Raw genomic sequence first — 62,702 nt, 5'->3', positions numbered from 1 at the left:
GGTACCAGGAATCAGAAGACAATCAACTTGACCAGACCTTTGTGGAGGAGGTATTGAATCCAAGTGCTCTGGCTAATCCATTTAACACTGTAACAAAAGCTGCGTTCCAAGCCGTGACACCATCAAGAATTCACTTCGTCACACAGTGCCAACCAAGATCTTGGCTGCATGCAGAGCATGCATGGAACAACTATTGTCCATTGTTTTGAAAGGCAGTGGGGCAGAACCCATCGGACGGATTGCATCAAAGGCTGAGGACTACTTCTGCACCTTCTTATTCTCCTGTAGATGAATCTCGGCAAAGTTGCTTCTGCAATCTATTCTTCTGCAGATGACTCCCAGCAATCCTATTTGCAGAAGAGGATTTGTGCTCAAGCCTGTGTGCCTTGTCAGCTATTTGCCACCTTTGGGGATTTTGTTATTATGGTTGGCATCTTTGGGAATAACAGGAAACACTTTGTCTTGGTTTAAATGGTATGTCTGATAGTTCCTCCTGTTTCCTCGTGTCAAGGATCAATGTCAAAAGGTTTCCTTATTACTGCCGAGGTGCCACAAGGATGAGATTTGCCAGATTGTGCCTGAGGTTGCTGAGATGGGTAGCAGTTAGTGGGAAGCTGGGGATTTCCAAGTATATTTATAGTGCTGTTTTATTATCTCTGATTGAATAGGTCTGATGTTCCACCCTTTGGATGGAAAGGGCACTATAAACATAATCCTTATATTGTTGTTGTTGTTGCTATTGTTGTTGTTGTTAGTCAGGGCCGAGCATTGTGTTGAACTCTATGACCCTTGCGGTCTCTTCCAACTCTACAACCAGCGTCCATGCTATGGAAGGATGGAGCCCAAAAGTCGCATGGAGCAACTCTGAGAACTGCAGCTGCCAGGTTGTGGCTCTGTATAGATGTGTCCATGCGGACAGACGCGGCTGGACACTTCTTTCCAAGGATGCAGCTGGTGGGGGCGCATCTTCAGCATGCCTTCCAGCAGCGGATGGTCCGTGCCCAGCATGAGCGGCTCCCGCGCCTCCTGCGTGGCCAGGGCAGTTTATAAACAGCCCTCTGATCCGGTCTCAGGTAGGGGTCATGTTACAGACGGCCACAGTTACAGAAGAGTGCGTTCCAAGGATGGCAACAGAGCGGAGGAGCAAAAGCCAAGCTGGTTGGGAACTAGGTCACCAGGAGAGGCAACCAGCCCTGTGCCCCAATTTGGGAACCTCCAGCTTTCCCACTGAGGCTCCGTGGGAATTCTCCGACCAGCTATTTGCAAATGTTTTGCCTTTGGGACTATAGCTCCTGGAATCCCTGGCAGTAAGGGATTCTTGGAGTTGTCCAAAGGAATAAGGAATTATCCAAAGCTCTGCCTTCAGAGACCTTTTCCCTATCTCCCTTCCTGCTTTAGGTTTTGGATAAATTAAGAGCTCAGTTCCAGGGCTGCCAAGTGAAAAGGGGAGCTTTGCATGGGGAAAATACTGTACAGAGGAAATCCCTGGGCCACCCCTTCCGCCCATCGAGAGCTGAGCTTGGACTAGTCTGGAGCTTTTGCAAAGTAGCCACTGGACTCTGTGGCTCTCTCAGGCAGAATCCTTAAACTGGAGATGCGAAAGAATTTAAAACGGAACCAGAAGGAAGCAACATCTGAGTTCCCTGTATAACAAGAGACAGCGGAGAAGTGGAAAAACCAGGGAACAAAAACTCAAACTGAAGAGAGATGGACTTGCTGAGTACATTACCAGGAACCAGAAGAAGGGCTAAAAAGAGCAGGCCAGCTCCTCTCATGCAAAGCTCTGTGACTGATTCCAGCAGCCACTCCTGGTGACCTCAGGCTCCTACGCATGCATGCGCTGCTCCTACGGAAGATTTCAGAGGCAGGAAAGGGTCACTGTGAGGCTGGGAGGCAGCCCTCCTAAGCAATGGGCTTTGGGACCCTATGCGCCACCAGAGCCAAAGAGGCAGACTCATGCCAAATTACCCAGAAGCGCTTTATTACCGGGTGGGACGCGGATGTATATACAGGGATATATCCCCTCACAGAGGCCCCCACCTCCTGGGGAAAAATAAAACAAAGGCCCCCATGTGAACATATATATAGTACATGAGCAACTTTCTAACTGTGTTAAAATAAAGAATTTAAAAATATGGAACACTACCCAGGCAACTTAAAAAACAGCCCCCCAAGCCCCCCAACCCTGTTTATGGCTGGCACCATCATGATTACCCTGCAACTTGTGCAGATTCCCTCTTGCAAAGCAAGGCTTCAAGAGATTGTGCCCCACTGCCCTGCTCCTTACAAAAACGGTCCCAGGCTCTTCCTCCTCCCGAGGGACCTGGTTGTCCCTGGCAGGATCAGCACAGCCCCGGGGCATCTTGCCTCTTGCTCCCCAACCCCTTTTTTGTGAAAAGAGACCCAAGAAGACAGAGGTGGGGGGCTGACTTTGGGGGTCTGTGGGGAATTAGAAAGGCCCTCAATGGACCTTCTGATAGGGAAGCATCGTGCTGGGGACAAGGGGGCCACCTTCTGGCAAAGCAGCGGAGGGTCCTTCCCTCCTTTGCTCTCCCAGAATCAAAAAGGGGCCAGACCCTGGGCCCAGTCCATTGCCGCTGTGGTGGTTGGGGGCAGAGGGAGGGGTGGTGGGGAGAGAGATCCCTTCCCAGCAAGACAAGGGCCAGGGAGGGCAGGAGGAGCTGCTCTGGTGAGGAGTGGGGTGAGGGTGGGGGTCTGTACCGCAACCGAGGGGGTGAAGCTGTGCAAGGCAGGCAATTGCTTGCCTTATGAGAAACACATGCAGGAGGGTGCCCAGAGCAGTCCCATTTTGATGCTTTCTTTTAAAACAAACAGCCCACCAGCAGGGCCTCCAGGCACTGCTTTGGCATTCTGGAGACCCCTACCTTCACCCACCCCCTGAACCTCCCTGCCACCCTCCCCATTAATAAGAAACTTGCATCCCTTGAGGTCTGCCCCGAAGTGATAGTCTTGCTGGCTTTCACATTGCCAACACCAACACCAGGATGCAGGCCTGGTGCCATCAGCTCCTGCCAGGATGCAGGGGGAGACTAGATGTGCTGCAGTCAGAAACTCATGACTGCTCTCCTTAGCATTCAGCTGACAGAAAAGTGTGCCAGTCCCCAGCCAGGTGCCAGGCACTTCCAGTACCCAGCAACTCATCCACCGAGGTGCCAGTGGCACCTAAGGAAAGCTCCTTCCTGCCCTGGCCTTTCCATTGGCAGCCTGCTCCCTGCCAGCCAGTGCCAGGGAGGCACCTCTCCTTCCAGAAGCAAGAGCCCCCGACCCACCCCCACTCCACATGTCAGAAGGCAAATCAAGGCTTCTCCTCCACCGCCTGCAGAATCGTATCCCTCTCTGCCTGCTGGGAGGCTAACACCAGGGGTCCCGAGATGCCCGGCCCCGGCACAGGCTGTCACTCCGCTGCCATGCGCTGTGGATCAGGCTCAAGGCATCCTCACACTTCTTCCTGACAGAGGTGTCCTCGATCCGCTTGTGCAAAAGCTCCACCTGCCAACAGGAGGCAGGGAGAGGAAAGGTCAGTGGAGCAAGACCCAAAACAGAGAGAAGGGGACTGGGCTTGGCCTGCCGCTATTGACAGCCAATCTACAATCCCCAAAACAGGCAGGCAAGGCGGGCCAGCCCAAGCTAGAGAGGCCCAGGGCTGGCCTGCACATGTTCTGCATCAGGAGACCAGATGGGCTACCTGGTAGGTGTTTTTCCACACTAAGTCCAAGGCTGAAAGGAACCGTTCCAGTTCTGCTGTGCAGCTGAAATAGAGGACCCAAGGGGGCAAGTACTGCTTGTGGTCCTGGGCAAACTCCTAGTGGCAGAAAGAAAGAGAAGTCCAGAGGTGAAGCACCTGTTTTGCTTGCAAAAGTCTCCAGCATCTTGAGGCCATCTGAAGGCCTGGAGAGCCACAGACCAGTCTGTGCCAAGCCACCCTGGATAAGAGGGACCAAGGAAGGTGGGATTTGGCATCGGGCAGCCTCCCCACAGGAACCGTGGTCTACAACAGAATGTGGGTATGGGCAACTAGCACACAGAGCCTTTGGGGCTACTCACCACAAGACAGTATTCCCGACCAGCCTCTGTGGAGACAGAAGCCACATCCGCCAGCTCAGCGGTGGCCAGTGAGCGGAAGAAGCTGGTCTGGCAGTCCTCATGGCAGGTGAAGAGTTTCTGCTCGGTCACCACCAGGCAGCAGGGAATGCAGGGGGCAGGAACCGCGCCTTGGGGGACGACCTGTGGGGTGGGGAGCAGGAAAGGAGAGGCTGAGATCAAGAACCCATCTCTCAAAAAAGAGGCGCCTCCCTCCCACCCCAGTCTCCAAACAGAGTTGGACAGAAACTCCAACTCCAACCCTCTACATGCTTAGAAAGGGAACTGGCTTAATGCCAGGGTTGCCAAGAGTCTTGGCCACCCGCCCTCATGCTGCACCAGGCTTAGGCATGTCTGCTCTGCCACAGTCCACACAAGCACCATGGATCACTCTGTGCAGATAGATAGCCTCTCATGGCTCAGCCCTAAAGTGTTTGTTCTTGGCTACAAATATAAGCCTGTAAAACAGGAGTGGGGAATCTCATGCCCTGGGGATTATTCTGGCCCTCTGCGGTTCCCAGACAGTCATGCCCTCTTCCCTGTGACATAATTGTTTAGTCGCTGTGTTTTTGTTTCAGATTTTGTTCTGAGAGGCAGGAATCCCTCTCCTCAGGCTCAGTTCCTGGCAGCCAGAGCTTGAAGCTGGAAGATGCTGGCATTTTGATACTCCCCACCTTTTTCTCTGCCCTCCCTATCACTGCAATCTGGCCTTTTGCTGAAATTTAATAGGGCCCTGAGGGGGCTGAAAGAGTTTCCCAGACCTCAGGCCTTGTGTGGCCACCATCCTTACAACAATTGCTCTGGAAGCCCCCAATGGCATCCCTCTTACCCCTTTGGAGACGGCTTGGCACAGGTACTGCATCCAGTCAGCCATCTCCTCCTCATTCTCGGCACTCAGCTCCAGGGAAGGGCGGTCAGTCAAGATCACCTGGAAGGAGTGGGGCCGTTCTGTCGTGTTCGACCTCCGACACCCGCCGCACTGCTCTCCACTGTCAGAAGGAGAGAGTAAGGTGTCAAGGAGTTGGGGAAGAGATTGCGCCTGAGGTGGAGGGGCTCAAACTAGAGGAGAGCCAGAGAGTGCTAGAGAGCTGGCCGACACTCACCCCATGTTGATGGAGAGCAGAGGGGTGACGTCTGTGCGGTCTGGGTACTGGTACAAGATGCCGCTGCTGCAGAGAACAGGAGGGTGGCAGCTGAAGTCATGCCTGGGCTCCCCCTGGGTTCCCCCATCCCTGCCCCACCTCCAATTTAGGGGAAGACTCTCTTCTGGAACACAGAGGTTGTCTGAGAGCATGATTTAGGGAGGATTGTATCCAACCCTTCCCCAGGAGTCAAGGAGGGTGCCTCAAAGGCTAGCACCAGGCAGCTGCTCCACTGCAGTCATAACCCCAACAGCACAAACTCCTGCCCAGCACCCTCGCTCCAGCTCTGCCCAGGACACCTGGTTCTCTGCCACACTGCCGGCCCTCACCTGAGTACCACAAAGCAGGACTTCCAGATCTCCTTGCCCAGGTAATTGGTGCCCGCCTTGTAGTTCAAGACGCCTTCCTTCATGACAGAGTTCTCAGCTGACACATAGTGAGAAGGGGCAGGTCCCAGGGTTTCGTCCATAGGGTCTTCCCAGTGAATGAGGCCATAGAAGCATACAACCACCTCAGAGATCTGCCACAGACCCACAAGCGTTACTGATGCCATAGGCAGGACTGGAGTGGAGCACTGAGGAAGCTTGGGACGTAACCCTCCTTCCCAACTTTGGTGTCAAGGAAGCCCCTGCAAGGGTGGCAGCAGATGCTTTCACTGGAGGCAGACTGTGTGGCTGGGGGAGAGGTCTTCCCAAAATCTTAGGGGACCTCTGCAGCTGGGCTGAGTGCATGTCTCAGCTGGGAATGACCCACAGGGTGCCCTCCTCACCTCCCGCTTGGACTGCTGGGCCACAAATTTGGCCAGTGCCAGCTTCTCCATGGTAGCATCAGTCAGGATACTGGGGTAAGGTGGCTCGCGGCAGCCTTTGATCATTGCTGACTTCAGAGACACCAGGAAAAACCTGTGAGGGTGAGTGGGAAACGAGGGAAGGGTGGGAAGCAGGGAAGCCCCTCAGGTGAGTTGCATCTTCTGGCTTTGCTAAGATGCCACAAGCCCTGGATTCAGGCTGAGGGTCAGTCAGGACATCAGGCTGACAAAGAGACCCTGCAATTGTCCCTTGCAAAAATGTCCTGACAGGTTCCCTGCTCTCAGAAGTGGCAGTGTGTGGTCCGCAAAGGAGAGCCCCCTCTGAGGCAGGTGCTTTTCCCTTTGCACATATATCTGGCTTATTAAGTGGCCTCATGAAAGGGAAGAGTGTGGCCAAGGCCAAAGGGCCCAGGTACATGCATGTGTACATGTCTCAACGTGTGGCCAAGTCACTCACTCTGTCAGGGTCACGTCCGCTGTGTCCAGAAGGAATTGCTTCCGGCGGTTGGTGCAGACCAATGTCACTGTCTGCTGGTCCAGTCCCACCTGCCAAAGAAGCAAAGTGTGAGGGGTGAGAAGGACCGGCTGGCCTCCCTGGAGGGGCCACAGCCTTGAAGCTTACTTGGCCTGTGCTCTGAGAGTTGGGGGGGGGGCAGAAAAGAGGCAACCAAGAGGCTCTAGGGGTAGCTTTGCTCCCTTGGGATATGGTCACAAATTTGGAGTGGGCATGGGAAAGCTAGGCGATTACCAGCTCATGCTCCCCTTGAGGGAGATCCGAAGGGCTTCTCCTGGTGCCAGTTTGCAGACTGAGAGAATGTGTTTGTGTGCAGTGTGTCTGTGTGCTCATATCACACCTTGCCCTGAGGAGAGGCCCATGTTTTGGTCTTTGTTCCCTGGGGAGACCTTGGTAGGTTCAATGTGGGCAGTACTTGGACAAGTTACTACTATTATTTTTTGGGTCTTTGTAGCTTCCTATAACAGCATAGCCAGGGGATCTAGAATAGTAGACCAAAGAAGTAGCTTCCCATGTTCTGTCAAGCAGCCTTGGCCCTTGAAATGGGAGCCATCCCAACATGGCTGAGTAACAAAGAGAACTACATCCTGTGCCCTTTGTTCACCACCCGCCTAACCACTCTCACTCCTAGAAGCCATGACTGCAGCAAAAACAAGGAGAGGTCTCCCTGCACAGCCCCAGAAAACTCACTGAGATGTAATCCAGCTCGTTGTAGGAAACAGCCTCCTCCACCATGTATGGCTTCTCGGCAGCTCCTGGAAAAGGGGTGGGGGACAGAGTTAGGAGGCAAATCTCTGCCCTGGAAGGCCTCAGGGCAGAGGTGAGTGGGAGTTTCCCCTCTGTGCCCCTGAAATGTGGCTTGGGCCATCCCTCATGGCCCAATGCATATTATCTGTGGGGAGAGATGGATGGGCAAGCTGTGTGGACATATCCCACAATAGACTCTGCGTGTGTGTGTGTGTGTGTGTGTGTGTGTGTATGTAACTTTTCTCAGTTTGGTGGCTGCAACAGAGGCAAAAGGAATTGCACAAAAAGCCTTCCAAAAATGACTTCCTTATCAAAAGGGCTATGATGTACCCACCCTTGCCCAGCCCCTCTCTGAATATGGTATCCGAAACAGCACAGTATAGTAGAAAATTGGAATCTCTTTGGGGCTGTACTTGGACAAGTGGAAAAGAGAGCAAGAGAAGGCAGAAAGGCTGAGCCAGCCCACCCTGCAGAATACCTTTGCGGATGAGGTAGATGTAGCAGTCCGTCAGCAGCACATAGACCAGCTGCAGCATGCCCTCCATGTGCCCTGTGCTCATCCGGATCATCTGCTCAGGAAAAAAGAGGGAGCCCCCGATTAAGGCCCTGCTGCCATCTTTTCCTCCTTTGTTGGTTTTGCCTGTGTGCAAGTCACTTCTGACTTATGGCAACCCTAAGGAAAACCCACATATATATATTTGGCAAGATCTGTTAGGAAGCTTTGCCACCACTGCCTTCCTCTGAGACTGAGAGAGTATGATTTGCCTAAGGTCACCAATGGGTTTCCATGACTGAATGCGAATTCAAAACCTGGTCTCCCAGAGTGCTCTTCCAACTTTCAAAGCACCACGCCACCCTGAATCACTCATCTCTTCCTACTTGCTCTCCATACTATGGCTTTCCTTAAGAGGGAAGGCAGAAGGGGCTGCCCCCACCCCCAGAAATGAAAGGCCTCAGGGGCCCAGACGTACCCGGAAGAGCTGCTCCTCATTCTCCCGGAAGACATGGATCATCAGCAGCAACAAGTGGTTATTGTCTACCCTGTGCCAGGAGGGGGGAAATATGGCTTTCAAAACGACGGTGATACACAAAGCAAATGTCATGAGACAGGGAAGAAAATAAGAGGAAGAAGCAAGCCAGGAATTCAACTCTCCTTTGTGCAGGTGCAGAACAGGAACTAATTACAGGCAGCTAAGAGGCAATGCTTCAGTGAACAGTAAGCAGCCAGGAGATTGCTGGCAAAGCCCTAAAGAGGAAGCTTCTAATCAAAGGAACAGCAGCCCCTCAGCAGTGCTTTGCCAGTCTCAAGAACCGAAAAGCAGGTGCCACAGACTGAAGAGGGGCTCCTTGGGGATGTCACTGCTCTCCCTCCCACCAGTCGTCCCTTCCCTGCTCTGGGACAGCAAAGCTACACAGCCTTCTTCTGCTGGGAGGCAAGTAGCCTCACTGAGGAGCCCTGCCTTGAAGCAGCCACCCAGAGTGCCCCCCAAGTGCTGCTCACCTGAACTCAGAGGGATGGGCTGCCTCAGAAGGGCTCCCTTGCCCCTCTTCCACCCCAGAGTCCTCGGCGCTGCTCAGGGAGGGGCTCACCCGGTCCCCCTTCAGCCTGCTGAGGGGTTCCACAGGGGTGGCCTCTGCCACCTCCTCCTGCAAGGTGGCTAAGGTGGGCCCAACAGTCTCTCCTTCTCCCTCTCCTCCTTCTTCCTCTTCTCCAGCAGCTTCAGGGCCACCAGGAACATGTGGCGGTTGGCCATTCCCTGGAGGGTCATGGTGGCCACCACTTGCTGCAGCAGCGTTTGGACTCTCAATGGTAAAGCGGTAGAAGTCCATGGGAGCCGAAATCCCCTTGCCAAAGCCGCCAGCGGGTGGCTCCTCTGTGGGGGCCTCCCCTGGCGTGTCAGTCCGAAAGGACTGGTCGGGGGGCTCGACGGAGCGGCTCCACCCGCCCGCCCCCAGATGACCATCCAGAGAGCTGATGACTTTGCTCAGCGTCTGCCCCACTCGCTCCATGGAGGTGTCCTTCATTTCGGGAATCCTCAGCGCCAGCTGGGGGAGCGCGGGGGCCTCAGTGCTCAGTTCCAGGTTGGCCTCTGGGGCGAAGTCCTGCCGCTCGGCTTGGCTGTTCCTCCTGCCACCCTCCTCTGCTGGGTCTTCAGGTCCCGCAGGAGCAGGGATGGCAGCCTCCTCCGACCTGGCCTTTTTCTTCTTGCCTGTCTTCTTTTTCTTAGCCAACCTGCAGAGAGGGAGAACAGCAGCAGAGCTAGGCTTTCGATAACAGGCACCATGACTCCAAGGAATATGTCCAGCATTTATATTCTGCTTTAGTAATAAAGGCATGTTCCTCTGTGGGCTTACCAGTGACCAGCAGGATTCTCAGAGCAGATATACTGGGTCTTCCCTTACCCTTCTCTTCCCCAAGGGCTTGGTTTATCTGCTAATTCCCCACCTTATTCCTCTAAGCCCTGCACCTTCCAGCATTTTGAGACACATCTCCTTTTTCTCTTACAGATTTTGTTGGATCATCCCTAAAGTGTTGGCTTTTTTGTGCCTTTCTGCCTGACACAGACCTGATGACCTCCAGCTCTGTGCAGCTCTCAGACTGGTCCGTGCCATGCGCTGTGGTGCCACCGGCCTTCTCCTGGGTGGCAGAGTGCACCGGAGTGGTTTCGGCTGAGGAGGGTGCTTCTGCCTTCCCATTGAAAGGGTTGTAGCGCTGCTGCAATGGGCTCTTGGCTGAAGCTCGGCCAGCAGTCAGCTCAGAGGTCACCGAACGTGGACAGCTGAGAGTGTCAGTCAGATCTCCATCTGAGGAAGAAAGGACAGGAGGAAAATTTAATGCTTGGTGGCATCCCACAGAACCATGAGAAGGTCCTGATGCCAGAAGCTGAGGCAAGGAAGGAAGGAAGGAAGAGCCGCCCACAAGGCCCAGTGAGCACATGTCTCTGACATCTCCTGCAGGTTTCCTCACAGAATAGAGGGGCATTCCAGATAAGCAAGGAATAGAGAAGCTCAGGCTTATCTATATTATGAACTTTATGACATTTGAAACATGCTTTAGCTTATTATATCCTTCTAAGTCTCACAGCCTAATGAGGACATTAAGAACTCTTGCTTAACTGTCTTTGTGTGTCTCCACACTTAAGGGGCAACTAGCTGAGAATTACAGGCCAGTGCCAACCGTGTGAAGCAGTTTAATACTCTGTAAGGGAGATGCACCCTTCAGTTCTGAGCTGCCAAGGGGAAGGCTCAAATTTAGCATCCTGAAAACTGCCTCCTACTCCAAAATCTGCTTGGAAACTGAGGCAAATGGAGAGCCAGGGTGGGCAAAGAGCAAGCCCCCAAGGGGTAATATATTTTTCTCAAATAAATTTGGCCCCAAACACCCTCTTGTTGGCATGGAACATTTTATCAAATGTTCCCCTCTCCCCCAGGCAGCTTTAGGCTGAGGAAAGGCCCTTTTAAAAATAGGAAGTCAATGTAAAGTGAATTGGCCCAGGAAGGCAAAACTATAGCAAAAATGCCCTTCACAGGCCCCCTACCCTTCTGGCAATTGCCCACCTCTGCTATAAAGGAAAAGACCAGTAGTAATTAAATCAGAGAGAGTGAGAAACAAAGAGAGAGAGAGAGAGAGAGAGAGAAAGGAGAGACGTCATTCCTTTATTTCCCCCATGCACCATCAGAGCAAAGAATGTGGTTAGTTGTCCCCCGAGGTGGAAGTAATCTCTGGGTCCTGCACAGAAACATTTGGACATCTTGTTAATCTGACAATGAGAAAGAGTAGTGTCTCATGCTGGAAGCTGCAGAAGGGTGAAGATGTTAAACAAAGATATCCCAGGAAAGCCAGGTGAGGGGACACTGGGAGGCATAGATTGTTGGGACGCACACCAATGCTCTGGTTATGCTGGCAAGAGGAAGGCGAGGCCTTGCCCCTTCCTCTCTGGGCACCTCTGCTTGTTAGGGACCCCTTGTGGAGCATGCAGGGAGCCCCGGGGCAGAGATAGAAGCGGCACAGAGAGCACAGCTATGGAAGACCGGGTAACTCATCCCACCTTCCCAGGCTGCAGTGGGCATGGACGGCACCGCAGGAAAGACATCTCCAAAATCATAATCTATAGAATGAGGACAAAAAGAGGATTAGCAATGTCGGTGGCAGGAAAGCAGGGAGGGGAACTAGCTGGGACTGGGGAGGGATGAGGAAACAAGAGACGTGGAGCTAATTTCCCAGTAATCCTACAAAAAGTATGGGAGGGCAAAAGACTGGACTGGACTGGAGGATGCCAGCTACCATGAAGCCGCCTTACAGCAACTCAGCCCTAGCTGCAGCCTCCAAAATCACTGGGATCCAACAGAAGTGTTTCCAAGCCAAGTAGGCACCTGGCTGGAGATCAGTTCCTTGAGCAGTATTTGTGGTGATGGGGAAATGTAATGCTTATGGTGAAGCTTCCTTGCAAGACCGGATGTAATATCTAAACCATCTCTTCTTCCACACACCCCTTTCTCACAAGGGCAGAGTGCCTGGTACAAACCAGAACTGGCTCCCTCTCCTCAACATCTCACCCAAGAGACTGGCTCCCAGGGTTCCTTCCAGCAGCCCACCTGGCAGGCACTCATCTCCTCCCACACTCTTCCAAGGCTGGCATGAGAGGCCTGTCTCTTCCCCACTTACCCTCACTCGAGGGTGCGATGGCGCTGTCGTCCCACTCCAGGTTGGTTGAGGTGACGGAGTTGAAGGAGTTGAGTGAGAGGCTGTCTGAGCCATGGACTGAGCTAGGTAGGCGGTCCTCAAAGTCCAACAAGTACTGAGGCTTGTAGTAGTCAGGCATGTAAGGCGCCAAGTCCAGGTAAGGAGCATCCTGAAAGAGCCAGAGACAGACAGGGCATTGTATGGACCCACTTCTCACTGAGGGATGAGGAGGGGAAAACAAGGCCCTCCTCCTGGATTGGCCCCTAAGTAGAACTGCTTGTCAGAGAAGCTGCCTGCTTGTAGCTCTCAGCTGTTGCCTTATGCAAGGTTTTATGTTGAAGAAAACTTGTTTGTCGTCTTTCCTGCAATGGACTAACACTGCTGCCTCTGCCCCACCCCACTGGGAATTTGTACACAGAAGGGACTCTTTCTATCTGCCCCAAATCTCTCGTCAGTTTCAGGCTTAATCGCTGATCAAGTCCCATGGCCCCTCTCTCCCCAAGTGGCACAGTTAGATTCACAATGAGTGCAGCCCAAAGAATCCAGAGTACAATGATGGATCTCTGCCCTTCTTTAAACACAAGAACTGAAGGCACATCAGCTCACCAAAGGAAAAGCAAAGGTGAAATGCTCTTCTTTTAAGAGCAAAAGCCATCAAATATTAATGTTTTAAAAATCAATGTGACTTCTTTGTTTGGTTTACAGATCCAAGAAACTGGAGAGAGGAATGAAGCTGCTTTTGTAAAAATGACAAGTTCTAACAACCCATAAATGAAACGTAAGGGGAGTGTGTGCATAAACATATGCATGCACGCAAGAACACACAAATACCTCCCCATGTGTTCTGAATTGAAATGTGTGGAACAGACAGAATGGGGGGAGAGAAGAATTAGGAAGTACAGAGTAGGGCTGTCTCTAGGTTCCCTTCTTTCTGTCTCAAAGAGAAGAATGTTGACTCACCAGATCCAAGTCGAAACGGATAAACTCCAGGCCAGAGACTAGCGTAAGGAAGAGGGTCAAGTGATCATGGCTGCAGACAAGAGCGTTCCTGGAGGACAGACAAGGTGATCATCAGGGAATTCAGGGGCTCTACAGCCTTTTCAGGTCAACCCCAGCCCCAACCCCAAAAGGGAATTCCCCTGCATCTGATCCTCAGGACAGTTAACAAGCAGGCACTGTTATGAAAAATTCTGCAACCCAAACTGCCAAATTCTGGCTGGCTGGAAGGAAAGGACTGAAAAGGGGGGGGGGGGAGGCTTTGCCTGCTTCTAGCACACCCTCCCGCTTGTATCCCACTGGACTTACTTAACATAGTACTTGTGCAGCAGACTCAAATTTTCCTGGAAAAGCCGTAGGTAGCTCTCCAAAGAGTTCTCATTGAGGGCCAGGTACAGCCATGCTCGGCCTGCAAGGGGTGGCAAAGGCAGGCAGGCTTTATAGACACTGCTTGTGCATCGATGGGGGAGGAAACCACCCTGAGCCCCTCCATTTCCACACATCATCTTGCTAACAGACAAGGCTGACTGAAGACAGAGTCAGCATGGCTTCTCTGGGTCACTAATGGCTATAGAACCATCAATGTGAGTTCATGCTAGGTGACTCCCAAGAGGCGCTGAGGTTTAATCCTCCAGTCTACCAAGGCCTTCTCCACAGTCCCAGGCCACTTTAATGTGCAGAGGAAATTGCTCCATGCCTTCATCAATTTAGCTCAAGCTTAGCCAATGAATAGTCCTCTCCCTCTCTCTCAAGCACAGACACATGCATGCTGCTGCTTTCATTCATAGCCCACCCAAAGAAACACTGCTGCCTGTCATGGCCCTGCCACACACTTACTGCGGCCCAGGTTTGTGGCCACATGTTCCAGCACTTCTATCTGCTCAATGGCTTCACGGCGGGTGAAGTGGACCACCAAGACCCAGTAGCCTGAAGGGAGATCTTGCAGCCTGGGGAAATGGAAGAGGAAGAGGGCAATGAAGGACAGGGAGAGCCTGTTCAGAGTCTGGCCATAACTTAGGCCCCAATGGGCAGCCTCCTGGCTGTCTGCCATGGATCCTCCCCACAAACAAAGCTGGCTGAGTTCTGGTAATGTAGGCCAGTCTATTTCTCAAAGCTGAAGGCTCACAACCATTCTCTCTCACACCGTGTGCCATTCAAAGGGAGTCCAATGCAAGGATGGAGGGTAAGAGCGCTCTGCCCAAGGCCCCCTCAAAACCACAGCTCAAAGTGGCTGGGGTGCAGACCCCAACCCCTGAGAATCCAGCCTGCCTTTCTGCCAAGGCTGGCTCTCTCAAGACCAGTGAGGAGCAGAGCACTGCTTCCACACTCAAAGGCATGGCTTCTGCAAAGGGCTGGGCACCTTACCCATAGAGAAGCGCATGGTCAAGGTGCTCGCATAGTCGCTGGAGGACAGTGTCATGGTTCCTGATGGCCGGAGTCTCATCCTCACAGGCAGCAAAATAACTCTGCAACTGAGAGAGAGGGAGGGGAGGGAGAGAACGTCAGCTAATGAAATATGGGGCCAGTATTTTGGTACTAGATTAATACAGATGCAAAGCACTCCACTCCACAGAGGGTCAAAACAGGTGAACCAGTGAGGAACTGAAGTATCTCTTAAGGGCTCATATGCTCACAGTAGTCAAGATAACTCTACCTAGACTTGCTTCTAGAGCAGGGGTAGGCAACCTGCGGCCCGCGGGCCGGATGTGGCCCGGCAAGGCCTTGGGACCGGCCCCAGCCCAGTCCTGCCGCCGATTGCCGCCGGGGCCTTTGGGGGGCAATTGTCTATAGAAGCCTCAGAAACATGCATTTATCTTAACATTTTTTTAAAAATCAGCAAATTTTTTCACGTGTCCTCCATTTTTTATTTTAAAAAGTGCCCTCCATTTGAAAATTTTGTCCTACATTTGTCCCGGTTTATTTATTTATTTAATTTTTTAAAAAAATTATTTATTTATTTATTTATTTATTGGCTTCGGCCCCCCCAGTTGTCTGAGGGACAGCAACCCGGCCCCCCGGCTCAAAAGGGTTGCCTACCCCTGTTCTAGAGGTAGCAGAGAGACTGGAACCTCAGCACTTTTACACTTGCGTTGGAACTCTGAAAACGGATAATCAATCCCAGGAAAAGTTTATTAGGGCTTGGTATCAGAGAAAGCTTATCAGGGGCTACTCAGGAACAAGCCAATTGTCTATACTGCTTTACTCATAGACCCACCATTTACTGATAGGGGTACAAGTTCTTTTCTCATAGGAGTCCAGCAGGAGAGGGATGGGAGGCAAGAGATCTCAGAAATGCATTTACCTAACAATTAACTACAGTATTAGAAAATGGCAATGGAGGAGAGAGCATAGCTTAGCAGCAGAGCATGCATGCTAAATGCAGAGTCCCAGTTCAATTCCTGGAGTTACCTTCTAATAAGATCAGGCAGCGAGGGAGGGACCAAAGACAACACTGGGCAGAGAGACAATCCTAACCTGGTCTAAGGGAGCTTCTTAAGTGAAAAGGAAAGTAGGGTAATGAAATGGAAAAGGCAAACCACAGTCCGGAAGGTGTCTGCTTCCTTCCCCTTGACCTCTGGGCCAGGTGCTCCTTCTTCAGAAACCCTCCATCCCACCCACACTCAGCCCTGCCTATGCTAGGATGCCATGCTGGGATACGCCTGTGCAGAGGAGGATTCTCCGGGCAAAGGATTAAAGCCGAGGAAGGTGCAGCTCTTTCCCAAGCCAGGATTTCCAGCCACACCTCAGACACTGCTGGCACTGGATCAGGGCAAGAGGCAGAAGCCCTGTCTCAGCTGGATTAGGCTCCTAAAACAAGGACTCAGGCAGCAGAGGCTATGGCCCTAAGGACCGAGGAGCCGCTCTGTAGCTGCTTGGCCTTCATGACCCTGGAGTGCATCAGAGCAGAAGGATCCAGACCCACTGTGAGAATGACAGAGAGAAATGACTCCTCATAGCCATTCAGATGATATGGGGGGAGAAGGTATCTTGGAAGCTCAGCTCTCAAGAGCTAACCAGCTGAGTTTACAAGAGCCTTTACAGCCGCGGCCCCTAAATTATGGAACAACTTGCCAGAAGAGATCCGTCTTATTACCACCTTAGAAGCCTTTAAGATAGCACTTAAGATGGATCTCTTCCGGTGGGGCTATCCATCTGACCTTCTATAGCTGATCTCAAAGAACACTCCCACTTCTGACTTTGATAGCAAGGAAAACAGACAACAATTTGGTCATTTTAGTGATTGGTAGTAGTTTTGTTGTTTTATTATTAACCACCCCTGAATGCAGACTGAATGCAGGGTAGCAATGCCAATTGTGTGTCTGTGTGCTGTGGGGAGGACCAACACTATCACATTGGTGGCCTAAGACTTGGTTGGAGCACTGGACTAGGACACTGGAGACCAGGGTTCAAACCCACTGGACAAGTCGCAATATAACAGCTTTCTCTTTGTGGAACAGAAAGGTTTCTGTGATAAACAGGACTTCACGGCAGCGGCTGTGAGAGACCCCCGAGGTAATATCTTTCCTTAGGTGGGGAGCTACCAGGAGGTTTGCTGGGCAGAACACTCCTCCTCCTCCCCAAGTGGAGGCTCTCTCACCAGAAGGCTTGGATGACAGAGGCAGGTGGGCCATATTCCCAACCTGCTGCCATCCCTGAAGCTCTTTGGGGAAGAGCATGAGCAAGCCCAGGGATGCCAGTATACAATCTTCTGGGATTCTCCTGGGATTTCATCATCCTCTCGTATCTCACAGGCCCAAATGGCAAAAGGAACGTGCCGCTGACTTCCTAGAAGAGGGGACTCTAGGATGCCAAGCTCCCAACTACCAAAGAGGTCTGGATGGCCAATGGCATGCGATGGCTGACCAGACTCCTCTCACAGTCTCATTCCAGCAGCCCTGGCCCCACCATCACCACTAGTTCAAAAGGTACCCAGTGGCACTTCCAGAGCAAGGCACACTGCCAAAGGTCTCCTTCCCTGAGGAAAGTGTCCTCACAATGCCTTCCTGGGAAGCTGTTCCATCCAGTGGGCACCTTTGCTGGCCAACAGATTTGGCCCCTGCCAATGATGCCACAAGAGAGGATGCGGGGGCACCCTTTGCTTCTTTGGCAATACTGGGTTTGAGTCACAGAGCTATTTATAACCCTTTCAATGGGCAAAACAAACAGTGCCTGTGTCCAAGCCCCACGCATGTGATTGCCCATGCCCATCTGTTGTAGGACAAACAGCACCCTAAACAGGTCCCTGGTTGGGATGGGTTTTGTTTGACTGGGAAAATCCCCCCAACAAAGATGGGCAGAGGTCCGGGCTTGTTATTTAAGCTTCCCTTGCAGCAGGCCTCCCATCCTTAAGAGCAAAGTTCAGCCAGGTGGGCCTAGGGTTTTCCAACATTTGCAGGTTCTTGACAGCCTTCTTCATCAAGCTGGCACTTGGCAACTTTGCTTGCATGTGGAAGATCAGAATAAAGTCAAGAAAGCTGGAACTGCCCATGACTGCTTCAAGAGAGAGCAACTGCTTTGTTCACTGCGCAAGTGGGAGACAGAGAAAGGGAATGAGAGCAAGCAAGCAAACAGGCGCGGAGGTTACATATTTCTTGTCCAAGCCCAGGGAGAAGGAAACCTCTTGTTAGACACACAGACCGGCCAGTGTTGACTCTTCAGTGAAACTCCCCCTTAAGAAGCTGATGTGATGGTGGACTTCTGCAAACTTGGTATGAAACTCCCCATCAGGAAGAAAGAAACATGTCTCTGCAGGCGCCCAATGGTCAGGCTGTAGCTGAAAGAAACTGGTGATGTCAGTGGGACTCGGGTGTATTTCTTCCCTGCTGTTTCCTAGTCCTTCTCCTGGGGCCCTGGGGCCAGCTCTATTGCCCCTGGATGGTGGCTTGTATCTGCATGTGCTGCCAAGTGCCAGCTTGATGAAGAAGAAGGCAGTTGCAGAAAGAAGTGGCTGTGCCTAGGGTTAGCTTGGATTTTAAAAACACTATTATTATAATGAAATAACACCAGCTGCCCTTTTGGTCTCCTGGACTGCCTTGTGTTTGACCCTGGCCTAGCACTGGGATTATTCTGGGCTAGGAACCGGAGTCTCTCTTTGGAGCATCATGACCTGGAAGCAAGCGCCTTGGCCTTGTTTCCCTGCCCTTTCGGGAGCCAGGAGAGCACCAGGCAAAAGCCTCTGTAATCCCCCAGCAACCTTAATTTGCTAATCCTTCCGACACAATGGGGTTTTTCCTCAGTGTTGAATGACAGAAACTTCTCCTAGGTCCATTAAAGAGCATCAATATGATAAACATAAAGCAGCTTTGAACTATTTCTATTTACTCAACTGTCTCAGGAACATGACTAAATGCGTTTGTAAACTAGCCTGTCAGTATTTCTTTTATAGGACCCTTCTGCAGCTGTGGGCCGTAAGGAGTCCCACACAGTCCTGAGGCCCGTCTTTTTGTGAAAGCACACTTCCCAGGATCCTGATCCTGGTGCTGAACTCACCCGGCCCTTGCATCTGTGAGATCTACCAATGGCAAGGGCTCTCCTCCTCAACAAGTCCTGCAAGTTCTCTTCCTTGCCTATGCCTGCGTAACGCAATCCATGCTCACGCCGGAGCCACCAAAGAGTCGCCAACACTTGCCTCTCAGCCAGGAGACTGAGTCCTGGAGGACGTGGCCTCCCAAAATACAAAGCTGCGCATCATATGATCCCACTGTGATACATTCAGGGAGGCTCACATTTGCCAGGAAAAACCTACCGGGCAAGAATTTCCAGAAGGATGGATCTCTGCCTGTTTCCACTAGAAAACCTGGGAAAGGCCCTCTGTAGACTGGAGCTGGCTGGGGAAGCTTTGGCCCTGCTGCTGTTTTGGGTGAGGGCATCCACAGTCCCTCCGCACTGGCCATGCCAGCGGGGGCAGGCACCAGGCACCCGTTCCCCTCTGTTTCTTCTCTGGGTGCCAATATGAACTGCACCTGCTCTGAACACAACTGAAACTGCAAGAGCAGCTAAAGGGCAGTGACTGTGTGTTGTCACCCAGTGGGTTTCCACAGCTGAGCTGGGATTCGAAGTCCTAGTCCAACACCGAAACCACTCTGCCAGCCTTACGTGGCACAGGAGAGAAGTAGCTGCCATCAGGGAGGCACAGCTGCCTAGTAGCCAAAAGGTCTCCCATGTCCTTGGGCCAGGGAAGAGCCAGCGTCTCTCTCTTCCAAAGCAGCCTACCTTGCAGGGTTGTTGGGAGGGGAAAGAAGAACCACGTAAAGCAGCACTACTTAAAAGGCAGCCCCTGGAAGGGAAGAAATGATAGCAGCCGGTGGTCAGAGACATGGAGCCCGTCCCTGCTGCTGGTGCCAAGCCAGATGGGCTGGGAAGGGCTGGTGCATAGCGTCCCCTTGGAGCTCTCTGGAGGGAAGGCAGGGGCCCTGCCTTAAGAAAAGGCAGACTGTTGAGAAAGGCTCCTTGGCTGGATGAAATGGCAGCCCCTTTGCTTTCTGGGGGCTGAGGGAAGGCAAGCTTTGGTTTGACGCACAGACCCTTGAAAAGGGTGTGTCTGAGCTTAGATGTACCCAAGACAGACCCCTGGCTTTGGCGCTTAAGCCTTGGGCCCATCTCTGCCAAGAGGCTCTGCCTGCAACCAGTGCCCTAACTGGGGCATCCCTCCCAGGAGGGTGGCCCTGGCCTTGCCAGGGGTCACTTGCAAAGGGCTGGGAGGCAGGCAAGGCACAAAGGCGCCGCCTGGGCTGCCAGGGAACCAAGGGCCATTCTTCCCAGGAGGAGCCAGGGCACGGAGGGGCCTCTGGGGCGGCTTCCTTCCTTCTCTTGGCTGAGGGGCCTAGGGAAGGCGGGGGCTGCGGGGCTGGGCAAGCCAGGAGGAGGAGGAGGAGAGAGGGAGGCCCAGGCGGCCCACCTTCTTGACGGAGAGGGAGATGTTCTCCAGGATGCGGTCCTTGACCTGCCCGGGGGGCTCCATGGCCGACAGCGCCGCCCCTTCCTCCTCCTGCTGCTGCTCGGCCCCAGGGACCCTGCTGCTGCCGACGCTGCTGCTCCTCCTCCTCCTCCGGGGGACATCCGGGCCCCGGCTCCTCCGCCTTTGCCGCCGCCGCCGCCAGCGCTGCTTCTCCCCGGGGCCCTCCGTCCTGAGCGCTGCCACCCGCCGGGCGCCGACCTCCGGCTCAGCGGAAGGAGAAGGGCGACGGCGCCCTCATGACCGCGGCCCAGCAGAACCAGCCCCGGCCCCGGCCTCCTCTTCCTCCTCGTGACGGGCAGCGCCCAGGAAAAGGCGGGCGGAGGACGAGGAGGAGCAGCAGGCCCGGCCTTCCCGGCTGGGCCTCACGGACTACGGCCCCCAGGCGCCCTTGCGCGCCAGGACCCAGCCCACGCCGGGCCTCCGCTTCGGCCTCCGCGCGCGCAAAGGACCCTGGGGGATGTAGTCCCACCCCCCCCACCCCAGGAACCAAGGCATTGGCCAGAGAGGTAAACAAACAAATCCTGAGGAGGATGAGCTTCGCACAAGGAATAAAGCAGCACCAGCCTCAGCCTCTGGATCTCCATCCGAGGAGGCAGGGCCTCTCCTGGACCGGCTCCCTTGAGTCCCGGAGATCCTTCAGGGCTTTCCAACATTCCTTCCCCTTTGGAAAAGAAAGACACCTTCCTTCCGGCCCTTGGAAGGCCAGGCAAGGGAGGCTTATGATGCAACACTTGGGCCCTTTCCAGGCTGAAAAGCTGCCAAGGCAGGAAGCCCCAGGGTTTGGGGGCACCAAGCAAACCCCAGAAGAGGCTGCCCAGAGAGGGTAGCCCCAGGTTCGGATACCGGCTCCTCCGCCTTGGAAGCCTTGGGGCCATGGGGGCAAAGGCCTCTGGAGAACCCTGGCCCAGGAAACCCCATGGCAGCCAAGCGCCTCAAGGGCTGATGGCCAGGACCCAGAGGGAGTGGGACCCTCTGCTTTGGGAAAGGGAGCCAAAGCCGAGACCCTCCTGATCCCCTTGGACAGCTCCCTCCAAAACACAGCTGCCAGGACACCCTGGAGACCCCCAAATCCAGGGGCGCCCCATTGCGCTCGTGTGAAATGGTGTCCCGTAGATAAAAAAGCAGCCTCAAGGTTTGGTTGGGGGATATATATACATACATCCAGATATATCTAGATAGAGATAGAATACATTTCCCAAGCAGGGGATGGTTGAATCCACGCAGAGAGGGAGGGTGGATTACTTTCAGATTTGTGGGACTTGCAGGCCAAGAAAAGAAGGAAGAAAGAAAGAAAGAAAGAAAGAAAGAAAGAAAGAAAGGACCTTTTGCTAGCTCTGCCTCTGGGCTCCAGAAGTGTTGCAAAGCAGCAGCCAGGCCTTGCCCAAGGCAAAGCGGAGGGAGCCTTCCTGCTTTTGCTGGGGCTGAGCACTCTCCTTCCCCAGAGAAAGAGAGGCAATGATTAACCGCAGCCCCATGGAGGCAGGAGGGCAAGGTCCCTGGCTTGGCCTCCCATCCTGGCAGGGGCTGGCTGCCGCCCTTATCAGGCCCTTCTCCTCCTCCTCCTCCTCCCATCTGCGTGGATTTTGGAAGCCAGAGCCTGGAGCAGAGAGTGACCAGGAAGGGCCAGCCTCCCCTGCGGCCCCAGGTGGCCCACCACCATGCTCTCCGGCCTGGCCTCCTACCTGGGCTCCTGGCTGCCCAGCTTCCCTAGCCTGGCCTGGGGCTCCAGCCTCCTGGACTCCCTCTTGCAAGGTGAGTTGGAGGGCTCTCCTTCCCCACTCCCTGGGGTCTCTCACCACCACCACCACCACCGTTCTGACCTTGCCTTCCTCGCAGGGCTGGTGGGCACCTGTGCCATCTCCGTCTTGTGCAGCCTGATGAGGATCTACCTCTACATCCAGTGCCTGAAGTGAGTGGGTTTCCATCCGTCAGTCAGTCAAGTATATTCCACCAAGTATCTGAGGATCTCAGGGCAGAGTATGGTAACATCAGTTCAGGACAACCAAGAGCAATCATTTTGAAACACTAAAAGTATATACATCTATCTGTTGGAAACTAAAACCAGACTATTTAAAACCAGCTAAAACAGTTTCCAATAACGTACAGTCCCATCATCCCCAGCCACCAGAGCCAACACTCCAGCTAGCTGCTAAGAACGGATGGAGAATGTAGTTCAGGCTACCCAAAGGCATGGCCATCTTTTCTAGCCTGTCTGCTTTGATCCTTCTGTTTTTCAAGGTGGATGAAAGGCAGGTGCTGGGAGAGGAAAGGGGAGGGAGAAGCCTTGACTGATTAGGGGATTCTGGGAGTTGTAATCCACCCAAAAGGGAACGTTTGGCCAAGCTCTGGCCCCAAGAGAAAACCTGTTTTATTCTGCTAACCCTGGTGTCTTTTGGCCCTGCTCTCCTGGCGACTGACCTTTCTCCTTTCCCCAGTGACCCCGAGCGACAGAAGGAGAAGGCGGCCCTGGGCCACCAGCGGCCCCTCCTGGACCAGCTCCACCTCCTGGTGATGACTGGCACCCTGATGGTGGTGGGCTCCCGCGTGGCCGCCTTGGTGGTGCTGGAGTTCTCCCTCCGCGCCGTCTCCTCCCTCCTCTCCCATGACAAGGTACGCCTTGGCTCCCCTCTTCTTCTTCGGCCTCCTTTCAGGGGGACCCCAAGATCTTTGGCAGGGCAAGAAACGGGCAAGCTGGGAGGAGGTTTTGCTTCACCAGGCTGCAACTCCCAGCATCCTTCCTGGAGGAAGCTAGGAAACGTATTCCCCCCAAAATGTAATTCCCATCCCTCCTAGCTCTACGGCTAAGTCAAAGCCCAGAACTGAAGTAAGCTTCATTATCATGGCACAAGAAGCAGGAAAGAAAACTCCTCTCCATCTGCCCTGGCAGTAAAAATACAACAGCTAGCACTCTGCAACCAGCTTGGGGCACCCAAAATTGGCCACCTGAGGCTGGGAGGGACAGCACTGGACCAGATCATTCAAGGCAGTGAAGCCTCATGCCAAGTTAGCCCAAGATGATCAGCATCAACAGCGACAATACCAACCATTGCAGGGGTTTTTTAATAACTAGGTTGCCAAAACACAGAGAGTGATGAAGAGGTGCATCTGTCATTTGTTTGTTTGTTTGTTTGTTTACTTGTATCCCACTCTTTTCCCAGGACTGGGACTCAGTCTGTAATAATAATAATAATCTGTAAGAGTGGTCCAAAGCACATTTAGCTCTTCTGATACACACCAGATGCTCCTTGATGTGAATTGGCACCAATGTGGATCCAGCCCTGGTGTGTCAGCCACAACACTGTCTGCCATTTTGCAACCAACAGCCACATGTTGGAATACCATGGCAGCCCCCGGGGCAATGTGGATGGTGCAAAACCACTCGCTTGACGACTGCACACACATGTAAGACCATTTGCAAAGATGTAAGTCCCATGCAGAATGCCAGCCATTCTTATTTCCTCCTTTTCCTCATCTTTACTTGGCCTGGCCTCCAAAAGACCGAGCCCTTAGTGTCTGGTTACCTTAAATAATTAAGATGATTTCATTTTAAATATTGACTCCCTGCGCCATAAGACCTCTGGATGGTTCAATTTCTACCATGTCAGCTTAGAACAATAAAGGCAATTTAGAAATGCTAACAACATAGCAAAAGAAAGGAAGGTGAAACACGCTGAGCAACTGAACTGATGGTTGTGCTAACAGCTGGGATTCGTAGCCATAACTAGTGGGAGGATTCTGAGTGTTGCAGTCCAAATCTTGCCAAGTTGTGGAAAGCTGGGCATCCTCCCCTTGCTGTGATCCTTTCCCTGCCACCCGCCTTGTTCCCCCAAGTGTTTAGGAGGGAAAGTGGGGGGCCCTTTCATCCAGGGCTGCCCATGGTCCTTCCCGTTTTTCTGTGTCTGCTCCTGCAGGGAGCGCCCAGCACCCAGCTCCACCTGCTCTGCCAGTACTCCCTGGGCTGCGGCATCTCCTGCAGCCTCAGCTTCCTCCAGGAAGGGGCACCCCACCGGACGTGGAACCTGCTCCTGAGCGCCCTCCTGGCTGCCCTCCTGGCCCGCTATGTGGGGCGCCTGGCCCGCCACGTCTCCACCATGTATGAGCTCCACTGCAAGGAGCACTACTGCGGCCTCTGCCTCTTCCTCCTCGCCAACTGGCATGGCATCCCCCGGCTTCTCTGCAATGCCCTCAAGGTCACCTTCCTGGTGGCCGACCTGGCCGCCGTGGCGCTCATCAACCGGGACTTCCTCACTACCTCCGAGGCCGTCCGCTTCTGGACGCCGCTGACCATCTGCTACACCCTCCTGGTCATCTACATGCAAGGTCAGTCCAGTGCAAAACCCATTTCAATACTTCTCACACCTTCCCCTTTCCTTGAGCAGCTGGAGTATCTGTGAACATTTCTCAGTGCCACATACAGTTCCATGAATGTTCGGGAGATGAGAGCAGCCTCCACCTTCATGCCCTTGTATGTCTGTTATTTAAGGTTTATTGGAAGCATTTGTTGATCACTTTTGGGTCTACTTTAAAGGAGCATGCAATGAAATCTAGTTTAAAAGATTATGTAAAAATTCAAACGGAGATGCAATTGTGCATTTGAAAACAATAGCTGATAGACATTCTTCATTTTTTAGCTTTATGACTCGGTTGCTATGTTGCAAGAGCACAACAAAACTCTTGTTAGTGAGTTGTAAAGATGCACATCTGGGCACCAGTAAGAGGGCTCTATGAGCCTTGGGCACTCCTGATACTTATCAGGCACTGCTGACATGCAAAAGGTAATACTCCTGGTGCACATTGGGTGCACCTTTTGTACTCTGGAACTAGCCGGTTCCCAGATGGGCACTGAGAAATGCCCCTGGTGAACTTGTACCCATTGCACATCAGGCCATGGTGCATTCAGTGGCTGCCATTGCACAATGGACACGCACGTGAAATGAGCACAGGTTGCAAAGCTGCTGGTCAGAGCAGAGGACCCAGGGGGCTGGATGGATTGGCAGTTGCCATGGCATGATCCTGGGGGTACCTTTGGGCTTATCCTCTGGCGCGCCAGCTGCCCAAGGAAGGCCCCGACAGTGCTGGCTCCTCCTTTTCCTCCTGTCTCTGTGGGGCTGGACGGCCCAAATGTGACCCACCTTGCTCTTCTCTCTTCACTCTCCTTTCATCTGGGTGGCAGAGGAGCAGCGGCAGAACCCAACGGAGCAGATGGCCTTCCAGACGGTCTTTGTCCGGATGGGGGGCCTCCTGATCCTGCTGATGACTGTGGGGCGCTGGATGGACATCGCCAACATCCTGGTCTCTCTGGTGGGGGAGGTTTGGTGCCTGGCACAGGCCAGAGCCATGCTGGACATCTGTCGGAAGCAGGTGAGGAGCCTTGAAATGCCTCTTTCTCAAAAGTCGTGGCTGCCATCACACCCATGCTGCTGTTTTCAGAGTGCTTACTATTCCTGGCTGTGGGAGAGATTCTGCCAGAACCTAGGAATTTCCCCAGGAGGTCATGCCAAAGCTAACAGGGTAAGGAAAGTGGAGTATAGCCAACCTCTTTTGGTCTCCCAGCTTGTAGATATCAGCCGCATAGTCACTGACCAACCTACAGTCTATGAATGATTCCAGTGTGATTTTTGGTCCTAACGTCCATATCTTGTGGCAATGTGTCTCACCACTTAAGCAGCCACTGGAGGAAGAAATGCTTCCTTTTGTTCAACCTAAATCTGATTTCACTTTCAGAACCTTCATATTTCTGTTTCTGGCTTTCTGTTTTGTCTTAATGCAGGATTATGCTCAGAGATTCTCCCATTCGGCTTCCAGCTCTCGGCGGCCTCCAAAACTGTATGAAGACCACTTGAAAAAATCCTCATCAGTGGCTGTGACATCCTAAAGTAGAGAGATCCAGTGGAGAGAAACTGGTGTGATATTGTGACTGTGGACCATGGACGGAGGGTGTGTGTGTGTGTGGGGGGGGGGGAATCGATGGGCTGAGGGCCAGCCTTGGTCCACTGCAGTGGACGTCTGCAGCTCTCAGGGACCACCATTGACCCTTTGAGGACCAGACCTGCAGAAATGGGGCTGTTCCTTGTGCCTGGTGCCCTCTAGTGACTAGAATGGGTCCCCTACAAAGCTATCACTGTTTTGTTGATTTGGAGTGTTATTGTAGAATGTGGACTGTAAACCTATCCAGGGGTAGCCATACAGAAAAGTACCACTATATGATGCAAAACCCACAAAACAGAGAAGCCTTTATAGGGCCAACCCAAATGCACAAAACCCACCATGCAAGCTTTTGAAGCTCCACTGGCTTCTTCATCAGGCAAAGATGTTAAAAAGCAAACAAGAGAAAATGAGGATGCTGGGGTCACAGACCTGTATTTCGTCAAGATGTTGCTATAGTTGCTCTCAGTAAAGATGTATGGAGGAATATCTATGTAGGTTGAGGCCATTGCTCCTCCTTGGACATGTGGGCTCTGAGAGACAAAAAAAACCCCATAAAGCCCAGGAAATAACATTTAAACTTCATTAGCAAGACAAAAAGAAACTTCAGTTGAGATCTGAGGCTACCCACCCTCCTCTTTGGCAAAGAACATTGCATTTCTCAAGAAGTCTCTGTGTTGTTGCATTTGGTAATATTTTAGATGCTGGTTGGATCAAACACACCAAAAGTAGTCCCAGTTTTAAAAATGTTTTAACTTTGATGGAGGTAAAACCTCAAAGAGTTCAGTCCCAGTCCCTTAGCTCCCTCTTTGGCATTACCCTAAAATCCTAATGCAGCTAAAATGTGGTATCTTCACATCCAGAGGAACATATCCAGGGACAGGTGTGGATATGTGTGGATAGCATTGTCCAGGTGGGGCCTCTCCTGTTTGGCAAACCATGGCTAGGAAGGCCATAACATTTTTTGCATAGCATCTGAAAGCGATCTTTGCTCAGGATGAGGAGGGAAGGCAGAGAGATCCCTGGAATCCAAGGCAGGCCTCTCCTTCTCTGACATTGTCCAGACCAAGATGGATCTGTCCTTGGCTCCTGGCTGACTCAGCAGAGAGTGACTCCCTTTCCTGCAGGTCATGGACAACGCCCTTCTCTTTTGGGGGGAGCATGGCACAAAGATGGAGGAAGACCTGGACTCTTTCTTTAGCCAGCCATGGGGAACTGGGTCACCTGCCAACGGTTTAGGGACCCAGTTCTACCTTTGGCGGTGAGGGGATGCTGGACTCCATCAGCAAAAGGTCTGGGTACCATCGACTGCATCCGTTTGCCACTGATAAAACTTATTTTATAACAGTATCATGTCTCGGGGTTTGGCACCAAAACAACTCTTGCAAAGACCCAGAAGGACATCCACTTCCAGATCAAGAAGTTACTTTTGGAAAGTAATTCATGTTAAGCCATGGGGCCTGCTGCAAAGAAGTCCTTGTTGCGCTTACTATAGCAGGGTCTATTATAATGACCATTTTAAAAAGACAATACAGTAACTGAGAGAAAGGGTCAACTACCTCTTTCCAATAATTACTGCCTGTTGAGAATATGTCTTGCAAAAAAATGACTCTTTACAGGGGAAAAAACACATGTTGCCTCTTGTGCCATACATTCTTTTGTATTAACAGGGAGGAGGGCTTGGCAAAAATGTCGCTAAGTGAAGCAAATACACTTGAATTCATAGAATAGCTTGAATAAAAATGGATGCAAAGCTTTTGAAATGTTTTTTTTTTCCTTTATTGCAGGAAGAGATTAAGTGAAGCTCTCCATCTCTTACAAAACAAAATGCAGTGTAAGACAGCAACTAGATCAGCTAGAGCTTTGCCACAAGAGGAGGGCAGCCGCTGTGACTAGCCAGTTATTTCTGCGTGTTCATTTTGAAAGTACAGCCTACCTTTTAGCTAAGAGGGGACCAAGGGCACCCCAAAGGCCTGGGTCTCCTTTCCTCTTTGGTTGCCTGTCTGCCCAGCACTCCTCTTCTGCGGAGGGCAAAGCAGAGGGCTGTGAGGGGGCCCTGGGTTCAAGAACAGAGTGGTGATCAACCCAGCCAGGGTTTCCAGGAGCTCTCTCTGGTGCTGAATCCCATCTCCCCCAAGAGCTTCAGCACCTTGGATTGCTCCTGGGAAGCCAGCCAAAACCCAGGGTGGCTCTCTTGCCTGACCATACTGGGTGCAACTTTGGCCAGGGGCAAATGGGCCAGATGGCCAGCAGTGCCAGTGGTGGGGGGCAATGGGAGCTGGAGTCCAGCCACCTCTGGGGGCTTCCAGGGCTGCACTGTGCTGGAAGGAAGCACCACCAGACGCCTGTGTGTGTCTCTGGGGGGGGGTCATTTCTTGAAGCAGCTGCCTCCCTTGCCCAGCCTTTCCTGCCTTCTCTTACCCATCTGACCCTTCCTTGGGGGTCCCTGGGCCTCTGGGAGTGGGCCAAGCCCTGGCCTGGCCTCCTGTGTGCAGACTCCCCAACCCCCAGAGCCTGCCCAGGGGCCTTGCCTTGAGTCAGTCTGACTCAGGGAGTGACTCACCTCCTGCTCAGGAGCTGACAGAGATGATGGCAGCAGCAGCAGCAGCAGGGCAAGAGGGGTCAGACTGTCTGGAACCGGGGCAGAATTATACTGCTATGATCCCACTTTAGCAGCCGCGGCTGGCTCTCAGGGAATCTGGCTTTGTAGCCTGAGGGAGGACTAGAGGAGCCTCTGGCGGAGACTTCTAAGGACCCTTTTCCTAGGAGGGGGATAGTAGTGCTCTGGTTCTGTGGCCTGAATGGCCCCGAGGGCCAGAAGGTCAAGAGCAGGGGAAAGGACTCCCCAAGAGAGCCCCATGGGAGCCCCCGAGGGAAGGGCAGCTGGAGGAGGAAGAGAGCCCCACCGGCCAAAGCCCCGAGGGACCGCTTGGGGCTCCCCTGGGGCTGGCTTCGGAGGCAGGGCCAAGGGCCAGGAAGGAGGGGCACAAGGTCCCTTCTTTGCCCCCCCTCCCCCGTTTCCATCCCTAGGGCTAGAGCCCCCCAAAAGGGAGGGCCGGAGGGGCGCCTCCTCCTCCTTCCCCCTCCAAAAAAGGCCAAGGGGGTCTGGCTTGCTCCTTCTGGCCGGGAGAGGGCAGGGCAGGGCAGGGCAGGGCAGGGGGCAGGACTGGCTCTGCCCCCCAAGAAGGAGGAGAAAGAAAGAAAGAAAGAAAGGGGCGGCGGCTGCGGTGGAGAGAGGGAGGGTGGCTCTTCCCTCCCGGCTCCTGGTGGGGCTACTTATTTGGGTTGAGGGCGACCCAGGTGCAAGAGGAGGAGGAGAAGTGGGGCTCCAGACCCCCCCCCCATTTCTGCCCCAAGAGCCCTCCTTCGAGTCCTTCCTTGGGGGGGCGATCGGCAGAGAGAGTCGGAGGGCGGAGGGACCCCGCCGGAGCCCCAGGTGAGCCTCTCCCGGGCAGCCATTGGCAGAGGAAGGAAGGAAGGAAGGAAGGGAGCCTCTCTCCTTCCCGACCCTCTTTGCCTCGGGGGTCTTGGGGGGCAGGAGGGCGTCCACCATCTCCCCTCCTTTGCAGAGCCTAGGCTTGGGGAGGGTCTGCCCCCTTCCTTCCCCCCAAATGGGGCTCAAGAGGGGGGGGCCCCCCCCCCCCCCCCCAGAGCGGGGGGGGGGCCCACCCCCCCCCCCCCCCCAAAAAAAAGAAAGGCCACTCTTCGGGCGCTTAGGGCCTTTGAAAGAAAGGCCCTTGGAAAGGCCAGGCCACAGCCCCCCAGAAGCCCCCTGTGAAGCCCCTGGGCAAGAGGAGGTTGCCCCATTCCCAGCCTCCCTCTCGGCTGCCAGCCAGCCGGCCCTGCTGCTGCCTGGGAGCGATGGGAGTTGCAGTCCAAGGTTTCCTCTGGGAAGAGGCAGCCCAAGGCCAAGGCCTCCTTCTGGCCAGCTGCTCTCTCTGGGGCTGCCTTGCGAAGGGGCTCCTCTTGGGCCCCAGAGGGCCCTCGGGCGCAGGCCTCTGACTTGGCTAAGCAGGGGCTTCCTAGCCAAGGAAGCCCAAGGCCCTCTGCTGCCTGAGGCCAGGCTTCAAAGCCTCGGCAAGGAGGGAGTCCCTGCCCAGCAAAAAGCCTGGCTTTGGGGGCAGAGGGGGCATCCAGGCCATCCCTCCCCACAGCCTCTCCCATTCCTTTCTCCAGTGCCATCTGCCTGAGGCGGCAGCCTCCCATTCGGGTCACCCATGCTGCCAGTCTGCAGACAGAGGAGGCATTGCCTTGGGCACAGCTGTTCAGGAGAGAAGCCAAAGAAATGTTTTAACGCAATGGTGGCGTGTGCCTGGGTTAATATGCCAGGGGCAGAGATCAAAGGCACACACCTGGCGTGCCAGTTTTCTCCATTAATTGACCATTCCCGATGCCCGCTGTTTGGGCAGAGCCAAGGGCAGGGCTTCATTCAACCCATCTGTCCCTGGCCAGCTGACTGGGCCGAATGGGCATCCTGAGACGGGCACAGGCAGCTTGCCATGTGTCCAAATGGGCACTTCCTAAAATGGCCCACAATCGGGAAACATAAAGCATGACTGATCTTTGCCTCTCTCTATCAGAAATGCTTGAAATCTCTGCATGATCTCTCTCTCTCTCTCTCTCTCCAGAGACACAGACCTGACCAAACCTGGAACCTGGCTTCCATGGAAAAGCCAACTTGCCTTGTTGCGCAGAAAACAAACCGACAGAAAGAGTGTTTTTCAATGTTTGGTTTCTCTTTATGGGATTTCTTCACAATTGATCAGAATCTGCTCTTCTGCCAGGAGCAGAGGCTCACTTCTGGAGCCAGACGGAAGGAGCCCAGGCTCAGGCGGCTCATCTGGGGGGGATTTAGCAACCGACTGTGTCTCTTGGTGGATGTGTTATGAAATACCTTTTTAAAACATGTAGAATCATAGAGTTGGAAGGAACTCTCTTTACTATCCCTTCAGGCTTAAAGCACTCCTGAAAGAGGCCCACCCAACCTCTCTTGTGGGTGGTGGTTGTATGGCTTCAAGTCAGGCAAACCTCTCATGGGGTTTCCTTGGCAAGATCTGCTCGGGGGTCTCCTGAGTTATGACGCCAACCCTCAGTGTCAGTATCTGTCCCCCACTGGCTCTCTTAAAAACCTCCAAAGGAGGAAAGTCAGAGGCAGACGCTTCCACAGTCAAACAGCTTTGACAGTGCCAGTTCTCCCTAAGTTTTAGGTGGACTCTCTTTTCTGGCGATGTGAATCCACTGGCTCAGGTTCTGGTCTCTGGAGCAGCAGAAGGCAGGGTTGCTCTGCCAGCTGCCATCTTCCCTGCCAAAGCAATGGCTCACACCTTGAAGCGTGGGCCAAGATGAGAAGAGGCCCTGCCCCGTGTGCCCAAGGAGGGGCAGCGCATGCAAAGGGCAGAGCCTGGCCCTGGGGCAAGGGGCAGGGAGCCTGGCTGCCTGCAGCAGGAGGAGGAGGAGGAGGGCTCCTGCCTGCCCTTCGCTCCTTCCTTATCGCTGCTCCTTTGCCTGGTTCCTTGCAGGCTGAGCCCAGCCCTGGCCGGGGGCCACAACGGAGTCGATGGGGGAATGTCCTCTGCTCGGGGCTCTTGCCGAACCCTGTCGCTTCTTGTTCTTGTTCTGCAAACAAGCAGGGAATGCCATCCTGCCTCTCTTCCAGGAAGGAGGTTGTGAAGGGTGTGAAGAAGGGCTGTGAGTCTCTGCAGGCAACAAGGAGTGTTTGAGAGCGTGTTTTCACAAGTGAGCCTAAGAGGAATGCATGTGCAAAGGGATCGTGAGACTCACAGAAAGAAAGGCGCCGGTAGCAGGAGCTTTCGTGGACCTGAGTCTCCTTCCTCAGGTGCAGGAGGAATGCGTGTCTGGCAGATGTGTGTGTGCCTTCAATGGAAAATGGCTGCCAAGGTGCCTTGTGAGGGGAAGTGACTTGTTACACTAGTCAAGTCTCTAATTCCCACTTGTAATAATAATAATAATAATAATAATAATAATAATAATAATAATGTTTATTTATATACCGCTTTTCCAAATTAGATCAAAGCGGTGTACAACAGGAAGTACAATAAAAAGTCAAAATAAAACATAACAGGCCTCTCTCCCCCTCAAGATGGTGGTCAGAAGGAGAAATGTCTTTTTTGTGAAATGTCACTTCTTTCTGCCTCACAAAAGAGAGGTCAAGGAAGACCCCTGAAGCTGGAAGGGACTCCCAAGGGCCACCCAGCCCAGCTCCCTGCAGCCAGGACAGGAGATCCACCACTAAAACAGCCTGGATTAATCCCGGCACACACAGACACATCCATGCTCTGTCTTATGGCTCTCTCTCCTCTCTCCTCCAGGTAAACATGCTTTCGGACAAGATGGAGAAGCGGATCGCCTCCTCCATCTTCATCACTCTGGCGCCACCCAGGCGGGACCTCTGTGCCAAGAGTGATGCCAAGCCAGCAAAGGCTCCCCTGCTGCCCAGCAACAGCCTGCCCAGGGCAACCTCCATGCCTTCGGGGCCTGTCCCCCCTGAAACATCCATGGGGCCTATAGTTAAAGTCACAAGAGCCAGAGGCAGACCCAATGGAGGTGAGAGGAAGTAGTCAAGCAACACCCCAAGTGGGTCAGGACCTGAAAGGGAGCAAGGGCAGTGGGCAGCTGCCCAGTGGGGCAAAGCTCTTTGTCCAGAGTGCCAGTGTTGTCAAGGGCTCAGTCAAGGCTCACAGCTGCCTCCAGGACTGAAGATGAGGATGAGTGATAAAAAGAAGCCTTGACCAAGTCCTGAGCATGTGCAGAATATTTAGAGCACTGCCTGAGCTGGGCATGTTCTAAATCTGAGGAATTAGGCCTTAAAGGCTGGGGTTGGCACACCTGGGCTACAAACTCTCAGCAGCATTTGGTCAGGGATTGTAGGAACCTCTGTTGAGCCCCAGTTTCTGTGCTCTGCCTTAGGGCACAGTGACGGAGGGTCTCCTGGGCATGTACAGAACCCATTTCCCTTGTTGTTTGCTAACACTCTGCATCTCCCTACTCCCAGGATTGGGGATGGAGGGCCTTGCTGGGCTGCCCAGAGGCCTCTTGGCCCATCTCCCAGGCCACCGGGAGCCCCCCAAGCTCCTCTTGTCAGAAAATATCCCATATTGGTATATCTCCATTCCTTCCCCCATGTTGACTTTCTTGTTAGATTGTACACCTTGGACAGGGATGTCTTTTTATCATTTCCTTTTTGTACATCACCATATTATCAACAGTAATTATGTGGCCATGTTTCTAGGCCTTAAGGCGGGTGCTGTTCCCTTCACGATCTGTTCCAGGTTGCTCTGAGCTGCCACCGCCAGCGCCTCCCCCCATCCTGCGCAGCGATCCCAGGGAGGCTGCTTTGGGTGCCCTCCTTCCTCCTCCTCCTGCACCGTATTCAAATCCTGTCTTGGTGGAGACCCTTGGTCCTGATCTCCAGAAGCAAACAACCTTTCTGCCCTCCTCATCCCTCCAGGTAATCCTCCCTCTTCCAAAAGAACCTTCCAGAGGCCCCGTTTAGGGCACATCCAGACTGATGGGAAAGTCCCAGGTTTTATTCCTGTGCTATACCAGCTAACCTGGGAAGCTGGTATTAAAACTCTCCAACTGTCTCAGGAGCTGACACAAAATATTCTGGGATAAATAGTATTTGTATGGCTCTCCAAACTAAAATGGGAAAGAACAGGAACAAAATCTGTCTGGATCACCCTTGAGAATGCAGTAAAAGAGGCTTGGGCCCTTTCACACTTTATCTACTTTATTCTGGGACAAATAGCCAAGTGGTGGCTGCTTCCAGACCAGAACTTTCTAATGCTGATGGCATTTCAAGGAAACCCGGATTGCAAAACCTAGAAAGAATTCCAGGAATAGCCTTACCTGGAGGCCTGTTTGTTTGCAAGTCAATCCCATTCAGCCAAGGGCCCAGCAGCACTAACCAAGCTCCCGAATGAGGGAAGACATCAATATTTGGGGTGCTGCAGATTAGAAAACAGGATGACAAAGAATCATGTGAGATTGTGCATCATGTGAAGATGTTTTCTTCTGCTCTAATAACCTGAAAACCGAATAGTGTCATAGTTCCTAGGTATGTCTCTTTTCTCATTCAAAGTTTCACAAATGGAAGCTTCTCCAGACCTTTAGACTGGGTTAAAAATGATGTTTGGTTTTAAAAAGAAGGATATTGATATGGAGCTGTAAGTACATTTAAACATGTTAATAGCCTAGCAAATTTTATGATCCTGCCCACTGCAAGAAAATAGCTCACTTAAACCCCTAGAATTCACCCAAGCATAGAAACATTGGTTTAAGACAGAAAAGATCTGGGATTGCAAAAGATATATATTTGGGGAGTATATGTATTTCTTTTGCCGAAGGCATTGAAATAGGGTTAGGAATCATGCAGTTTCCTAGTTAAATATCTGTGTCCATTTGTCTCCACTGGTGTCCAGAAGTCAGAGCCGTATAGACATTTGGACACACAATGACTATTTCACCCCATGGACTTACCACCCCTTGGAAACCGAAAACCTCACTGAGTTCGTATTCACAACTAATCTCCCCAACAAGAATTAACAAAAAGCAATGCAGTAGGAGCAACTTTAAACTGAGGGTGTAAGAGCCATTGCAAGCCTCAATAGTGTTTCATTTGTGGATGCCTCTGTTGAATATTGGGGGGGATATCTGGTGGCTGCTTTTGAAGCACTTGCCCTGCCTCAGTCTTACTCTGTGTCTATTTTCCTCCAGACGTCTTCAACTTTTCCAGCAGAACAGAGACAACCTAAACTTCGACCCTCGACCCTCGGTTGGGCTGACGAACATCAGATGGAGATGCATGTGGAAGATACTGTCCCAAGAGGTGAGAATAAGCAACCCACAGGATGTTGGGGAGACCACATCTTTGGGGGTTTTCAGGGATGCTAAACTGCAAGAGCTCCCCAAGAAAGTGGGACCGTACAAAGATCCCTCTGGCTGATGAGAAACAGCTCAAAACTCACTGTGACTCTTTCTTCCAGAGATCTGTGCGTTTTGCCACAAAGCCATACCCGCTCAGGCTCCAGCCCTTGAGGCTATGAACAAACAGTACCACGCCAACTGCTTCACCTGCCGAATGTGCCAGTGCACCCTGGCGGGGCAGCACTACTACCAGAAAGAGGGACGGCCGCTGTGTGTTGCCTGCTACCAGGTAGGTTCTTCTGTCTTTGGTCCTCTCCTTTGCTTTGTGATCCCTGGCACAGGCGCTGTAGATGCCCACGGTCCTGGGACTCTTCTGGCCTCAAATCCTCCCCAATGTTTGGGGCCATTGGGGTGCACTGAGGACACCAGTTTGCCCTTAAGCCCAAATCCCTAGGGGATTGGGGTCTACTTCCTGATCCCCAACCAAGGTTCCCTTTTTACTGAGGGTTCAGGGTTAGGGTCCTCAAAACCGAGGGTTTCATAGCCACTCCTCGCTTTTCCTACTCTCAGATATCTACCCACCTGCATGACTTTGGAGGCAGCCAAATTCCTGACAACCAGAGAATGTCACCTCTCTTCTCCTTGGCTTTTGGAGGGAAAAACAACCAATAGTATAGGATATTATTTGCCCAGATAGATCATTACATTAGCAGAGATACCAACATTTGTTCTCATTTTAATTTGTAAGCTCCTTCAGTCCAAAACAGAATGACATTGTTCCTCTAATGGCAAAGAGCAGTAGATGAGTTGTGGGACTTTTTTGTCAACAGGGCCTCTTTTTAATGATCCAATGCAAGTGGGTTGAAACTGGGGACACTGGTTGGAATCCCATGCCAAGACAGCAGCGTGGGCAGGAAGAAAGGAAAAGGCTGTGGGCATAGCAGTTGTGGGGAGCAATAAGGCCTTGGAGGACTTGGTGCCTTCTGTGCCACTCTGGAAGACGCTTGGCCACTGTAGCCTCAGGCAGTGCCAATGGTGCGGGTGGCAATCATGGGTCTGGTTCACCCAAAGCATATGCCTTTGTCTGGTATGTAAGGGGTCCATGGGAGCCATGAAAAAAAAGAGAGGCATCTCACGCCATGTCTCTGTTTCCTTTGGGATTCTTCCTTCCACAGAACACCCTGGAGAAGTGTGCCTTCTGCCAGGGCCTGATCTTGGACCAAATTGTGCGGGCGCTGGGCAACAGATACCATCCGGATTGCTTCACCTGTGTGGTCTGCGGCCGGGCCATTGGGGACGAGACCTTTGCGGTAGACGACGACAACCGAGTGCATTGCCTGGAGGACTTCTACAGGTAAGGCGGCGCGTGCCTTTTCAATGCCTGGAGTGAGCTTTTGCTTTGCCACAAGGGGCTTTTGGCATAAACCTAGCTCCTTGCCTGTATTCCAGGAAGTTTGCTTCCATGTGCGGTTCCTGTGGCAAACTCATCATCCCAAACCAGGGACAGGACTCCTACCGGATCGAGTGCATGGGGAGACACTTCCACGAAGATTGCTACCGCTGTGAAGTAAGCTGGGAAGAGGGGTTGGGATAATGGTCTGAACTGATGCAAGGCACTGGGAGTCCCAAAGTGGGCCAAGGCTTATCTTGGCTGAAGCTGAGCATGACGGGGGTTGTTCTCAAGGTGAATTATTAATGGCTTTGAAAGATGTTTAAAGATGTTCTTAAAGATGCTGGAAGGCTTCCTGGCTGTTCTCTTCCTTGTTTTTACCAGGGGAGCCTGAACATCTTTACTGAGGAGGGGAGTAATGTTCCAAGATACAGTTCTAGTATATGAAAAGAAATGAGAAAACATGGGAGAGTTTCTCAAGGACTAGAATCGTAAAGCTAGAAGTAACTATACACTCCTGCTGTGCAGGAATACACAACTAAAACCTTCCTGAAAGATGCCCATCCTGTCTCTGTTTAAAGACCCCCAAACCCTCCAATGCAGGCTCTTCCATTCTCAAGCAGTTCTTACAGTAAATACATTCTTCCTAACAAATGGGGTGGAATCTCTTTGCTTGTCACTTGAATCCATTGGTTCATGTTTTGGTCTCTGGAGCTGCAGAAAGCAACCCCCCCCCATCTTCTACATGGGTAGCATCCCTCCAGGTGCCACTATCCTGCCACCTCTCTGTCTTCTCTTTCAGTTCACACACTGAACATATAAATAAATGCACTGCGGTGCAGCTAGGCTTGGGGGACTTGTGTCAGCATCCTTTCTTGGGATTAAATGTTCAGTGATCCATTTGCCCTGTCCTTCCACACGGAGGGATGCTCTTGGCCTTGCTTGTCCATGAAGAGCCTGGATGCTGGGAGGTGTCAGGGAGGGTCCCTCATTTGCAGGATGCCATCTGCTAACACCCCCCCCCCCCCATATTCTTCATTCTTTCTGTTCCTTTCTGCTGCAGAAGTGCCAGATTTTGCTCTCTCCGGAGCCCACGGAGGATGGATGCTACCCTCTCGGCAACCGCCTTCTTTGCAAGTCCTGCCACATCCGACAGATCAAAGAACCGTCTTCCTGAGCAAGGGAGGTGCCAATGTCTTTTTGGAGGCTGCAGAACAGAGCAGAGGAGCTGGGATGGCATATTTTGGCATCCTCTCCTGCTCCTTCCCTCTTCTTCCCTTTCTTGAACACCTTTCTCTGCGTTGGGGTGCAATCTTGGGACTGAGTCTCTCTTGTGCGTGGTGGCAGTGGTGGGCCAGTCTAAGGGCATCTCCACCAGCTCAAAAGTACTGAGTCGCCCAGGAAATGCTTCACTGGCCGACAGCCGAGGGCCAACACAGCGCCTGGCCTGAGAGAGAGATGGCGCAAGGAGGCGATCGCTCTCGTGTGCCCTTTCTTTCACATCTAGAAGACACACCTCAGCAGTAGGCTGCAGGGCACTTGCTTATGTACTGGATTCACCCTCCAGGGTGCCAGCTGCTTCCCACTTATGGGATAGGACCCCTGTTTTCCAACTGTTTTCCACCACTTTCAGGAGGCCACAACACTGGCATGTGGAGTTCAGTTGCAGGGAGGCTGAAGCATCCAGATCGCCTTCCCTGGGGTTTCTTTATGTTCTGATGCAGTTCATGCAGAAAAGCTGTTCGGAGCAGAGCAGCACTGATGGCAGTCCTTGCAAACCTCTTCCTGTTGACTACACACTGCCTCCTCCTCCGAATTTGGGTTCATGTCCTGTGACAGGTTGAAAAATCCACTTCTTTAAGTTCAGATGTCAACCTGAACATGCAGGCAGAAAATGTCAACCTGAGGGTATCACACCCTTCTTTGAGAGGGGACTTTCTGGAGAGAAGATAGAGTAAATTGCTGGGAGAGACCGGGTAATTTTTTGATCTTAAATGAGATCTCTGAAGGAGATCTTTGCCGTTCCGAGTTGGCTCCCTCCATGCTCCATACGAGAGACAAGAAAATATAGGAAGGATGGGAGGACTGGCTGAAATAATCCTTTTTAAAAACCAGGTGGACTCTGCCTCTGATGCTCAGCCTTACCTTCTGCCAGGAGTAACTCTAAGCAAGAGTCAGTGTGAGGTCCTGAGCCACCGGTGGGTTGCAACCCTGAGAGCAGGGTTCGATTCCCAGCTCAGCCATGAAGCCAACTGGGCCAGTCACACACTCTCTCAGCCTCAGGGGAAGGCAGTGGCAAACCTCCTCTGAACAAGCGTTGCCAATAAAACCTCATGACAAGTTGACCTTAGGGTTGCCATAAGATGGGAAAGACTTGAAGGCAGGCGACAGCAACAACCAACTCTAAACCCTAATCTCCATGGCAAGGCTGTAATGCCATGGGACAGTAAAGACAAGACTGCTTTTGAACATGTGCAGAGCGTGCTGCAAACAAAGGCCTGCATGCAGCTGTACCTAAGGGAGGGATCAAAGGTAAAACCTGGCATCTGTTGTTGGTTTGTTGCTTGTATTTGAGGAATTAAGCATTCCCCACACAAATGCATACACACCCTCATGTATGTATGTATGTATGTATCTATATATATATCTGTATCTATACACACGCACAAACAGAGCTTTAAGCACTCCACCCAGAGAGTGTTGGAGGGGAGTTAAAGGCAAAAGCCTGTATTGCCTTTCTAGCTGAGCCAAAGACATTCCCTGCCCTGGGTCAGGGGAGATTTGAACCCAGGTTTGGAGACCTTGAATCCACCCAATGTAATGTTCTCCTACAAATGCACATCACATCCACCAGGGGGCAGTACAAGGCAACATGGCTTTGCCTTTACTGGAAAGGGCCCTCATTGCAATGGCTGAGAAGGGACTCTTCCTCTCCTTCATGTTTCCTCTCATCTTTGCACACTCAGCAGCTTCCTTGCCACAGCTCTCCTCCGTCCAAAGCTGCAGTCTGTCACAACTCTAACAGTTCCTTTTCACTCTTGACTTAAAATGGGATTCTGCCAATCAGACATTTCCATTGACTGAAGCGCAGTGGGTTCTTCCTTGCAGTGTGGCCTGATGGTTTTGTCCCCTGTGGCTGGGTGCGCCTTGGGCAGCTTTGTCTCCTGTTTGATGGAATAAACCCTTCTTTAATAGATTTCCTTTCAATGTTTGTATGAGTCTCTCTTCCAGAAGCAATATAGGCCTCATGCAGCCAAGGATGGCATCACCATAACCAAATAAAGCCAAGGGCCCTCAGTGACACTTGGCTGACTATAAGTAAAAGTGGTCAAAATAAACGGAAGAGGCACCTTTGTTTTGAATCCCAAGGATGTGAAGTGCTGAGAGGCCATGCATTAAATGGGTTATATAATGCTGCCATGTGACTAACTGCTTAAATTCAAGGTCATCAATATGCGTGTGGCATAGCTTCCCACATTTCACAGATGGAAACTGGGATGCATGTGGCTGAGCAGCATCAGGATGGCAAAAGGTATCAGTGAAGGAGAGCAAGGAAGCGAGGAGAGGCTGCAGCAGTTTGCTTTTGCCTGAGCTGAATGGGAAGAGAAGGCCTTGCTCCCTTTCCCCTTGGCTAACTTAACTGAGTGCAAATGACTTGTGGGCTTTGAACTGAAATAAGGGGAGGACAGAGGGGGAAGTGGGAGGAGGAGGAGGAGAGAGAAGCCGGGGGCTTTCAAGCACAGCGGAAAAAGAGGGGCGGCAGAGGATGAACTGGGGTTGCCCCTGCCAAACTGGGGCAGGGATCCAGATGGTTAAAATGTGCAAGCGGACATCTAGTTGCTCGATTCCCCGTGTCACACAGAAAAAGTGTCCGCTGGCAAAGAGAGAAAGGGATCCAATCTGGGGAAATGCTGGGAAGGTAGAGCGATCCCCATGTCTCAGCGAAAACCCTTTTCATTCAGGCCCCACTGCTGCAACTGCACTGGGCATCTCTCCAGGTTTTAAGGAAAAGCAGCATCCAAAGAGAAGATGCACAAACCCAGGAAAGCTCAAGCTGCCCCAAAGATCACACCCCAATTTAATGTTTCTTTATGACCCCCACACCCCATAAACCTTGTTTATGCAGCACTTTGAAGGTCTGAAAGCTCCTCATACATAACCTGTATAATGACGAAGAAAGGATGGCAGCCTCTTTATTACTGCAGATGGGGACCAATAAAGAAAGTAGGGAGAGTGCCAGTCTGACTTCTCTGGGCTGCGTGTACATGTAACCAATTAGAAGTAACACAATTAACTGTAATTAATTACTCCTCTTAGGAGGAAATAGGCTGCAACACTATTGCTTTTCAAAAGCAGCATAAACAGCAGGAACAAAGCCACCTTGCATCAAGTCATGTTTTCCGCTTCCTTTCTGCAGCTGCATTTGGAGGGCATTTGGAGGCATTCTTAGCATTGTTTTGACTGACTCCCCCCCAAGTTTTATGACATTCTTGTTTCAGTCCTAAAACATCCCGTGTTCCCCAGCCCTAACCAGCACAACCAGTATAACCAGCTACCTTTTCAAACCCGCCAGAGGAACTTATTATTTGAGCTCCGCAATACGTAACTTTTGAAACGCCAGTTTCCAGGCTCCGGGGAGAATGCGGCGCTCGCTTTGCGTCGCGGCAGGAGTGCGTATCGTTCTTTTTCCCCCAGCATTGTCCTGAGTTTCCAGCACACTCTGAAAAAGCAGCAAGGAACAACAAGCAAATCAGAACAAGAGCTATTAGAAATGCTTCCCAAAATAGACCCGAGAAGCTGCGCTTGCCAGGCCAGCTTTTGAGATCACACAGCTCAGTCTTTTTTTATTGACTAAGCCCTGTTCCTTTCGTAGAAGGTAAATGATTTGCACATTTAGGGTTTGTTTTTCCCCCGATGGTGGGAAAGTCCTGGCTCACTGACGCAAAAGAATCACCAAAAGGGACAGAAATAGTGTTGCCAGATCTAGTCTCCAGCTTTTGAGGCTGCAAACTCCAGTTTTGCTGGGTTCAGTGCTGGTGGGTGCAGATCTCCAGCCCAGCTTTCTGTAGTTTGCAAGGAGAGATTTGTTACTGCCATTTGCAAAGACTCTCCTCCAAGGCATCTATGGATTAGCTCCCTAGGGCTCACCCTCTACTCTCCTCTGATCCACCTTCTGCCTAATCATGGGAGAGATTAAATGGCCCTTATCCTGTCTCCCTCAATTCGTCAGAAGGAATCATCCCCTCCTTTTACCTTGCTGCTTTAGCTAAGATTTCTCTGTCCATTTCCAAACAGGGAAATCGGTTCTATGAAGAGGACTCCTATGGAAGGAAACGGTTCTGAACCAGTTTCTCTTCCAACACGCCTCCCTCTTGCCCTTTTTTCCTTCACTGATTTGGTATTTCATGGATCACAGTGGCATCCCCAGGGGCCATTTCTTAGTCTCAGGTTTTGGCCCATAAAGCTGATTCGCAAGGCACCATTAAAACAATCAGTCGTTGGTGTCTTTTGCCAATTCAACTGGCTTTGTCCTGCAACTAGACACATCAAAGAACGGCACCTTTGGGTGTTACCGGCCCAGGTCTTCACTGGGAAAAGACAACCAAGGCTGCCATTTTGGGGTTTTGTTTCGACAAAAGAGTGTGGAATTGAGCATCAACTCAGAACTGCCATGTTACAGAACTGGACACAATTGGTCCCCAAGAAATGTAAAAGGAGCCATTTCCTCAGCACTGTGGATTATGAGGTGGCAAATGCCTAGCCATATTTACGCAGGCGTCAAATCTTTACGCTTTTGTTGGAGGCCCAGCAGATGTTACATGCTCAAAATTGTCAGCTATCAGTTTGCGCACAAAAACAGAATTGTGCGTTTGAGGAAATCCCAGTCAGCCCTGGTCTTTGAGGGATTCATAACAGCACCAAAAATAGGGCTGCCATCGTGAAGACTGCAGAAGGCTCCTCCTGACCCTTTTGTGGTTTTGTGTCTTTTTAAAGTTAAGGACTTCTTCAACCTGCCCTTTTATAACTATCAAGAGCCAAAATCCTGATTCCTTTCTCTCAGTTTACCTCAGGGAGGTAACTGAGGTAAAACTATTTTTCCCACACATGTAAGCCAGAAAACATTTGTTGGAATAGGACTAATATTTTAAGTATTACTAATATTTTAATTGGGACCAAAACTGACTGGGCTATAGCCCTTCAGACCACAAATGGAAGTGTCCTGTGAGAAAGTACCTCAGCAGCAGCCATTTTGTTGCTTTGAAATTGACGTGGCTCCCCTTCCATGTACCAAGTGGGCGATATTAGGGTTTAGGCACCAAAGCAAACCAACAAAAAAGTGTGTGTGTGTGTGTGTGTGTGTGAAGATGACGGGGAACTGAATTCTTCCTCAGTTGTATCTCTGTATTGTTGACACCTTTTCCACAGATAGTCAACATGGAGGGAAAATCCCAAACAGACAACAGTGTTGAGCAAGGAGAGCTACAACACACACTCCTCATTTGTGAATAAAGAGGCAGAAAAGTGATTTTTAAAATGGGCACACGCACAAACACACACAAATGCACACACACACCAAGCAACACTGAGTTTGGGCCTGAGGAAAAATAGGCCCAATAAGGCCAAAATGAGCCATCTTTCTTCCCCCCAGCCTCTGCTGCTTTTCTGTCAGCACAGGAAAACAAAGAATATAAAACAAAAACAGCTATTTACTCCACAAATTTTACTGCGTGGGCAAAGAACATGTTGCTTTAAGACAGCATTTTGATGCCAGGTGTGCAGAGACTACTCTGAGGAGAGTATGAGTAATTCAAATTTAAAAACTGAAGCGCCAACAGACATGGTTTGTGAAGAAAAATGTCATGCTTTTCAAGGCAGCTCTTCCCAAAGGAGTAAATGTCTGTCTGGCCAAAACCCGTTTTTACCACACATTAAAAATCTGACATCTCTTCATCCTCTGAAGCCAGTTTCTATCTGGATTGTATACATTTATGTTGACTTTTTAAAAAAATTACAATTGGCTGTTAACCATCTTTGGAAAAAGGCGAGACATGAGCACACAAATAGCCATTTAAAGCATATACTACTAGCATACTGACTATAAGGAGATGTGGGAATCAAAATCCACATGGAATCAATACTTTTAGTGGGTGAACCAAAAGAAGACAAGAAAATAGGGTGGTGGAGGGGATTTTTAAATTCTCTGTGCTGCTAAACACAAAGCCCTTCATAAACTCATAAGCTCCGTCCTGGTTCCTAAGGCACTCTGTTTATTGGGATTGTCTAAAAATTATGACATACACTTGTATTTTAGGGAATGAGGGGCTCCTAAATTCAGCGCATAACATGTGACCATCCAGCGCCACATGCACAGAAATCCCAGGCAAAGGGATGATGATACACAGGGTTGGCATGATGGAAATATTATTTTTTTCAATTAATATTATTATTATTATCTTCATCCTCATTATCATCCAACAACAAAGCAGATTTGTGGCACCAGGGCTCTCTCACAGAGAAATCCAAACGCAAATCCCAGGATTCCATAGCACTGATCCATGGCAAAGTGGGGTCAAGATAGATTATTTGTGCCGTGTGGATGCAGTCATGCTTAGACTGCCTATTGTCAAGCTATCCAGGCAGAAACACTCAGTTTAGCCTGCTCTTCTGTCTTTAACTGAAGCCTCGTTTGGGGGGGGGGGTCCCAGTAGGCAGCTTTGTTTCCCAGCATGGCAAAGCTATTACCTCAGATCAAAAGCTTAGTTGCCCCAGGGTAGAAAGGAAAAGATGGTGCCTTATGGTCTGCCATTTGCACAATGGCACTGTGCAAATCCTAGGTGCATTATTATAACTAAGAATACCCATTATTTCCAGCTACAGTATTGCTATTATTTCACTACTACAGTCTGGCGGGACCCAGGTGGCTCAAATACAGAGGAAAGCTGGGTAACACCAGGGCAAAGATATGAGGCTACAATACAGGATGATCTGAGGAGCCTTGGCCCATAGGGCGCCGCGGGAAAAGCCAAGGCGACAGCGCCCCCCTTCCCCGCTCAGCGGCCACTGGGGGAACTGCAGCCACGCGGAGGGCGCCTGCGCAGAGGCCTCTCCCGGCGCAGGACAGCGCCACAAAATGGCCGCGCAGCGAAGGCAGCGCCACAAAATGGCGGCCGCAGAAAGAACAAAGAGATCGGGGGGGGGGCAGCGGGCAGGAAGGAAAAAGCAAAGCCCCAAATGCGTTGTTTCTTGTTGTTTTAAGGCCCCCTCCGCCGCAAAACACCGCTTGGCGCTTTCCCCTCTGTGCTCAGAGAAAGTGTTGCTGCCCCTTTTGCGTTTATTCTGCTTGTCTCTCTCTCTCTCTCCAGAACCCTTTTAAAAGCCCTTCTGTGTCCCAGAACAGGGCTGGGGTTGTCCTATTGTTGGACGTAAGCCTTCTGCCTTCTCACATGCCTGACCCCCCCCCCGCCTTTTCTGGTTGCTTTTATTATGTTTGGCAAGAAATATAAACTAGGGCTCACTGCAGCACACGACATTAATAGTAGCCCCCTTGTTTGCTCCGAGTGGCTTCGCCATTCATGAACCAAGAGGGCCGTTTTCTGCAGAGCTTCCCTCCTCTCCCTCTTGATCTTGCCATTTGTCGGTCTTTTTTAAAGCCTCCCAGAGTTCTTTAATGAAATTTCCACCTTCACATCCACCTCACAATTGCAATAAGACACAATCCTGCCTGGCTGGGCTTGGGCTGAACTTGCTTCCTTCCAGAAAGGGCTTCTGCAGAAATAGATAGGTCTTGCTGATTCCAAACAAGCCCCTTACAAAGAATGTCTTAAATCTTCTCAAGATCCCTTAAGCTGCACCTAGAGAGACCAGAATTCTTGGACTCAGCTTAAAAAAGACAAACCCAAGGCAACACATTACTCTTTTTTATTTTCTGACACAACAAGGTTGCCCAAACCCCCAAAGCACCTTCACTTAAAACCCCTGCTTTCTTCATTTAGGCCCCCTAAAATCAGGCTGCATCCACTGCCTCTTCCTCTGTGTCTGTAGTACCTTTATAAATACAACCATTAAACAGATGCACACAAACATCCTAGTCACACAGATACTTTTCTTGATTACATATTACCTTTGCATTCCTCCGTTCGCATTTAACTATTACATATCCTACAAGCAAAAGGCAAAGGAGAAAATCACACAACGGGAAACAAAACAAAAAACCCATCAAAAAAAGGCAAATGCAACCCTTTTGTTACATGGGAAAAATATTCAAAATAAGCAATAAATCCAAGAACGACTTAGTCTTTATTTTTCAGGTTTAATCCACTGAAGTGCAGATTTGTCCTTGAGATAATAAAGGGAGGAGAGTAGGACTCTCCCTGGAGCTGCAAAAGCCAGGAGATCTCTCCCAAAGAGAAGACAAACCCTGGAAAGGATTCCTTGTGAGGCACTGAATCTAAATGACTCATGTTTGTTTTCTTCTCCAGTGTGAGGCACAAAATTTGAAACGTGGCAGGGTATATATATATATATATATATATATATATATTTCCCCCTTCACATTTCGGAGAGGATATCCTTTCAAGAGATTCATTCCACCATGCAAGAGCTCAGAGCATCCCCAGAACTGTGATGTGCTTTGTTTGGCCTTTGGCTAGTTATGGACTGTGGAAGCGGCCAGCGGAAGAGAGAGGCTGCCCCTCCGCCTGGGTGGTGCGCTTCCCTTGCTTGCCTCCTGGCTGAGCATGCAAAGAGGGGGCTGCCTGCAGTGGTGTCCTCTCCCCCCTCTCCTCCCCAGATTGGTTGCCTGCTTCCAGAAGCTTCTAAAGAAGGAAGCGCTGCTGCTGCTGCTGCTGCTGTGCACAAAAATGGCTTTGCGGTGGCTTGCTCTGCTCCCCCCTTCTTTGTAAGCCCTGCTCCTCTTGGCCTGCCTTGGGAAAGGAGGGAGGGAGGGAAGGAGGCAGGGAACCTGGGAGGAAAGGGTCTGGGGGTTGGGAAAATGGCTCATTCACTGCGCCAGAAGCCCTTCTTTTGCCGCATTGTGGGGTAGGCGTGGTTGGCTGCAGTGCGGGGGGGGGGGGGGAAAGAAGGAAGGAAAAGGGGAAATGGAAAAAGAAAAGGGGGACTGAGGGAGGGAGCTTGTGCTTTTTTCTCCCATGCTCAGAAGCAGGCCAGTGTTTCCACAGTTGAGTAATCAGCCAGTGCGCAGGATGGTGGTGGTGGTGGCGGCGCTGGCCGGGAGAGTCCTCCTCCTCCTCCTCCTCCTCCATTTTCTTCAGCCCACCCAGGCTGTGGATCCAGCCCTTCTGATGTCTCAATTTGGATACGCATCATCAGTCGAACGTATATAGTTTAAAGAAACCTTCTCTCCGGCCTCAGAATCACCAAACTGTGCAAAACACTGGACTAGATCCCTTTGAGAGGACACAGCTGCTGGCGGTAGAAGAGAGTTCTTGTTTGGGTAGTATAGGCTCCTGGTTTGTTGGGGATCACACCTGAAAGAATTTGCAGCAAGGCTCCGCAGGAACCCCAGGGAGAGAGAAAAAGGCACACAGAGAGGTAAATTGCAAGGGGCTGGGAGCAGACAGGGAGACTTTGCTTCCCTGGTTGGATTCCTGACAGGAGAAGGGATTATGCATTAAAGCTCTTTTCTTAAGCCCATTCCCATCGCCCTTCTAGTAAACCCTGTTAGTTGTGTGTGTGTGTCAAAATTTCAAAGGCATTCCCCACCCAATTTCAGCAAGCACACACAGGGTTACATTGGCATTTTAAATTCCATCTCAGTTGTCCGGTTACAACTACACTTAGAATCATAGAGTTGGAAGAGACCACAAGGGCCACGCAGTCCAACCCCATTCTGCCATACTCTGTCCTAAGTGCCTTCAGGTAATGCTAAGGTCTCTCTTTGGGGCTACACAATCTACCTACTGCCCCATTCCTGGCGCTGCTTTCAGGGCTTAGGACTTCTCCCCTGAAGGTGTAAAAATGGACAGAAACTGCCTACAAAGAGACAGAGTGACTTTCCCCCATTGAAGGAGGGTGGATTACACTTACACAAACACACACACCAGGGGTTGGGCAGAAAGGCATTTACCAATCGGGCTGATTGGAGTCACTGGGGATTTCTCCAGTCTCCTGGAGAGGCTGCCAAGCTTTGGTCCAGTCTCTGTAGCTAAGGCTGCCTCCACACTGGAGAAAGAACCCGGTTTGGCACCACTTTTCAGCCTCCTGGCTCAAGGCTATGGGATTCTGGGAGTTGGAGCACCTTGTGACTCTGCTCCGCTCTGGGCCCACAACAAACTCCAGCTCCCAGAATCCCATAGCCTTGAGCCAAGGCAACTGAAGTGGTGCCAAACTGGGTTATTTCTCCAGTGTGGGTGCAGCCTATGAGTTCCCCCCAGACGTGTGTTTGCTCCTCACTGGGAAATGTGCCTGGCTCCAGAGGCCTATTAAATGGGCTGCAGAAGGCAGTCTGTTCCGCCTGATCTTTACTGAAGGCTCCCACTGCGGACACCCCAGTCCTAAGTGGAGGGAAACACTCTGAACACGTGGCACCTTTGAGACCAACTGCGAGAAAGGCATTGGCGGCATGAGCTTTCCTAGGCTAGCATTTGGGGGAAGTAGGCTGAAGGCTAGCAAAGCTCCTGCTGCCAATCTCTTTCTTTCAGCCAAGTGCCAAAGGTGCCACAAGGCCTCTCTGGGCACTGATCCTGCTGACTGAGGCGGCTATGTCTTGGACCTCTGGGCCTGTGCTTGGGGTGGCCCCAATTCCTGCTGTTGGCCAGACCCAGGATGGCCACAGGCCCGCTGCTTTGTGCCCTTAAGCCAGGGCCCAGTGTTGCCTCCAAGGGAAGGGAAGGCACTCAGCCCTGGAAGCCCCCCTTGGCCCTGCTTCACCTCTCTTCCCTGCTGGGCCTGGCCCTGGGAAAATGTCCTTCCAGGCCATTAAACAATACATTCATTATTGCAATGAACCATGCAGAGACCCAGTGTTCTCCTTTGAGTCCTCCTCCAAGCAAGGAAACCCACAAGTCACACTCTCTCAGCCTCTGCACAGACAGCCTGCCTCCTTCCTGCCTTCCTGGCCATCCTAAAGCAGGGCTGGTCGCGCATGCGCAGCAAGGAAGGCAAGGCGGGCGCCCGGCTGAGGAGTGTGTGAGAGAAAGCCCATCGGCGCCCGTTCTGCGCATGCGCACTCCCCACGGAGAGGCGTATTGGGGACAGCGGGATTCTCTCACCCTTCCCCCACTAGCTGCCCCCGTCCGACTGCGCACGCGCGCCCTCCCTCCCGTCTTTTCTTCTCCTGCCGTTCGCCCCGCCCCCTCTGCCTGCCACTGCGCCTGCGCCGAGCGCGCGCCTTCTCTCTCTCTCTCTCGCCCCGCCCTCCGCTCTCATCCGGCCAATCAGGATCCGGCGTGGGAGCGCGAGGACGGCGGCCGGCAGCGGGTTGGCGGAGGGCGTCGGGCGAGTGCGCCTGCGCGCCAGAGGAAGCGAGCGAGCGAGCGACGCTGCGGGGGCTGCCACGGCCGCCGTCGCCTCCGCTGAGGAGAAACCCAGCAGCGAAGAAGCTAAGGAGGATCTGAGCAGAGCCGGAGGGGCCGCCGCAACCGCGGATCCGGGAGGAAGGAAGGAAGGGGAGAGCGGAGGAGGAGCGGGAGCGGCGGCGGCATCGGCAACGAGGGGAACGAGCAGCGCCGCCGCCGCCGCCTCCGGGAGCAGCCCCGCCGCCGCCGCCGCCAGCCCCGCCGCCTCCTCCTCCGCTGCTGCCGTCTCCGCCGCCGCCGCCGCCGCCAAAGGGACGAGGACGAGGAGGAGGAGGAGGGGAGCAGCATCAGCAGCGGCGGGGGGCCCCGGTGGGATGGTGTCCCCCACCGGCGCCGCGGAGGGAGGAGGCGGCGGCGGCGGAGAAGCGGCGGCGGCAGCAGCAGCAGTAACGATAGCAGCAGCAGCAGCGAAAGGAGCCGGAGCCGGAGCAGGCCCCGAGAGGCAGCAGCGGCGGCGGCGGCGGAGGAGAGGCAGCGCCAGGAGCAGCAGCAGCAGCATCGGCATCAGCCCCGGCGTCAGCGCAGTGTCCCTGGGCCCCGGAGGAGGAGGAGGAGGAGAGGAAGGAGGCGGCGGAGGCCGAGGCCCAGGAGGAAGCCGCCGCCGCTCCAGCAGAACCGGCGGCGGAGGGCGCTGCTCCCTCCCGCGGCGCTGAGCCGAGCGGAGCCCAGGGAGGCGGCGGCCCGGCGGCGGAGGCAGCAGCAGCGGCAGCAGCAGCAAAAGGACCCGCCGGAGAACAAGAAGAAGCCCCCGCCGCCGCCGCCTCCGCCTCCTCGAAGACCGTTGTCGCCTTCGCCGCGCTTCCCCCCGTCTTCGCCCAGCAGCAGCAGCATGGTCCGGGAGACCAGGCACCTCTGGGTGGGCAACTTGCCGGAGAACGTCCGCGAGGAGAAGATCATCGAGCACTTCAAGCGGTGAGTGAGTCCAGGAGAGGCAGGCAGGCAGGCCTCTGTCCGCAAGGGCCTCTCTCTCCGCCGCCTAAGCTCGGGAGGCCTGGGCTGGAAGGGCCAGGCGAGGCCGGGAGGTCACGGGAGGAGAGGGAGGAGGAGGAGGAAGGCGGGGCCTTCGGGGGGGGGCAGCAGCCCTGGGAAGTGAGAGCTTTCAGGTGGGGAAGGAGGGCAAGGGGCCTAGCACTGGGGCTGGAGGAGAGGCCTACGGAGAAGCCAGGCCAAGGAAGCGGCAGCGGAACTGGAGGCCCCTTTGGCCCTAGGAGAAAAGGCACTCTGGAGGGGTCACCCCAAAGACCCTCCTCCGGCCCCTGGGCTGCTGCTGCTGGGACTGAGGGTCTCCCAGTGTCTCTAGTGGCACTCCATGCCTGCGCAGGCATTCTAGCTGGGAGCCCATTCCTTGGCTGGCTCTTCCCTTCCTTCAATGGGGACAATGCCAGCGCAGCTCAGAGGGAAGAAAAGCTGGGACCTTCTTGGACTGACTTTCCTGAGATGGCTGACTCTGAAGCCTGGAGTGGGGCAGTTGGTGGAATCGATGGCCTCTTCCAGGCAGCCCAAAGAAAGCTGCTTGGAGTCACAGTGGAGCAGCTGCAGCAGGGCTTTGGGGCACCTTCTGGACTCTTAGGGCGCATGCATCCTTGAAAGGCCATCCCTCCACTGTGACTCCAAGCAGCTTTCTTTGGGCTGCCTGGAAGAGGCCTATGGGTTTCCTTGCTGCCTTAGAGGAAGTGCCTTTTCCCCTTGGCCTGGCCAGAGACCTTAGCTCTGCCTCTCATAATCCAGTAGTACTTGGCCTACTAGTGCCAAGTGTCTGCTGCCTGTCTTTGGAGGACAGACGGACGGTGGGTAAGTTCAGGGCAGCCGATGGTTGTAGGAACCTTCTCTGTTGTGACTAGCATGGAAGCCTCTTAGAACACCAGAGACATGCTACACAGAAGCATTGGGGTCATCTACAATGTCTTTCCGTCTGGGACCCAGAAGGCCTTGCCCATTTCCTTATACTTTCCTAGCTGCTCTTCAGAAAATGGTGGGGCCTAGCTAAGGGAGTCACCATGGGAAAAAGAGAGTTGCTTGCTCACTCGCTCCCAAGTGGAGGAGGCAAGAAACCTGGAGGCGGTGGAGTCCCTCTGCCCTTGTTTGGTCACTGGCCGGCCGCATGAGTTTGGAGTTAGGGTTGTGGTTTCAGGTCTGGAATGGAGGGCTCTCCCTTGGCCTCCATGAATAGCCTTGGCTGCTCTCCTCTGCTGCCTCCTCAGCCCTTCCTACTCGGGGGTCTCCGTGGGGGAAACAGCCGGTTTTATTCTGTTGGCGTTCCTCTAGGCAGAAAAATGCACCACCATCTGTGGAAGCGGGCAAGGCACCCTGTGCTTCCCACTTGGTTCTTCTCCTTCAGTAGCCTCTTGGCTGGCTATTTTCATGCTCAGAGGGAAGGAAGGAACACCAGGCGGACGGAGGGCGTGGGGGGGACTCCTTTACCCAGCGCGGTTGTGGCAGTGCGAGGCTTGCCTTGTCTGAAAGCCTTTCTAAAATGGCGGCCAGGACCCAGTGGATGTGGGAAAGAGCGAGGGATCTCAGGCTGCTGCAGGCCAGGAGGTTGCCAGAGAGAGCAGAGCCTCCCTTGTTGCAGCTGCCTCACTGGAAATGTGCAAAGGGGAAAAAGGATCAGAAGAGAGCAGTTGTTGCTGGGTGTGAGAGAGACATCCTTTAGGCTTTGCAAAGGGACAAGCACCTCTTCTGCTCAGGTCCATGAGCTGCAAAAAGGAGAGGGAGGGAGGGAGGCTTCAGGATGTAACCCATAGAGAGAGGTTAGGAGCTGGCCACAGGGACCTTGTAACTGTTCCAACCAGGAGGGGAAACTCTGGCTAGGCAGATCTTGGTAGCTGTTACATAAAACCTTGAAGGAGTTGCCTTGTTTTGTCTTGGAAGAAAAGTGAGTTGCCTTGGGCTGGAAGTGCTGCTGCAAAAAGCGGGTTTGGCATTGTGCTTGTGCCAATAGGTTTTGTTTTGGGGACTGGCAGGAGGGTGTTAGGGTCCATACTGGGTTGGCTTGACTTGTGTGCCAAGATTGCAGAAGGATTCCTCAAGTGAGAATTCAACCTGGCTTTCCAGCTTGACCTCCTTTGCCTTGTTTTTGCAGAGCGTTTTGAATGCCGGACAGAGTTGCCATGGTGCTGTCGCTTAGGGATGATGGATCGGGAAAATGGAGGAATTAATGGATTTGCTTTCTTCTTTCTGAATGCACTATCAGTTGAAATACAGGTCTTGAAAGGCGTTTGGGTACCTGTGTGTTTGCCTTCTTCTGTTCAGGATTTTTTGGCTGGGAGGGGATCTGTACATTTCCACTGGTACCTCAAAAGCCTCCTTCCAGCTGCTTGGTTTCCCATGTCCTTTAACTATCAGGTATCTGTTGGCTTGAGTTTTGGGTGGCAGGAGACCATTGTCAAGTCCTGTGTGCTCAGAGGAGAGCCAACCTTTCTTTGTAGATCTCTGCTGGGCTGGGTAGGGAAGGATCAGCTTGCACAACAATCGCCTGGCTATCTTTGCATTGCAGGGCTGTGTCGTTGCACATATCCCTCTGAAAGGCTGCTTCCTGCGGTTGCTGCTGCCTAGATGGGGGAAGGCTGGATTATTGGGAAAGGCTGTGTGTGTGTGTGTGTGTGTGTGTAGCTGCCTTCAAGTCCTTGGGTCTGAGGAGGAGGAGGAAAATCCTTTTTGGATGCAAGCTGGTCTCCGTGGCTCAAAGTTCCCACCCATCCCCCAGTCTGTGAATAGGGACAAAGAGGATGCCCAGAGCCTGAGCCTTGGGACTCCTTCTCCTCTGTTGCTGCAGACCTGGGGGGGGGGGGGGGGGGTTCATTGCTTATGAATCTCAGAATTGCACATTAAATACATTTAGAAATGGCTTTTGAGCACAGTAGCATCTCATTCTGCAAGGGACACACTTTAAAAACTCCTAGAAACGGTATCCAGAGAGAATGGGAAGGCCAAGGTGATTTGTATGTAGCTTTGCTCTTGCCTTTATTAAGACCAAGCGCAATGTCACAGGGTCATCAGCAACTCCGGAGTGTCCTTCTTCAGGCAGGATGCGAGACACAACAGGACGGAGGATGGCCTTGCCCTCCCTAGCGTTTTGACTTGGCTTTCTACTTTGGCGTCTCCAGCTGTCAGCGCAATAATTTGGACTGGCCCCAGATAGAACAGACCTAAAATACGCTTTCAGTATTTTTCTCAGTTCTGACATGAATGGGCTTCCTTTTTGGAAAACTGCTCCAAACTGTCGGGGCTCACAGCAATGTTCCAGTTTCAGAAAGGTGTCCATAGTCTACCATACAACTACTCTTGAGTTACTTTGCTTTGTGGGGTGAGGAAAGGAGGAGCCAGTGCACAAAGTTCTCAAAATACAAGTCTTTTTCTATACCCTCTGGAAAAGAGCATCTCTTCTCATCTTAATCAAATGGGGGTGATGTGGAAGTGAGTGATTTAAGATTGAGTCCTTCTAGGATTCCCGCTTCTGGTTCCTGCTTGGGAGCTGAGGAGCTGATTAGCTGCTACTGGAAAGTCTTTTGCAATTCTAATTGTGCCCTAATTGTTGTTGTACTTGAACTACTGCAATGATTTCCCACTATGGAAGCAGAGAGAGGGCAGCTTGTGAGGGAAAGGTGGGTAAATATAGCAACGTTTTGTGCTCTGCCCAAATGCCAAGTGCCCATGTTTCTCTTTTGATTTGCTTATGGAAAAAGACAGGAGCCTCTGCCTCTCCCATTTCAACTAGAGAAGGTAAATTAGCATGAAGCCTTCCTTATCAGCCTATTAGTCAAAGTGCAGTGAAAATATTTCAGTGGCTTCTCAAGGGCTGGTGCTCTTTGAAGTTTAGAAAATGCTGGAGATGAGAGCTCAAGGTTTTCCTTGCATTGTAATAATCTTCTACGGGGGCCTTAAAGTTGCAGAAGGCAAAGACCAGTCATGCGACTGAAGGTGTCCTTGAGTCCCAGTTTCTCCTTAGGGAAGAATGGCCTTCTTGTAGATCCCAGTTTGGTCTCTGGTAGCTTCCATTCTGTTTTTGCAGTCCACCAGTTGCCCTCCCCTTCTTCTCCCTCCTCCTTGCTAAAGAGTAAGAAACTCTGGAAGCTTGGTCTGGAAATGTGGGCTCAAGCTGTGTGTGCTTTCGGGTCTCTGTCCTCAGCAGTCACCACTTGGGCGGCTTAGGTGCCTCTGCCATCCTGTTTGACACCTGCCCTGCCTTCAATGCAGCAGCGAATGGAAGTCCGACTGAAGGACGGAGAGGCTTTGGATCTTCCCTCCCTCAGAATGAATGCGTTTGTGCCTGTGCATGTGCAGGCGCGCACGCTGCCTTGCTGCTGCTGCTGCTGCTGCCTCCGAAGAGGAGGGCTTGGTGCAGAAGGGGATGAGTCATTGGGAAGGAGGCAGAAGAGAAAGTAGATTTTCCCTCACATGACGAGGAGGAGAGATCCCCATGAGACCAAATAACTTAGCCGAGTTTGGTTTGTTGCCTTATCACAGTTCTTTGTTTTAAATTCCACCCACTCCTTTAATATCATTTAATTCCTTGAAAGCAGGAGCACGGAGGTTTCTAGGTTGCAGCTACTGGATCACTTTGCTATTGCTGACAGAATGGTTCTGCCCTTTGCTGCTTTGCTTGGCATGGGATTCCTCAGACCTTTGAGCTGGTGAGGCAGCAGGGGCTTCCCTAAGAGGCTCTCTCTCTGCCTGCCTTGAGGAAACTCCTTGAAGGTTCATCCTGCTTCCCAACAGCCTGCCAGTCAGCTGGGCAGGGAAAGAGTGGGCATAGGAGATCCGGTCACCTCCCTTTGGGTCCCAGGCATGGATTTCTGAATCCCCTTGAACAAGCTCGGCCTTTTGCAGTATAATATCCAGGCAGTGTTTGGGCAGGAACTACACAGAAGCTCCTGCAAAGGCATGAAAATGCATAAAACACTCCCAGTGCCCCAACCGCCTGTGCCTCCTCCTCAGACTGGCACCAGGAGGTGACATGATGTCAATTCTGGCCACCATTTTGAGAACAGACTCCTTAAAATCCTCATGGGGCATGCATTCCTCCATGTGGGCAGGTAACCTTTACCTTTACTGACAGATGTGTTTCCTTGCCCTGCCAGGGCAAGTCTTCTCATGCTTCCCTGGCCCGGTTTCTTTAACACTGGGAAGGAAGTCGGCATCAAAGCACATGCTTGGCCCATACTTTTCACTGCTTGATAAGTGGGTGTTTACACCAGAGGAGAAAAATGTGAGGGTCTCTTGGGAAATCCATACATCATATCCCCTGCCCCAAGCTTTGAGACTGTAACATGATCCTCTCTTGGCTGACTGAAGAGAGGCTTTCCAAAGGGTGCAGGATGCCTTCCTTCTTGGGAGACTGTGTGCGCTTGCGTGTCTGTCGGCCTGTATGTGCACACTGGCATGTCTGTACTTTGGTAGAGTAACCCATGGGTTGGGAGGAAGGGTAGGTCTGTGCCAGTGGACCCAATTCTAGATAAATTGGGTGAATTATGTTAACCCTTGCTGTGTACTAGCAGAAAATAATTTGTAAAGCCTAACAACCTGAGTGTGTAACTGTTCTGTGTGCATTTTTTATTTTTTGCCAGAGGGAAACTGGCATTTTACAGAGGTAGAAATTCAGTAACTCAACTGCAGGCCATTCAGGTCTATGGATGCCAGGCGGTGGTGGCCTGCTCTCCTGGCATGTCTGGCAAAAGCTATTATATTATTACTATTATTTTATTAGCAGTCAACAGCTAAACATCAGACATACAGAATGCCTTGGCAGTTAGAGGAGCCCCCGGTTCAGAACAAGGCCCTGCGCATAGCCAGTAAGGATGGCTTTAAAATTGATCATCCCTGCCATCATGATTTGTGGGCATGCTGCTTTCTGCTGGCACCCTCCCTTACTGGGCTCCGGGTCTCAAACATAGCTGAGTAGGGGAAGTGGAATGAAATGTCCCGTTTCTTCTCTCCTCTCCCCACTTTTGGGGTAGCTAAGCATGCCCTTGCCACCATGGCTACGCTCTGAAATAGATGGCGTTACCAGCCTCTCTGTCCTCGATAACAGTTAAGCCTGGGCTCAGCTGGTGGGGGGGGGGAGTGTGATGGTGGCGGCGGCGGCAGCAGCGGCCCTGGAGTATATTCTTTGCTGTTCTTGGCTTCAGAGAGACGTGCCAGTGCTTTTGCCATGTGGTCAGCATTCACCCATGGCTACGCACAGGATAAATGTGTGCCTTCCTGAGACAGTGGCTGCTTAGCAGCTGTAACAGGAGCTGAGGGTTCAATACAAAGGGTTCCCAGTCCTGCCCTCTCCACTGAGAGCGGGAGAGGTGGGGGGGGGGGCAGAGGCTTCATACCTTGCGGCCCTTTCCCCGTCCCTTGTCTTCCTCCTTCTCTCCTCCATCAGGAGTCCTCCTGGGATGCTTTGATGGGGAGCCAACTGTTTGACTTGGAGGCAGCACTTCCAGTTCTCTTGGACTTAGCTTTTGGAGTTGTGAGCCTTATAGGCTGAAAGATTTCTTTTTGTAGTCATTGGAACCCTTTGCATGCTGTTGACAAAGGGCACAGATTGAGACTTCCACACATCAGCTGTAGAGGGAAAGACTGGCAGCCTTCTTGCATAACTGGTTATGGCCTATCTGGCACAAACACGCAGGAGCAGTGGCAACACCCAGGACAGGATTAGTTCTCTGCGTTATTTGGGCCAGTAACCAATTTACCTACTGGGCTTGGAGGCCTGGAGCTCCTTTAATTTAGACAAGGCCCCCACCAACCACCTCCTGGGTGTTCATCTATTTGCTTTCTTTATGGCTTTCTGTCCCTCCAAATACAATCCTCGGGGTGTTAACTGTAACCTGACTGAGCCCACTGGAAAGAACAGGATAGGACTTTGCATAGTTTGCCCCTTCCTGAGTTTCTGTGAACAGAGGTGAGCACTGTGGGCACATGCAGCCATAGAGCTGGAAGGAGCCTTGTTGCCCAGATGTCTATCCAAGCAAGAGTCCTGGAGGAGAAAGCCGGCATGAGTGCATCAGAAGGCTGCATCAGAAGACATGGTCCTGACTATTCAGAAAGCACTAGTTCCCATTCATTCTTGGAAGTTAAGCAGATTCAGTCCTGGTTAGTACCTGGATGGGAAACACTAAGGAAGACCAGGGGCTCTAGACTAGATTTCAGAGGAAGGAAATAGGCAACCATTGTGTTCTAAAGAAGAATAGTCAGCAGGCAGGGAATTGCAAGTTCCGGGAAGGGGGGGGGGGACCCATCACAATATTTTGTGTTGTTGTTAAGCATGCTTTGCAGTAGCTGTGAATATGATTTTATCTTAATCTGCATAGTTAATGAAGCTACTGTTTGCCTTGGGCCATTGGAATCTGTTGCCAGCAAGTGAAAAGCAGCAGTCAGCTCTATTTTCCATCAGTGGGGGGAGATGGGCCTTTCAGATCTTTTCAAACCTCAGGCTAAGAGGACTAAGTTGATCAGTAAGGGCAGCATAAAGTGTGTGTGTGTGTAAAAGAAAGTGTAATCTGAGGTATAAGTCCAAAGATCGTGTAACAGAGTGGTTCAAAAGCATTAACCAAGAGGGACTTGCCTCCCATCACTCAGACCCGCCTTGCTTTGAAAACTCCCCCACCAACCACCCCCCACCCGCCCTTTTGTAAAGCAGCAGCCCTGGCTTTTGGGTGGCATGTTTCTCAACTCCCAGAGTGTCATCATCAATTGCAATCAGCTTATTGATGACAGGGAACAAACAGAGATGCTCAGCGTGAAGAATGCTGACACGGGTTGTTAGGGATCATGGCAATTGGTTCTGGCAGACCACTTTCTTTGGCCTCCCCATTCTCCCTTGTCTCTGGGTGACCCCTTAGCCTGCGGACAGCAACCAAAGATCTGGTTGAAGGGAGCCAGGAGACATACCCCCTGCCCCCAGAATCTTTTGCTAAGCAAGAGATGTGTGTGACGTGGGAGGCAGCCCAGAGCACCCTCACAAGTTGCCTGGATTAGATGAATGCACTAGCCATGTTCGAATCACAAGTCACCCTGGAAAACAGGACCAGGGCGTTTTCAGGGCCAGTGCTGCTGGTGACTGTGGTGGCATTTAACAAGTGGCCCTGGTTCTAAATGTAGCCTCCTGTCTCCCTGGCAAGTGGCTTCTCGGTACCTTAAAGAAATCGGCTGGATGTTCTGGCAAAGGTGCAAAACGTCTAGCTAAATCAAGGCAGGGCTTTATGTCCTTGCTGAGGGACAGCACTTTGTTCTTGAAAAAGAACCATCTTTCCTGCCACAGAAAAGCAAAAGGTATCACAGAACCAGTTCTCTGTGGGGTTGCAAGTTACTTATTGATTAGCCTGAATTATGCAAACTGCCAAAGCCTGCCTTGAAACCCACTGACACAGAGCTTGGTTTTTCTTGTTCTCTCTCCCCAAAGGCCCTCCCAATCCCTGCATGCTGTTTTTCTGTTCTGTTTGCCTGCGATTGGGAAACAGCCGCCTTCCTGGAAACAAAGATAGAGAGGGAAGGTTTCTCTTCCGGCTCCATGAAGGTCACCACGGCTCTTCTCCTGTCCTTTTGTCCGCCCTTCCCATCTCCCCAGCGCCTGGGCAAAGGTTGTTCCTGACTCCTTTCAAGCTGCATGTAGCCCTCCCTGCCCACCTCCCCTTCCAAAGGCAGCCCTTGTGTCCTCTGGCAGCCCTTCCGGCCCGCCTGCCCTCCTTCCCATGCATTGTTCTGCTGCAGTCCCCGATCCCGTGATGCAGCACTGCAGCGCCCTCCCAGATGAGATGATAGCATGAAGCAATGCAGCTTCCCTCCCAGCGGCCACTTGGCCGAAGGCTGGATAGCTGTTGGGAGAAGAGCCAAGGGGTGGGGCTGGGCCAGATCGCCAGGCTGAAGCAATTCAAGGGTATGTGCCACCAGCAAGGCTCAGGCGAGGCTCAGGCTCTGCCTGGCATGGAACATGGAGGTCTCTCTGCTAATACAGCAGGGGCTTTGGGGTTTCATGACGACTACTGCTTACTACTACTGTCATTTCACGCCAAGCAAGCCTCCTTGCAGAGCCAAGACTTAAACCCTGGCTGCTCTCTCCAGGAGCTAATCCACAGCGCCAGATTGCTGCACACACTTGAGCATCCAGGTGGTGCCATCTGAGTTGGCGTGGAATCGTTTAGGGCAGTCTCTGTGGCAGGAGGACCACCAGCGCTGTCACACTTTGAGAAGCCATTTGTGGAGGAACTTTGTTGGCTGCATGGATTTCCTCCTCTTGGTCTCCCGCATGCCAGATTTTGCCTGCGCCTCTCTGTGTTCCATCCTTCCTCAGCCCACATGGCCAGGGACCATAGCTGCCTCCTCCCAGGCTCCTGCTGTGTATTCCTGACTATTGCTGGCTCTGCAGGGCCTCCAGTCAAAGGGCTTTCCTGAACCCAGGACCATTTGCATGTGCCCAAAGTAGAGGGGTCTGCCAACAGCCAGCTGTGTTTCTGTCCCACTCTTGGGTTTGAGTATTCTGATTTCTCCACTGCCGCTGGTGTTGGGCTTTCTGTGTGATTGGAAACTTCCGCACTGGGGTCTTGCATCATTGCATTGTTGGATTTCTTCAGTAGTCAACATGAGTCCAGGCCAAATCTGTCCTCCTAGCACCTTACTCGCTTTCTTTCTCCTTTTTGGTCTGAGGCCGACGGGTGGTGAAGATCTCCTAGAGAATAAGGTCCAACACGGAGGTAGGCTTATGCTTCTAGTTAGGAACACATGAAACTCCCAGAGGGCCAGGCCAGGGAGCCTGGGCCTCCTCCCAAGTTGATGGAAGCTTCTGGGCCTCTCTGTGGCAGCCATGCAAGGGCCTTCTTAGTGAGCCTGTAGACTTTTGTTGTTGCCACCAGTTTGTCTCCCTGAAAAAGAGGGAGGGAGTATGTGAGAGCACATCTTTTTCTTCAGTCTATTTCCCCCTGGTATCTGTTGTTGGTTGAGAAAAGGAGCATTCACACAACTGTATCATTCTTGTAGAATTAACCTTTTTAAAAAATGAACTCAGGAGCTCAGGGGGATTTTACTGGCAGTTTGGGTTTGAAAACTTGTTTGAAGGATTTCAAAACATTATGCCTTTCCATAACTTTCTTGCATGAAAAATACAGTGAGGTCTGTAAGGGAATCGGGGGGGGGGGGTTCTAGATTCCCTCCTTATTAGTGATAAGCGATGCTTGTGAATTACACCAATGCTGGAAAAACCACAAGCACTTACTTGGTTAGCCAGGCATGCAAAATACTTCCTTTGGCTGTTTCCTAGGAATGCTCAAATATTTTCCCAAGCCTAGCTCAAACAATTGACACAAGGCAGGACTGTATTGCAAGTTCTGTCTTTGAAAATGGTACAGTGCCTTGTAGACACTTGATCAATAATGAATATTAATAATCTTCAATTGTGTGGATTTTCAGCATGGCTGGGGCTTGGATTAGTTGGCCCTTGCAGGTTGTTCCAGGTCTATGATGGTGTGGAAGTCTGGGTCAGAGCATGTGCTTGTCCCACTTGTATTTGGACTTAATCAATCATGAATTCATTCATTCATACACATTCAACTGTGTATACTCCTGGATGGCAGGGGACCTTGCTGTCATTTCCAGGTCCATGACTCTGTGAATGCAAGTTGCAGATACATAATTTGATGAGTCTATGTTCTACATGGTTTCGTTACTTTAATGCTGGTTGAAATAAATGCATCTGGACAATGCAACAGCTAAATGAAGATTGCATTTTTTAAAACAAAGTAAGTTTTTCTGATTTGATAGAATCTTCTTGCAAATGTGAGAGCCACAAGCGGTTTTCTTGGTCTCTCCCCCCCCCTTTTCCCAATAGAAAACAATAATGATCAGAAATATTGTTTCTGACAATCAAAAGCCAAGAATGCTGCCCAGTTACTTAGTAGGAAGACCCGCTGAGAGGAGTTTCCCAAATGTATGTTTAAGTTCGCAGTCTTTGTGCTAGAAATGACTTGACCGTCCTGTTTTTTCTCTCTTCTTTCTCTTCTAGATATGGACGAGTTGAAAGTGTCAAAATCCTCCCCAAGAGGGGATCGGAAGGCGGCGTGGCAGCCTTTGTGGATTTTGTGGACATCAAGAGTGCCCAGAAGGCACACAACTCTGTCAACAAAATGGGCGATAGAGACCTTCGGACGGATTATAATGAGCCAGGAACCATTCCTAGTGCTGCCCGTGGCTTGGATGATACAGTTTCCATAGCGTCTCGTAGTAGAGAGGTTTCTGGGTTCAGAGGAGGTGGGGGTGGGCCCACGTATGGCCCACCCCCATCGCTTCATGCACGGGAAGGACGTTATGAACGGAGACTTGATGGGTAAGTTCCAAGGTTTCACTAGGCAGGTATTTTGTACAGTATTTGATGTGGTGAAAAACACAAACTCCTGTGTAGGGGTCCCCAGATGGATTTAAAATTTGGGGAATTATCTGCGTTTCCTATTTGGGGTTGGAAACGGAAGTGATTCCCGTCCCAGAGGCTGGTATCTTGTGGATCCGTAGAGGATGTTTCCTGCAGCTGGTTGGATACCTGGTTCTAAGATGGAAGACTTCCTTCCGGTGGCCAGCCTCGATTATGGAGCTATTCTTCCAGAAATCAATGGTCCCTTCTCTTGGATAACTCTAAAGCCTTATGTGGATGTATCCTTACTATCAGGTGGAGTTACTTTATTACAGCAAGTCTCAAAGTCCAGTTTGGAGTACCTTCAGAATCCAATACCGACAGAGCCTTGGCAAGGTTCTGCGCCTAGTTTTTCAGGGCTTTGCTGGTATATATATATATATATATATAGAGAGAGAGAGAGAGAGAGTTTATGAATAAAATTGGATTGTTATCAAAATTTCCTAGCAGACTTTTTAAAAACGATGCCTCGTCTTGGATTCTACAAACAACCTCTAGCCATGGGAATACATATGGTATGGTGAAGACAGCAGAAGGCAGCCTTTGATGTTTCCACTTTTGGATCTACATCACTTCCTTGTGGCTTGGGATTACTCTTCCTTTGTGGTATTGGCAAATCTGAAGGAGATGGACATGGCTAAGTCTTGGAAATTACAGGCCATCTGTTGAGGTGCTGGAATAATGGCTCCTGCCTCGCCTACGTGGGATGGTACACAGCCAAGATCCCGGTGGCCCAGGGGGGAGTGGATTACTACCGATCTAGTCTGGTTAAAAAAACACATTGGCTAACTGAACATTTAAAAGGTACTTTAGCTGTAACAGCATGGCATTGCTGACGAGATTGTGGATACCTCCGAGAAAACGGACTTGGCTGGATGGTTACAAAGATGGAGAGAGGATGCCTGCGAAGCAGTTGCAAGGCACTCACTGATACCTTTGGGATGTCTTTTGCCAGGTGCTGGATTCAGACTTAGGGCTACAGACAAACCCTTCCTATCTTGGATCTATTGAGAAGCGCCTGCTGTCCGAAGAACGAAGGCTGGGGTTACCAGAGAGTCCGCAAGTCAATCTGGGACAACTGGCTTCCAGTGGAATTTTTGTTTTTCTCACTAAGATTTTTTTCTTGCTTGCTCATCTAAAATATCATTTTGACTCCCTTGCCCATTAAAGAAGTTGGATTACCCCTGTAAGAGGGGCCAAAATTGGGGAAGTTATGTTCACAGTTCTCTCCCTAGATTTAATTGGGAATATAGGTCGTGTTTCCACACTTGGAAAAGGTTGGTATGTCCTGCCCTGTGTATATTAGCCCCTCTCCTAACCCAAGTCAATCCCTCTTTCCACTAACTCCAGTAGTCATTAGTACTAATAGATAATCAGCACTGCTGTAGCCATCAGCTCTGCTAGTTCTTTTGTCTGCCTTCCATGTCCTTCTAATGGATTAGGGGCTCTTTTGCTATAACAGTAACCTTTTCTTAGGTCTATGGCTGCTTCTTTCACTTATATCAGCTCTCTCTGAGATTTAACCTTCCATAGTGGGCAGAGTACTTGTTGACTTTGTCCTTTCAGAAAGACAGGAAGAGAGAGCTTTTGAAGTATATGAATACATGCAAATACTCATGTGTGTGTGCGC

At 51.7% G+C, this 62,702-nt stretch overlaps 5 protein-coding genes across 11 annotated transcripts in view; 4 read left to right on the top strand and 1 right to left on the bottom strand.

Moving 5' to 3' along the window:
- Nucleotides 1-1,959: 1,959 nt before the first annotated feature.
- On the bottom strand, nt 1,960-20,239 carry PLEKHM2 (pleckstrin homology and RUN domain containing M2). 3 transcript variants are annotated; one of them, XM_042477930.1, is made up of 21 exons: nt 19,891-20,239; nt 19,206-19,269; nt 14,358-14,464; nt 13,830-13,939; nt 13,302-13,401; nt 12,957-13,044; nt 11,979-12,165; nt 11,362-11,421; nt 9,880-10,117; nt 8,814-9,545; nt 8,284-8,353; nt 7,791-7,881; nt 7,256-7,320; nt 6,509-6,597; nt 6,013-6,145; nt 5,573-5,763; nt 5,205-5,270; nt 4,931-5,090; nt 4,066-4,245; nt 3,707-3,823; nt 1,960-3,510 (listed from the first exon to the last, which is right to left on the bottom strand). In XM_042477930.1, the coding sequence occupies exons 1-21, from the start codon at nt 20,049-20,051 to the stop codon at nt 3,373-3,375; spliced, it is 3,147 nt and encodes a 1,048-aa protein (XP_042333864.1). In that variant the 5' UTR covers nt 20,052-20,239; the 3' UTR covers nt 1,960-3,372. The 3 variants fall into 3 exon arrangements, with proteins under 3 accessions (XP_042333864.1, XP_042333865.1, XP_042333866.1); XM_042477931.1 differs by lacking the exon at nt 11,362-11,421 and having other exon boundaries at nt 19,891-20,238; XM_042477932.1 differs by lacking the exon at nt 19,206-19,269 and having other exon boundaries at nt 19,891-20,237.
- Nucleotides 20,240-20,390: 151 nt separating this feature from the next.
- On the top strand, nt 20,391-27,631 carry TMEM82 (transmembrane protein 82). Its single transcript, XM_042477941.1, has 6 exons — nt 20,391-21,702; nt 21,787-21,859; nt 22,386-22,560; nt 23,862-24,270; nt 25,124-25,311; nt 25,721-27,631. Exons 1-6 carry the CDS (start codon nt 21,609-21,611, stop codon nt 25,823-25,825), a joined length of 1,044 nt encoding a protein of 347 aa, XP_042333875.1. The 5' UTR covers nt 20,391-21,608; the 3' UTR covers nt 25,826-27,631.
- Nucleotides 27,632-27,747: 116 nt separating this feature from the next.
- FBLIM1 (filamin binding LIM protein 1) lies at nt 27,748-39,370 on the top strand. 3 transcript variants are annotated; one of them, XM_042477939.1, is made up of 8 exons: nt 27,748-29,311; nt 32,205-32,439; nt 33,165-33,343; nt 34,612-34,723; nt 34,881-35,050; nt 35,937-36,115; nt 36,211-36,328; nt 37,215-39,370. In XM_042477939.1, the coding sequence occupies exons 2-8, from the start codon at nt 32,211-32,213 to the stop codon at nt 37,326-37,328; spliced, it is 1,101 nt and encodes a 366-aa protein (XP_042333873.1). In that variant the 5' UTR covers nt 27,748-29,311; nt 32,205-32,210; the 3' UTR covers nt 37,329-39,370. The 3 variants fall into 3 exon arrangements, with proteins under 3 accessions (XP_042333873.1, XP_042333872.1, XP_042333874.1); XM_042477938.1 differs by having other exon boundaries at nt 30,504-32,439; XM_042477940.1 differs by lacking the exon at nt 37,215-39,370 and adding an exon at nt 36,536-37,190 and having other exon boundaries at nt 30,504-32,439.
- A 9,356-nt stretch (nt 39,371-48,726) lies between these two features.
- On the top strand, nt 48,727-49,077 carry LOC121936370 (formin-A-like; the record flags this gene model as incomplete). The annotated part of the gene is made up of 1 exon (XM_042478574.1): nt 48,727-49,077. A coding segment is annotated over one exon (351 nt), but the record flags the coding sequence as incomplete, so codon positions are not given.
- Nucleotides 49,078-49,161: 84 nt separating this feature from the next.
- Nucleotides 49,162-62,702, top strand: part of SPEN (spen family transcriptional repressor) — a 52,133-nt gene continuing 38,592 nt past the window's right edge. For 2 of the 3 annotated variants that reach the window (XR_006104923.1, XM_042477928.1), the window contains exons 1-2: nt 49,163-49,599; nt 60,671-60,991. Coding sequence is in view for 2 of the 3 variants with exons in the window: in XM_042477928.1 (XP_042333862.1) it covers nt 49,517-49,599; nt 60,671-60,991 (404 nt within the window). In the remaining variant the exon portion in view is untranslated. Of the gene's footprint in view, nt 49,600-60,670; nt 60,992-62,702 lie in introns of all 3 variants that reach the window. The other variant, XM_042477929.1, reaches the window with a different exon arrangement.

The sequence above is a fragment of the Sceloporus undulatus genome, chromosome 7 (assembly GCF_019175285.1).
Source record: "Sceloporus undulatus isolate JIND9_A2432 ecotype Alabama chromosome 7, SceUnd_v1.1, whole genome shotgun sequence".
In the NCBI taxonomy this organism is placed as follows: Eukaryota; Metazoa; Chordata; class Lepidosauria; order Squamata; family Phrynosomatidae; genus Sceloporus; species Sceloporus undulatus.
This window is presented reverse-complemented; position numbering and strand designations above follow the sequence as displayed.

What these genes read in the sequence shown, in the direction of transcription:
- PLEKHM2 (XM_042477930.1), bottom strand. Translation starts at nt 20,051, where the DNA reads ATGTCCCCCGGAGGAGGAGGAGGAGCAGCAGCGTCGGCAGCAGCAGGG. An exon ending in CTGCACAAGTACTATGTTAA is followed by an intron (nt 13,045 to 13,301) that starts GTAAGTCCAGTG and finishes TCTGTCCTCCAG; the next exon opens with GAACGCTCTTGTCTGCAGCC. An exon ending in TGTGGAAAAACACCTACCAG is followed by an intron (nt 3,511 to 3,706) that starts GTAGCCCATCTG and finishes TCCTGTTGGCAG; the next exon opens with GTGGAGCTTTTGCACAAGCG.
- TMEM82 (XM_042477941.1), top strand. Translation starts at nt 21,609, where the DNA reads ATGCTCTCCGGCCTGGCCTCCTACCTGGGCTCCTGGCTGCCCAGCTTC. An exon ending in CTCTACATCCAGTGCCTGAA is followed by an intron (nt 21,860 to 22,385) that starts GTGAGTGGGTTT and finishes TCCTTTCCCCAG; the next exon opens with TGACCCCGAGCGACAGAAGG. An exon ending in CCCTCCTCTCCCATGACAAG is followed by an intron (nt 22,561 to 23,861) that starts GTACGCCTTGGC and finishes CTGCTCCTGCAG; the next exon opens with GGAGCGCCCAGCACCCAGCT.
- FBLIM1 (XM_042477939.1), top strand. Translation starts at nt 32,211, where the DNA reads ATGCTTTCGGACAAGATGGAGAAGCGGATCGCCTCCTCCATCTTCATC. An exon ending in CAGAGGCAGACCCAATGGAG is followed by an intron (nt 32,440 to 33,164) that starts GTGAGAGGAAGT and finishes GATCTGTTCCAG; the next exon opens with GTTGCTCTGAGCTGCCACCG. An exon ending in TGCCTGGAGGACTTCTACAG is followed by an intron (nt 36,116 to 36,210) that starts GTAAGGCGGCGC and finishes CCTGTATTCCAG; the next exon opens with GAAGTTTGCTTCCATGTGCG.